The 72089-nt window shown below is 41.9% G+C and overlaps 2 protein-coding genes across 2 annotated transcripts in view; both read left to right on the top strand.

Moving 5' to 3' along the window:
* Positions 1 to 6336, top strand: part of stx12 (syntaxin 12) — an 18702-nt gene extending 12366 nt beyond the window's left edge. The window contains exons 9-10 of the mRNA XM_079259326.1: positions 5302 to 5384; positions 5458 to 6336. Of these exons, the coding sequence (XP_079115452.1) occupies positions 5302 to 5384; positions 5458 to 5550 (176 nt within the window). The 3' untranslated portion in view covers positions 5551 to 6336. The remainder of the gene's footprint in view (positions 1 to 5301; positions 5385 to 5457) is intronic.
* Positions 6337 to 31360: 25024 nt separating this feature from the next.
* Positions 31361 to 66947, top strand: epb41a (erythrocyte membrane protein band 4.1a; the record flags this gene model as incomplete). Its single annotated transcript, XM_079258561.1, has 19 exons — positions 31361 to 31678; positions 35407 to 35661; positions 35776 to 35880; positions 36023 to 36065; positions 36173 to 36248; positions 36796 to 37014; positions 37283 to 37370; positions 43353 to 43505; positions 43596 to 43693; positions 45131 to 45306; positions 48292 to 48536; positions 48813 to 48875; positions 50138 to 50182; positions 51225 to 51287; positions 53477 to 53647; positions 58743 to 58871; positions 63329 to 63430; positions 63583 to 63663; positions 66849 to 66947. The coding sequence occupies 19 exons, from the start codon at positions 31361 to 31363 to the stop codon at positions 66945 to 66947; spliced, it is 2529 nt and encodes an 842-aa protein (XP_079114687.1).
* Positions 66948 to 72089: the final 5142 nt, after the last annotated feature.

The following is a 72089-nucleotide window of genomic DNA, read 5'->3' as shown; positions in this document are numbered from 1 at the left end:
CCTGGACCGGGAGTTTCTTAACTCGCGCTGCAACGGAGACTAAACTCGTAGTAAAGTTTCCTCATGTTGGACATCAGAATCTGTTTGTTTTGATGCAGAATGACCTTCACGTGTGACACAAACCTTCACTCCACCTCCTGACAAATGGAGTTTTACTGAAAATAACCCAAAATCTCAGAGTTTGGGCGACCAATGAGGAGGAGGAGTAAATGATGTTTAGATGCTTCACCTGCTTTATAAAACACACTTGTTCTCCTCCCTGTTGCTTTTTGAGAAGCTTGATGTTAAAGTTTGAAGCAACTTTCATGTCGCAGAATGTCACAGTGTGTGTGCAAGAAGAGAAGAGATTAGTTTCCCCCAGACTTCCAGAGGTTTTACTCTGCATCGAATCTTTAACATTGATCACGTCGCCCAGTAAGAGATGCCTTCTGGACGGCCTTTTCCTCGTCACGCCGGCTGTAAAGCGACCTTCCCCTCAGGGAGCATCCTCATCTGTCCTGCAGGTTCAGGAAATGTTTTCATTCAGAAAATCTGATGTTTGAGATGTTTACAGATTAGAGCTTTTGTGACGACTCATCAGGTTAAATGATCTGATCCTGGTCCAGACCAGGACCTGGTCCTGGTCCTGGTCCTGGTTCTGGTCCTGGTTCTGGTCCTGGTCCTGGTCCTGGTCCTGGTCCTGTCAGGAGGTGGTGTCTCCATGTAGTGTCAGTTTATAAGAGGAGTTGTTACGTATTCAGTCTCAAAAAGCACAATTGTGATAAAAATCCATTTTTATTGGTTTTTTTCTGAGCTTTTCTTGTCCTGTAATCTCTGATGTGATATTTTACAGATGTGACTCAGTTCCTCGTTAACCTGCTTAATTCCTGCTTCGTTTACGGTTTTGTTTGCTTAACTTTTGGGACGGAACATCTTTTCAACAAGAAACTGAATCTCATGTGAACATGATTAGAAGCGTGTATTCCTAGCCTCCAGCAGATGTTTTATTGGATCAGAAAGTGACGGAGGTTCGACATGAGGAACTGATGCTGCTGTTTGTGGGATTCTGTCAGAATTCAGACCAAAGAAAAGAGTAAGAGTTCAGCAGGGTTTCTAAACAAGGTGATGCTGGTTTCTACATCCTCTGATCAACAGCTGGAGGATACAGATGCAGGAGGCGCTGATACATGCAGGAGGCGCTGATACATGCAGGAGGCGCTGATACATGCAGGAGGCGCTGATACATGCAGGAGGCGCTGATACATGCAGGAGGCGCTGATACATGCAGGAGGCGCTGATACATGCAGGAGGCGCTAAAACATGCAGGAGGCGCTAAAACATGCAGGAGGCGCTGATACATGCAGGAGGCGCTGATACATGCAGGAGGCGCTAAAACATGCAGGAGGCGCTGATACATGCAGGAGGCGCTAAAACATGCAGGAGGCGCTGATACATGCAGGAGGCGCTGATACATGCAGGAGGCGCTGATACATGCAGGAGGCACTAAAACATGCAGGAGGCGCTGATACATGCAGGAGGCGCTGATACATGCAGGAGGCACTAAAACATGCAGGAGGCGCTGATACATGCAGGAGGCACTAAAACATGCAGGAGGCGCTGATACATGCAGGAGGCGCTGATACATGCAGGAGGCACTAAAACATCCAGGAGGCGCTAAAACATGCAGGAGGCGCTGATACATGCAGGAGGCGCTGATACATGCAGGAGGCACTAAAACATGCAGGAGGCGTTGATACATGCAGGAGGCGTTGATACATGCAGGAGGCGCTGATACATGCAGGAGCCGCTGATACATGCAGGAGACGCTGCTGCAGCTGCAGGAGGTGCTGATACATGCAGGAGGTGCTGATACATGCAGGAGCCGCTGATACATGCAGGAGCCGCTGATACATGCAGGAGCCGCTGCTGCAGCTGCAGGAGGTGCTGATACATACAGGAGGTGCTGATACATGCAGGAGGCGCTGCTGCAGCTGCAGGAGGTGCTGATACATGCAGGAAGCGCTGCTGCAGCTGCAGGAGGTGCTGATACATACAGGAGGTGCTGATACATGCAGGAGGTGCTGATGCAGCTGCAGGAGGTGCTGATACATGCAGGAGGTGCTGATACATGCAGGAGGCACTAAAACATGCAGGAGGCGCTGATACATGCAGGAGGCACTAAAACATGCAGGAGGCGCTGATACATGCAGGAGGCGCTGATACATGCAGGAGGCACTAAAACATCCAGGAGGCGCTAAAACATGCAGGAGGCGCTGATACATGCAGGAGGCGCTGATACATGCAGGAGGCACTAAAACATGCAGGAGGCGTTGATACATGCAGGAGGCGTTGATACATGCAGGAGGCGCTGATACATGCAGGAGCCGCTGATACATGCAGGAGACGCTGCTGCAGCTGCAGGAGGTGCTGATACATGCAGGAGGTGCTGATACATGCAGGAGCCGCTGATACATGCAGGAGCCGCTGATACATGCAGGAGCCGCTGCTGCAGCTGCAGGAGGTGCTGATACATACAGGAGGTGCTGATACATGCAGGAGGCGCTGCTGCAGCTGCAGGAGGTGCTGATACATGCAGGAAGCGCTGCTGCAGCTGCAGGAGGTGCTGATACATACAGGAGGTGCTGATACATGCAGGAGGTGCTGATGCAGCTGCAGGAGGTGCTGATACATGCAGGAGGTGCTGATACATGCAGGAGGTGCTAATACATGCAGGAGGTGCTGATGCAGCTGCAGGAGGCGCTGCTGCAGCTGCAGGAGGCGCTGATACATGCAGGAGGTGCTGCTGCCGCTGCAGGAGGTGCTGATACATGCAGGAGGCGCTGCTGCCGCTGCAGGAGGTGCTGATACATGCAGGAGGTGCTGATACATGCAGGAGGTGCTAATACATGCAGGAGGTGCTGATACATGCAGGAGGTGCTGATGCAGCTGCAGGAGGCGCTGCTGCAGCTGCAGGAGGTGCTGATACATGCAGGAGGTGCTGATGCAGCTGCAGGAGGTGCTGATACATGCAGGAGGTGCTGATACATGCAGGAGGTGCTGATACATGCAGGAGGCGCTGCTGCCGCTGCAGGAGGTGCTGATACATGCAGGAGGCGCTGCTGCCGCTGCAGGAGGTGCTGATACATGCAGGAGGTGCTGATACATGCAGGAGGTGCTGATACATGCAGGAGGTGCTGATGCAGCTGCAGGAGGTGCTGATACATGCAGGAGGTGCTGATACATGCAGGAGGCGCTGCTGCCGCTGCAGGAGGTGCTGATACATGCAGGAGGTGCTGATACATGCAGGAGGTGCTGATGCAGCTGCAGGAGGTGCTGATACATGCAGGAGGTGCTGATACATGCAGGAGGTGCTGATACATGCAGGAGGTGCTGATGCAGCTGCAGGAGGTGCTGATACATACAGGAGGTGCTGATACATGCAGGAGGTGCTGATACATGCAGGAGGTGCTGATACATGCAGGAGGTGCTGATACATACAGGAGGTGCTGATACATGCAGGAGGTGCTGATGCAGCTGCAGGAGGTGCTGATACATGCAGGAGGTGCTGATACATGCAGGAGGCGCTGCTGCCGCTGCAGGAGGTGCTGATACATGCAGGAGGTGCTGATACATGCAGGAGGTGCTGATGCAGCTGCAGGAGGTGCTGATACATGCAGGAGGTGCTGATACATGCAGGAGGTGCTGATGCAGCTGCAGGAGGTGCTGATACATACAGGAGGTGCTGATACATACAGGAGGTGCTGATACATGCAGGAGGTGCTGATACATGCAGGAGGTGCTGATACATGCAGGAGGTGCTGATGCATGCAGGAGGTGCTGATACATGCAGGAGGTGCTGATACATGCAGGAGGTGCTGATGCAGCTGTGTTTTTTTTCTTCTCGTGAAAACCTGGTTTTACCTTGTAGTCGTCGTTTAGTCCTTTAAAGCTCTCAAAGCTGCAGAAATTTAAAGAAACAAAAGGAAATTCTAACAAGTATCGACGGTTTCCATCTTTAACTCTGCTTTTTGTCAGAGGAGTTGGAGCAGTCGGCGCAGTTCTTTGCAACTAATCAGTATTTAATTAGCCAAGACAAAATTATGGGATTTATTCTTTCTGTGTTTTACCAAAGAGACAAAAAAATGACTGCCTGCAGCTACTACCTGGCAACGCCTGCATCCACCTGGACTTGCAGCAGTCTGACCAGCACCTATCACAGGGTGTGTCTCAATTCAGGGTCTGCACACTTCTAAATGTGCAGACTTGTAGACAAAGTGTTCTACGAGGTCTGCACACACCCAAGCACACTTACTGCCAGTAAAATGAGACGGCCTCTCTAGTGGACGAGAATTACCCATAGTGCTCCAGTTCTCCGTTGCCTGGCAACTACATATGCCAAGTTTATCTAATTACTGATCCCATTCTGCCACAAAAATACACAAAAATATTTTTAAAATGACAGAAAATGGTGCCAGTAATTAAACTTTGATTTCTTTTCCTTTTCCTTTGTGTGTAAACGAGCAACATGAGGCGGTTTAGACGAGCTCTCCTCTGACTGACAGCTCATCCTGTCAAGCTGACGTTAGCTGGCTGGTGTGGTACCTACACCGGCACTCTGCTGCACATTCTTTTCTGTCAGGAGCACAATGGATTCTGGGATAGGAGAGGGCGTTTGGGATATATCTCTTGTATCCTTCGTTTTAAGCTGATCTGGAGCCAAACGAAGTGCGGTGTGAATGGTGGACTGGAAGGAGCCTTTGAATTGGGACAGCACTTGGCGCGCCACAATGACGCATGCAGCCGACGAATCCGCACTTCGAAGTGTGCAGACCCTGGATTGAGAAACACCCAGTGATGTCCTCTCCTGCAGTGTCTCTTAATCCTGGTCCCCGGGGAACACCGCCCTGCATGTTTTAGTTCCTACCAACTCCAGAACACTCGATGCAGATTAACTTTACTGCTGGTCAAGTTCTATGAAAAGCTGATAATGATCGGTTTGAGTCAGGCGTGTTTAAGTATGATCACACATAACCTGATTTCTTGCTTGTGTTGCTCTCACTCTCATATGTAAGTGCTTTGGATAAAAGTTTCTGCCAAATGACTGTAGAATAGAATATAATTAGTTTAGTTAGTTTATTTTTTGTTTTGTTTGTATCAGTCACAATCAGTTTGTCCATTTCCAAAAAAAAAACCAAGTCAAACAAAAACAAAAAAGGCAGAAGCAAAGCTTGCATGCCTATAATTCAGTAATACTATTTTATTTACAGCTCAAAAAGGACATTTAGGCAGCGCTACCCTTCTGATGTGACGTTTTCCCTGCAGATAGCATCGAGGCGAATGTGGAGAATGCTGAGGTTCATGTCGAGCGAGGAGCAGAGCAGCTCCAGAGGGCGGCGTACTACCAGGTGGGTGTCGAACAGCGACTCCTCTCACCGCATTCCCTTCCTGTCTCTAACCAGATTTCTTCCTCTGTCACAGCAAAAGTCCAGGAAGAAGATGTGCATCCTTGCTGTGGCGTGCTCCGTCGCAATCACCATCCTTGCCCTCATCATCTGGTGGTCGACAAAATGAGCTGATCGTCCCGCCCCGCCCCGCCCCCACCCTCCTGCTACTTCCTGCTTGGAATCACAAACTGTAAGAAGATCAGCAGCGTGAAACCAGCCCGACAGCTGGACAGCATCAAATCTGTGTTATCTGAAATGATCGAGTCTTTCTGATTTGTAAAATAGTCGTAAAAGCTGCTGTTGAAGAGGAAACTGTGGACTGATGCGAACGGAGACACCCGAGATCTGAAATCCTTCTTTTTCCTCTAATATTTATCTCCTGTCTTATATTCTGCACTAATACTAGCCGTCACCGTATTTCACATGTAAAATAAGTGTTTAAATTACTTAAAAACATGCAACTTGTAAACATCTTCTTTAATTTCATGTTTTTTTCTATAACTTGAGGTTGTGAAGTTGATGATAGCTGCTGTGGTTCATCGTGACACAGTCGTCCATCCACATCTAAAATCTGCGTCATGAAGGATGATGAAATGGAGAAGTGGTCCTCAGAAAACATGTTTTAGGTTCATTTTGATGAGTCTGGACTGAATATGTAATAAATGTTTTAAAGCACTCCTTGCAGAGCCGACTGAGTTTAATCACAATTAAACTGGTTAGTTTCAGCCTGTTTAATTTAGTTTTTATCTGTCAACTTTAAACTGAGAAAACAACAAATACAGCATCAACTAAAAAACAAAAGACAGATTTATATGGTTTTTCTCTTAATTTCCAGATGAATATTTAAGTAGCAGCGTGTAACAAAATCAAAGCTTGATGACAGAAAAATGTGATCCATCAATAAAACTTTCTGTTGGTAAACAGATGTTTACTGTTATGGATGTTTACATGTCAGGTCCAACCATCAACTTCTGGTAAATCATGCTGCCAGTTTCTGACTCTTCAGGGATCTTGTCTCATCTGGAACTGATTTTCAGTGAGTTGTTGAACAGGATAACCAATCAGATGTCCCAATCTGTTCATGAGCTGCAGTGCCGCTGGGTTAATTAGTAACTTCTGCTGTATGACAGTAATATGAAATCATATTTCAAAAGCAGCAACAATTCAAATGAAATTTATTTCAATAAAAGAGAAGTTAAAACAAAAGACGGGAGCAGTCCCAAACTAGTCAGTAAATTCTATGCTCTCCACCAGATCACCATGGTGATAATCCAGCCATGGTCAGAGACTAATCAATATCGTTAAATCATTCAGTAACTGTTTCAAGTGACCTTAATCACAACGACAGACAACTCCAAAGAGAAGAAACGCATGAAAACCTGGTTTCTTTAGGAGTGCAGCCTCTCAGTTCTCCAGCAGATGGCAGCTCATGTCCACCATGCTGTGAAACCATCAGCTACCAGTATGTTACTGGGTTATCCTGGAAACTCCAATACAGGAAGAAGGAATTCCACGGATCCAAAGAGATGAGAGTCATCCTCCAGGTGTGTATCTGCTAACCTCTGACACAGCCGTCCTGTTCAGGGTAATAAAGCCTGAATCTTCTGGAGAAAGTTCTGGCTCCATCAAACCAGTGGAAGTTCCATTAAAATCAGTCCCCAGATGTAGACTGGTAGCTCTTGTCCAGCAGAGTCCAGTCCTGCTTGGATGATCCAGCGAAGTACAGATCCAGTTGGAACCAGCCAAGATCAGACAGTCCAGCAGAGACCAGCGTAGCTTCAATGTCTCATAGAGTCCATGTTCAGGAGAGACCAAACGAACAACAAAGCTTTGGAATTATGGTCAGGGACTCGACTGGTCAGAAGAGTCCAGCAAGAACCAACCCCACCAAAACGGTCCAACAAAGACTGGATCAGGTCTCTGACCTCGGATTACCATCATCATCCTGTTGATGGTGGAGAGAAAAGAGTTTCCTGCTTGGTTTGGGACCGCTTCCCTTGTTTATGTTATCCGGGCTCCAGCTGCAGAAAACGTTCTGCACACAAAACATGAAAATAATGTGGATCCAGAACCCAAAAAAGTTCTTCATACAAAACCTGAAAACATTCTGGACTGAAACCCTGAGAAAGTTCTGCACATGGAACCTGAAAACATTCTGGATTTACACCTAGAATAGTCAGGAGACATTCATGAAACAGAACCTAAATATGAAGTCAATCCAGAACCTGAGAAGATTTTGGACTAACAACTGTGAAATGTTCTGGATCCAGAACCTCAAAACATTCAGTACCGAGAAACAGCAAACGCTCTGCTTACAGAGCCTGAAAACATTTTGGACTGAAAAATGTTCTGAATGGAGAACGTGGAATCAATCTGGACCCGAAAATGTTCTGGATCCAGAACCCAAACATCGTGGACTGAAAACCATTCTGGATCCAGAACCCAAACATCGTGGACTGAAAACCATTCTGGATCCAGAACCCAAACATCGTGGACTGATAAATGTTCTGAATGGAGAACGTGAAATCAATCTGGACCCGAAAATGTTCTGGATCCAGAACCCAAACATCGTGGACTGAAAACCATTCTGGATCCAGAACCCAAACATCGTGGACTGATAAATGTTCTGAATGGAGAACGTGAAATCAATCTGGACCCGAAAATGTTCTGGATCCAGAACCCAAACATCGTGGACTGAAAACCATTCTGGATCCAGAACCCAAACATCGTGGACTGAAAAATGTTCTGAATGGAGAACGTGAAATCAATCTGGACCCGAAAATGTTCTGGATCCAGAACCCAAACATCGTGGACTGAAAACCGTTCTGGATCCAAAACCCAAACATCGTGGACTGAAAAATGTCCTGGATCCAGAACCCAAACATCGTGGACTGAAAAACGTTCTGGAACCAGAACCCAAACATCGTGGACTGAAAAATGTCCTGGATCCAGAACCCAAACATGGTGGACTGAAAAACGTTCTGGATCCAGAACCCAAACATCGTGGACTGATAAATGTTCTGAATGGAGAACGTGAAATCAATCTGGACCGGAAAACGTTCTGGATCCAGAACCCAAACATCGTGGACTGAAAAACGTCCTGGATCCAGAACCCAAACATCGTGGACTGAAAAACGTTCTGGATCCAGAACCCAAACATCGTGGACTGAAAAACATTCTGGATCCAGAACCCAAACATCGTGGACTGAAAAATGTCCTGGATCCAGAACCCAAACATGGTGGACTGAAAAACGTTCTGGATCCAGAACCCAAACATCGTGGACTGAAAAATGTTCATGATCCAGAACCCAAACATCGTGGACTGAAAAACGTCCTGGATCCAGAACCCAAACATCGTGGACTGAAGAACGTTCTGGATCCAGAACCCAAACATGGTGGACTGAAAAACGTTCTGGTTCCAGAACCCAAACATCGTGGACTGAAAAATGTTCTGGATCCAGAACCCAAACATTGTGGACTGAAAAACGTTCTGGTTCCAGAACCCAAACATCGTGGACTGAAAAACATTCTGGATCCAGAACCCAAACATCGTGGACTGAAAAACATTCTGGATCCAGAACCCAAACATTGTGGACTGAAAAATGTTCTGGATCCAGAACCCAAACATCGTGGACTGAAAAACGTCCTGGATCCAGAACCCAAACATCGTGGACTGAAAAATGTTCTGAATGGAGAACGTGAAATCAATCTGGACCGGAAAACGTTCTGGATCCAGAACCCAAACATCGTGGACTGAAAAACGTTCTGGATCCAGAACCCAAACATCGTGGACTGAAAAATGTCCTGGATCCAGAACCCAAACATGGTGGACTGAAAAACGTTCTGGATCGAGAACCCAAACATCGTGGACTGAAAAACGTTCTGGTTCCAGAACCCAAACATCGTGGACTGAAAAACGTCCTGGATCCAGAACCCAAACATCGTGGACTGAAAAACGTTCTGGATCCAGAACCCAAACATCGTGGACTGAAAAACGTTCTGGATCCAAAACCCAAACATCGTGGACTGAAAAATGTCCTGGATCCAGAACCCAAACATCGTGGACTGAAAAATGTTCTGGAACCAGAACCCAAACATCGTGGACTGAAAAATGTTCATGATCCAGAACCCAAACATCGTGGACTGAAAAACGTTCTGGTTCCAGAACCCAAACATCGTGGACTGAAAGATGTCCTGGATCCAGAACCCAAACATCGTGGACTGAAAAACGTTCTGGATCCAGAACCCAAACATCGTGGACTGAAAACCGTTCTGGATCCAAAACCCAAACATCGTGGACTGAAAAATGTCCTGGATCCAGAACCCAAACATCGTGGACTGAAAAACGTTCTGGATCCAGAACCCAAACATCGTGGACTGAAAAATGTTCATGATCCAGAACCCAAACATCGTGGACTGAAAAACGTTCTGGATCCAGAACCCAAACATCGTGGACTGATAAACGTTCTGGATCCAGAACCCAAACATGGTGGACAGAAAAACGTTCTGGATCCAGAACCCAAACATCGTGGACTAAAAAGCGTTCTGGATCCAGAACCCAAACATCGTGGACTGAAAAACGTCCTGGATCCAGAACCCAAACATCGTGGACTGATAAATGTTCATGATCCAGAACCCAAACATCGTGGATTGAAAAACGTTCTGGATCCAGAACCCAAACATCGTGGACTGATAAACGTTCTGGATCCAGAACCCAAACATGGTGGACTGAAAAACGTTCTGGATCCAGAACCCAAACATCGTGGACTGAAAAATGTTCTGGATCTAGAACCCAAACATCGTGGACTGATAAATGTTCTGAATGGAGAACGTGAAATCAATCTGGACCGGAAAACATTCTGGATCCAGAACCCAAACATCGTGGACTGAAAAACGTTCTGGATCCAAAACCCAAACATGGTGGACTGAAAAACGTTCTGGATCCAGAACCCAAACATCGTGGACTGAAAAATGTTCTGGATGGTATAAAGGTCTAAAGAGACTAAAGAGCTGCTTGGGGCCATCGTGAAATGTCAAGAGATATTGATTTCAGAAAGCAAAATTAAATATTATAGATAAAAATGGTTTTGTGCACAAAAACTTGAATTTATATTATTTATAATATAAATTGTCCCGGAAACTTAGAATTTTTAAGATCCTAAATTTTTCAGTTCATAATTCCAAAGTTTTGATGTTTTATTTAATTTCACGTACATGTTTATTTTCTATGTGTGATGTTTTGTTGTGTGTCGAAGTTTGGCTTCTCCACCTGCTCCTGAAATGGGAGAAGAGCGGGTGGAGGATTCTGGATGGGGGGGATTGGGGACGGGGGTTGGGACTGAAGGAGATGCTTTTGTAGTGATGGGGGACGGCGTGTCAGAATGAATGAGTCAAGAGATCTGATGATACAAACGTGGAGTATTGTGATGAACAGCCCCCTTCGCAGATCCATTCATTGTGGCTTAGACATGCTAATTATAACAACGCTACTCCCATCTGCAGACACCTGTTAGAAGCACATTCACATTCTTTGTCTGGGTCTGATCCAGTCCATGTTCATTGTTTATTTATGGTCTGTAGATCACTGAAGTTTTTTCTAGTTGTTTTCACAGTTTGAATGGAATAAATCATTGTGGCAAATTATTAAATCGGTTTGTCAACAATAATTCACAATGAAATCTAACTAATTGGTTTTACTTAAAAACATTTTGTTTATTACTTAAAAATCAGTAACTTAAGGGACTGGGTTTAAATAAGTGGAATGAAGTGAACTCACTTCATTCACAAGTTAGTTCAACCTGAAAAATCTGAATTTGCATTAAGTACTCGAGGCTGTGACAGAAAGACAACAAAGAGGACAAGTCATAAAGAAGTAAAAGTTTAAAGTTCATTTTAAAACCAAATTCTCAGCTAATGCTCAGTTCTCTGTTTAGACGGCAGATTTTCAGCTGAGTAAATGTTAGATGAAGACAGAGTGTCCAGATAAAACTAATAACGTTCCATTTCACTATTTACTTTGCTTTTAATTGGTTGGAAAACAAAATATTCTCCTCCTATGAAACCTAATGAAACTCCATTTAGCTTTGGCCAGTTTATCCTGATAAAGGTGTTGACATGGAAAATAACTTTGGGACTTTTCCATTATGTTGACTAAAATCTTCTGTTTGATGAGCCATTAAAAAAAAAAAAAAAAAACTCTTTACCAGCCGTGTTGACTTTAGGTAACACACTAGTTTTGAGTCACATTTCCTGAAAGCATTTCCCATTTGAACGATGAAATTCTTTAAAATGGAACAAAAAACAATGTTTTTATTTTACACTTGGCTCTTGTCATGTTTTTGTCTCATGATTCACTTCTTGAAGTAGCAGGTTGTGCTCAGACTACAGGAGGAATACACTCCTCAGCTTCACAAGGTTCACTCAGGGGTCCTGGAAAGGAGGGTCCATTAGATGATGGTGGAGGAGCGGTTTGGTTGTCGTTCCTGTTGTGGTACAGTGGACAAGCTCTACATATTCTTCAGGGTCTTGAAAGGAGCTTGAAAAGGAGCCAGAGTCCTGACCAGAACCAGCATGAGAGATCATATTTCTCCAGTTTTAGCCTCTCTTCATTGGCTGCCTGTTGAATCTAGAATAGAATTTAAAATCCTTCTCCTTACATATAAAGCCCTCCACAACCAGGCACCACTATATATCAAAGACCTCATAGTTCCTTATATAGCAAGCAGAGTACTTCGTTCGCAGACTGCAGGCTTACTTGTGGTTCCTAGAGTCTCAAAGAGCCGAGCAGGAGGCAGAGCCTTTGGTTATCAGGCCCCTCTCTTATGGAATAAGCTCCCAGTTAGTGTTAGGGAAGCAGACACCCTCCCCACCTTTAAGACTAGGCTGAAGACTTATCTTTTTGACAAGTCCTATAGCTAGGGATGGTTAGCATCCCTTAGTTATGCTGCTATAGGTTTAGACTGCTGAGGGACATTTCCTGATACACTGAGCTTCTTTCTTTTTCTCTTTATCTCTTTCTTTTACCCCCCCCCCCCCCCCCCCCCCCCCCCCCCATAACAGTGTTGCATCATTAACATGTATGTCTCCTGTCTCAGCAGGTCTCCCTGGCTGGGAGTAGCAGTTCCTGTTGTCTGTTGTCTTTCTGTCCTCTTCCCCCCACACAGCAGAGGCAGATGGCTGCCTGTCCTGAGCCGGGTTCTGCCGGAGGTTTCCTTCCTGTTAAAAGGGAGTTTTTTCCTTCCCACTGTCGCCAGTGTGCTTGCTCAGGATGGGAGATTGAGTTGGACTCAACTCAATCTGTTGGTTTCCTTATATAGGCTGTTATGAATTGGCCTTCATTATGTTTTCCCCTCTGTCTGTAAAGCGTCTTGAGATGGCATTGCCGTGATTTGACGCTATATAAATAAAGTTGAATTGAATTGAATTGAATTGAAAAATTGCCCAACCAGTCTGCATGTGCTTTGTGGACTTGGTGAGGTCTCCTAGAGGACTCCTGTAAGATTGTTACGGGAGTATGGAGTTACCAGACCCCCATATGAGCCGTCCAATCCTTGTATGAGTGATGCCGCAGCTTGGTGGGCACTGCCAGTAGCAAGTTGGATTAGTTTCCATTGAGGGTTGGACTCTGCTCATGCTGCCCTTTGTCAGTAGCTGTATTTTACTACATCTACCCATCCATTTTCTTAACCACTTGTTCCAGTTAAGGGCTGCAGCAGTAATTGTTGGGAAAGAGGCGGGGTATACCCTAGGTTGGTGTTTCTTTACCGTTGTTTGCATGATAAAAGAAATATTTCTATTTCTATTTATATTCTAAATATTTTGCAGGTGTCTCTGTCAACGGGGGAGTTGGGAAATGGTAGATTGTGGGGTTTTATGTTCTAGTTTGTGTGTGAGCCAGAGATTTTGGAGTAAGCCATGGTACTGTGGACTCATTGACTGATTAGTGACTGCAGATGTGAGCAACTAGGTACTCAGGTGATGAGCAGGTATATAAGGAGGACTCACCAGAGTTCAGAAGAAGAAGTCGGCAGAGGATTGGAAACCTGCCTTGGCCTCTGGGAGAACTGTTTGGAGCCCTGGGGGAACGGCAGAGCCATCGCAGAGCTGTAGTAAGGCCGACCCGACCTGAGAGTCTGGTGGTGGAGGCATCGGAGACACTTGAGAGGAGATAACCCGTGGCTGGGCCAAGAACTGGTGGGGGTGTGACGGGCAAACCAAAAGATCTGAGATCAACGCCTGCTAAGTATTCCCTAAAGTTCTGTGTGTTTGCCTGACAGCTGAATAAAAATTGCTGCGTCACGGAAGGATTGTTTGTTCCCCACAGTGATGCGAGACAATGAGAGCCAGCAGAAGTCGTGAAGCAGCTTATACCAGAGGGCCATGTGGGGTGAGACCCCGTGTTGTGGGCAACAACATAACGCTGGGAATTCCCCTCTAGCATTGACATCATCTCTGGTTCCAACGACCCAAAGAGAGTCGCTCCTGTGCTGGATAAAGACTGTTTTGTTTTTTATCTTTGTACTGGTCAGGGGAGGCAGCCCGACCAGCACCAGTTCTTCTTCTATGGGCTCTGGCTGCAGCCAAAGGACAAACCACTGCAACCAGTAGTTACATCTTGCCTTGCAGTAATGTGGGATATTTTAACAGGTTTTTCTGTCGCATGTTGTGTTTTTTTCTTTGGAATGAAATGTAGTGGGTCACTTTTGTCCTTTTTTTTTTTTGTTCTTTTTCTTACTAACTGTAAAAAAAATATTTTTTAGTGTGTGTGTGTGTGTGTGTGTGTGTGTGTGTGTGTGTCCCCAGGTTGTCCTCTAAGGCTGGACGCGCGTGCCCCAGCTGGCTGTGTAAGAGCCACTGTGAAGTGTGACATTGCACACATTGCAGGAAGCCCAACAGATGTTTAAGGACTGAGCTTGAAGTCAGGGACACATAAATAGGCCGTGTGTGTTTGCTTGTGTGGATTATTGTGCTGCTGTATAGCTGACCCTGCAAGTCTGCAGCAGGCCCAACTGAACCCGACTGTTTTCGAACCTTTGGTTGTTCAACACTGGATTAACCCCAACATTAAAACTTAAAGAATTAGTTCCGATTCTTTGAGGAGAAACTTCACAGCAGCAAAATGTAACTATTAAAAATATAACGCAGAAAATGTGCATGTTATTTTTGCCAATGCTAATAGCCAATGTTCATGCTAATAGGTAATGCCAACGTCGTTTAGTACTAATTACTCCCATTCTGAGTGATTCATGCTGCTGTTTTATTATTTATTTAGTTTTTAGTACCAGCTTTCCAAGACTTTAAGAGACAAGGCCAGTTAAGAGGAACAGAGAGATAATCTGCTGCCCGAGAAAGAAAAAAAGTGAATTACTATGATTATTAACTTGGCCATTCAGACTTAACTTCCATTTCAGGATATAAATGTAGGACGACACTTTAGCTCAGATTATCTTTCCCAGGTCAAAAAGCAGCAGATTGATTTATCTTATACAAACATTTGTATTTATTTTTCAAATGTTTTGCATAAAGTACTTGTCACTGTGGTATGAGTGGTATATATATATATATGTATATATAAATACACTGTATATAAAACGGTGTGCTTTTGTAGTTCTTGCTGTAAGTGCGTATATAAACAGACTGTTTTTTATAGACTTGTGTATTTGATTTGTGCACACTATTTTATTTACTGGATTTGCTGAATGGTTAATCACCTATGCTTTTGATATTTATGCTTTTATTGATTGATGACTTGACAAATCATCTTGTGATTTTATTAAGTTGTGTTTTTTGCTATTTTTTTAAGATAATGACTGGTGATCTTTGCCATGATTGTTGTTTGTTGTTGTGAGAACATTACAAATAAATTTTGGTTAATAAAGTTGTGATAACTGAAGCATTTCAACATTTTTTTGCGTCTCAAAGGATGGAGCTGCAGTGAATCACCAGGCAGCCTGTAAGACAGCACACAGGGCTTTAAAACCCAATCCCCCCCCTCCCTTTTACTCCTCCTCATCCACCTCTGACTGTTTTTTAGAGGTGGGTTGGGTCTGTATGAAATGAGACAGAGTGTTTGTGCCTCCAGCCAATCAGCAGGGAGCAGGGAGCCGACTACCCAATCACAGCTCGGACTAGTCCTGATCCTGGCGGAGCTCCACCATCAGTAGCTAAGGGTCCCTGAGCCACCAGAAAAATAAAACATGATGCACTCATCTTCATTTAGAATCAGTCTATTGTACTGGTTATTATTATTTTTTGTTATCAGTTTTTAAATTTGGTCTATATTTGACATCAGGAAGGAGCATCGCAACGACTAAAAGCAGTTGAAAAATGTTATAATGATATTAACATAATAACATTTATATAAATTTAAACTCTTAACGGGATCATTATTTATTCATTTATTTCCTTTCTACCAGTTTGTCTATATATCCTTGAAATCAATCTGTCTTTTGCTTTTTCTCTGTTGCTGACTGTCCTGAGGTCTGTATAACGATGCTGGATGTTCTCATGTTAAAGCATCTTCAGGGTTCATGTGGGGTTTTCTGTGATAAGACAACGGCTCACTGCCTTTCGCCCAAACACTGCTGGATCGGCTCCAGCTTCCACGCGACCCTTCATCGGATTATCTGTTAGGATAAAGAATGAAGACACAGGCTGACTTCTTAGAGGGGTAAAACACCATGGTATCTCACTCTGACCTGCAGGGTTACACATCTCAGAGATAAACCGTTCAATATGCATCTAAATACCAGATTAAACAACAATATTCTTTTACTACAGACCGATTTCATACAAATTGACATTAAACGATGTAAAATCTATGTGATTTGACTTATCAGTTATTATTTGTTGCTATTTTTTAAAAATAAAAAGGATAATTCTATGAAAGTGACAGTACAATATTTTAGTTTTAGATGTGTAAAAGACCGCACATCCCCAAGCATTGTGGCTTCATAGCACTGACAACAACAACAACAACAACAACAACAACGTCTCATATCAGTGTATCTATTTGTAGACATGGAGTCTGGGTCGATTGTTAGACGGGAACTGCAGAGGTAAAAGTGACACAGAACAGTAACAACAACGTGCAACATCTCAGTCTGAGCAAAGTCTTTTAAACACTAAAGTTAAGTAACAAAGGTGCAACATTTCAGTGTAAACAAGTTACACACCTGTAAACAAACCATGTCACAATAAGCTTATAATGGTCATCTGGAAACGTGGCCTCAGGCCAGAGAGGAAGGATAAAGCAGAAACATCACTCTTATCCCAACAACACAGAACACACAGTGACAAAAACTTGATGTAAAAAATGTGAGAAAATAAATAAAAATGATCAAACTGCTGCTTTTTTAGCTGGGAAACATAATCTGATCCCAAGTGCTGCCCTACATTTATCTTCTCATGTGGCAGGATGTCTGGCAAGTTAACAATGATTCTAGGTTTTACCTCACACACAGTAAAGTAGTTCCCTTACAGTAGGCCTCTGCTTTGTTCATCATCACTGTTCAGCTGGTTTCTTCATTTCAGCTTCTTCTTGAGAAAAATCTATAGATCCACATGTTTGATCCTCAGGTTAAAGTCTTTCCCAACAGCTGCTCCAACATTTTCTTCTTTTTGACGGTCCTCATCTGAAACAGAATCACTGGTTATTACTTTGTTCACACTGGAGCTTTTTACTGGAGCAGACTTTACCATTTCATGCATCTTTATCTGATATTCAGAATAAATTACACTCTTAAACACTTCTGTAAGAGTTCTACTATCATCATTATTGAACTGGACTTCTATGCACGCAGATTTTCTCATTATTTATGTGTTGTTGTTGAAGTATGGAACATTTAGTGGCTGCAGCATCAGTCGAAGCCAACAACTCTTTCTGGATCACAAGTTATAAAACACACAAACCTTCTGGCTCATCTCTGGTTTGGGGTGCATCAACGCCGATGTCCAGATGTTCCAAACGCAGGTTCAGTCTGACATGGATTTGTCTGCAATGGTCTGGATTCCCCAGTGCCAAACCTACGAATAAAATAGTGTTAGTCTGTCATGTATAAAATCAACCAGACTAACAACAGTCTAAATAAATGCACTGCAAACATCCAGCCTTAAAAAACAAGAAAAAAATATACAAAAATTAGGTAAATGTTGCTTAAAATAAGATAAATAATCTGCCAACAGAACAAGACTTCCAAAAACAAGAACAAGTAAAAATACTCTTAAAACAAGAGGAATTCTCTAGCATTAAAACTAAGAATTATCTTTTCTTTAAAAAAATAAGCATATGTGTACTCAATTTAAGATTTTTAATCTTACTTAGATGTCAGTTTTTACAGTGTAATGACAGTAGACTTATAGAGAGGACTATAATATGAATTTGGTGTGGAGTAGATGACGTTGTGTTGGGGATTTGTTGTGCGGGGATGTCGTCATGCTTGTCAACGTCCGCTCAGCATCGTGGTCCATCAGGAAGGACAGAGACTGGAAGTGGGCTTCCAGAAGAGATCATCCAGGCCGGCTTCTCCAAGTCATTTCTGAACGCTTGTTTCAATCCTCTGATTCCCACTGAGTCTTCATCTGATCCTACAGAGTGGTTTCTACAGGGGGGGTTCATTAGGAGTCTTTACAGGTCCAGGTAGACACACGTTTCTGCAGAGACATCAGCTTGACAATGTCTTCAGCATCGCAGACGTCTTTGTCCTGAAGAGTTTAACGCCTTCTCCTCTTCTGAGATCCCTGGACATGAGTACAGCAGAAATGTCAGGCTGTTGATCCAGTCCAAGCATGTTCTGGGTTCTGGTCCAGCAGGTGGACTCGTCCTGGATGAGTTTGTGGACAGACAGACACTGCAGATGCTCAACAGGACACACAGAGGACCGCCGTTATTTTTGGGTTTTTAGCAGATTAAACAGAGTCTGAGAGCAGAAGAGCAAGATGATGTGAAAGACATCATCGTCATTTTCCCTCTGGAGGAAGATGTTGTCAAATCTGAGGTTTAATCCACGAAAACTGTAACCGTGGAAACGAAAGGGCAGAATGCATCAAAACATTTCAGTTTTGCTGCTTTAGTGTTTTAATGTAAACATCAGATCTCCCTGTGTGATGAACCACACACACACACACACACACACGCGCCCACTCAACTTTAAAGGGGCCAGGCTGCTTTTTGTTTGTTTGTTTGTTTGTTGTTGTTGTTTTTACAGAGCACCGTGTCTCTGCATTGATCAACTCTTCGCGTTTTTTAATCACTGTGATGTTGCAGGGTAGGTATTATTGGTGACAAACCGCCCATTGCCAACCTCTGATATCCCACCCCCCTCCCCCACCTCCCTCTCCTCCCCCTCCTCCCCCTCCTCCCTGCCCCGTCCTGCTGCTGTTGTCTGCGCCTTAAGACAAAGCTGAGGGATTAATCTGTTCGCATAGCTGCTGGTCCCCAAACACATTGTTAAAGCTGCTGTTTCTGTTAGAGTGGACTACCAGGACAGAATATTTCTCTTTGCTGGAATATTGATCTGTGAGCATCAGTCTGTACTCTGCTGGATGTTTTTATCCGACCAGGTGAGTTCATCTCTGCAAGCAGAGGAGCTGTTATCATTTTCCCATTCAGCGCCATTTCCAGGCAGGTAGCTGCACCTTCTGTCTCTTCGACAAGCTCCTCGATTCACACGAAGAAATGGGAGATTTGTGCGCGGATCTGGTGATTATGACATCATCACCTCCAGGATGATGGACCGGATCAGGTTGGCTGGTCCATCTCTGGAAACAGCCGCGCTGTTTACTGTTTCCAGGCTGGAGGGAGTTTTTCTTCATCAGAAACATCTTCAGGCCCGACTTGCATCCTCTCATGACTGGTGCTGATGCAGCTCGGAACCACCTGGGTTACAGAGACTGGGACCAGCTGAAAACAGAGGAACTCTGCCCTAAAGAAAGATGGAGAGACCAGACTCCATCCTTCTTTGGCCATGAAGGCATGTCCTCTCTGATGATGAGAGACATGATGTCTCATCTTCCTGGGAAGAACCTGGTCTGAGGGTAGAAAGGAGGCGTTCACACAAACATGTGTATTCATGGAAATCAGCCTTAGTCTGGGTTATAACAGACTCAGACTTTAGGATTACTACAAATAAATACATAAACATCTTTGAACTGTTAAAATTAAACTCGATGTTTGATTAGAATTAGTTTAATTTTCCATCTTATCCAGAATTATAACAGGTTTTTCTGATAAATCAGCAAATCTGATTAAAAAGAACCATAAAACTTCCTAATTTAGATAAAACATTCTCGTTCTAAATCTTCCTTTATGTGATGATGTGCTCAACCCATGTGTGTCCTGGCGTTTGTATTTTATTCTCAGACTGATATTTTATATTCTTACAGCCAGTAAATATCCATTTTGTCTATAACCTGAATAAGATGTGGCTGATTTTGATGATGTAATGTGTTGTTGCAACCTGTGCTCGCTGTATTAGTTGGAGAAATGTTGCATCAGGTCTAATCAGGTTGATTCTTTTGACCATTTACTGTTAAACTTTCGGATTTCCAGTGAAGGTTTTTTGTAGCTTGCTTGTAAGATGTGATGCTTGATTTACTTAAACACTTTTTCTCTCCTTTGATTTACGTCTTGTGCTGCTCGATGGCATAGTGGTTAGCACTGTGGCCTCACAGCAAGAAGGTTGCTGGTTCAATCATTGGCTGGGGTGAAGCTCAGACAGCGGTCTTCCTGTGTGGAATTTGCAGGAATTTGCATGTTCTCTCTGGATACTCCGACTTCCTGCCAATGTCCAAAAACATGCATGTTAGGTTAACTGGTTACTCTAAATCACACCATAGTGTGAGTGGTTGTGTGGCCCTGCGATGGACTGGTGAGCTGTCCAGGGTGTACCCTGCCTTCTGCCCAAAGACTGCTGGGATAGGCTCCAGCTTCCACACAACCCTTCATCAGACTAAGCGGTTAGGATAATGAAAAAATAAATTACATCTGTTATATTTTAGGGCAGAGTATCATCAAAGGTTTTTAATATCTATTAAATACATTAACAGCTGATTTTGATTACACCTATTTTTCTAAAAAGAAGAAAAAAAAAAACACAAAAGAAAAAACTCCTACTTAACCCACCCATCTCCCTGGGTAGGACGGGTGGCTGTTCATCTCAAATTCAGGTTCTCTACCAGAGTCCTGGGAACTTGAGGGTCCTACGCAGAATCTTTGCTCTTCCTAGCCTTGCGCTTTTTTGGACGGAGATGTTTGATGTTTCACCAGGTATCTGTTGGAGCCACTTCTCCAGTGTGGGAGCCATGGCCCCCAGTGCTCCCATCACTATGGGTACTACTGTCCCTTTCACCCTCCAGGCCTTCTCCAGTTCTTCCTTGGGGCCTTGGTACTAGGACTGGGCGATTAATCGGATTTAATCTCAGTACAATCTGGGTTTCCAACAATGATAAAAATAAAAGGGTGTGATTATTTTTTCTCTCTGCAGTTTCCTCTCCTGCTGTCTTCAGCTGCTAATCGAGCGTCTCTGGCGTTGCAGCGCTGTGCTGTAAACTCCTCCCACAGCCGCTTTGCTTTCATTCAGACACTGTTGCCAACTTGGAGACTTTCTCGCTAAATCTGGAGACTTTTTTTGTTAAAAGTGACAAATCTAGCAGCTTTTACTGGAGTTATTAGAGACTTTTCTGGTGTTTTGGCGACTGACTTGAAGGCACATATTGTTCTGCAGTTACTGTAAGGAAGGAGCAGCGGGAGCCTCTCCCGTCCTAAAGCACTCCCAGGCGGCCAGTCTCAGTCGGCTCCGGCTGCAGGTCCATGTAGAATAACTGCAGTAGGTTGTGGAAGTTCACCTAAACATAGTTTATACCATTGTCACTGACAACTGGCTGCATTATTTTCCTATACATAGTTCGGCGAGTTAAACACTGTAATATCCCTCCGTTACGGGGCGTTACCATAGCAACGCGTTAACCAGCTGGTTCAGATCAGCCGTCTTTTAACAGGTGAATGAGAGAAACGCGCTGCAGCCTGACAGCGGTTGTTTGGTATAAAATGTACATCCAGGCCAACGTAAAATAGTTCCTATACTTCAGAATATTCATCAAGTGTTGTAAAAAAGAAATACAGATTTGTTATGAAATGTTTCCTGTGTGGGACCATGGTATAAGCAGATTAAACAACTCGGAACCGTGCATTAGTCGGTTATAATGCACGACGAAGAGTCAGGAACACCACGACGCGCAGCGTTGTTTAATCCTTACTTTTATTTATCTATTCAGTTTACATCAGTATCTACACTTTGTCAAGACAAAGCTTCATGTTATTTGTTTGTTTTTGTTTTTTTTAGTGGAATCCTAAAGACATTGTTTAAAAGCCTTTTTAATGTTAACTATATTAATGTTGTTAAAAATAACGGATAATCGTGTTAAATAATCGAGATCTCAATTTCAGTCAAAATAATTATGATTATGATTTTTGCCATAATCGAGCAGCCCTACTTGGTACTTCTCCAGTTTCTCCTTTTTCCTGATATTTCCATCATTGGGGATGGATACATCGATCACTACAGCTTTCCTCTGCTGCTTCTCCATGATCACTATGTCTGCTTGGTTGGCCACCACCATTTTATCTGTCTGGATCTGGAAGCCCCAGAGGATCTTAGCCCTCTCATTCTCCACCACCTTGGGGGGAGTTTCCCACTGGGACTTGGGGGTCTCCAGTCCATATTCTGCACAGATGTTCCTGTACACTATGCAGCTACTTGCTTATGGTGCTCCATGTATTCTTTGCCTGCCAGTATCTTGCACCCTGCTGTGAGGTGCTGGATTGTTTCAGGGGTTTCTTTGTATGGTCTGCACCTGGAGTCCAGCCTGGTATGGTAGATCTGGGCCTGAATGGCCCTGGTACTCAAGGCTTTCTCTTGGACTGCCATGATTAGTGCCTCTGTGCTGTCTTTCAGTCCAGCTCACTCCAGCCATTGGTAGGACTTGTTTAGATCGGCCACTTCAACCATCTGTGGGTGGTACATCCCATGCTGGTCCATCCATGATGGTTCCTCCAATTTGTTCTTCTCCAGGTTCCAGTGGCTGAAACATTCACTAAGTGCTTCATCCCTCTGTGCCCTCTTCCTGATGTATTCATGGAGCTTGGATGTTTCATCTTGGGTAGTGGCCTTGATGCTCACTAGTCCCCGACCCCCTTTCTTTGTGCTTAGTGTATAGTCGCTGGACACTGGACTTGGGATGGAACCCTCCATGCATGGTGAGCAGCTTCCGTGTTTAGACGTCCGTGGTCTGAGCTTCCTCCTTTGGCCAGCTTATTATCCCAGCAGGGTATCGGATCACTGGCAGGGCGTAGCTGTTAATTACCTGGATCTTGTTCTTGCCATTGAGCCGACTTCTCAGTACTTGCCTCAGTCGTTGCAGGTATGTAGCTGTGGCAGCTTTCCTTGTGGCTTCTTCATGGTTGCCATTCGCCTGTGCTACGCCCAGGTACTTGTAGCTTTCCTCCACATCTGTTATCCTGCCCTCTGGGAGTGCAATACCCTCCGTATGGATTAACTTCCCTGTCTTTATCATTCGCCCACATTTCTCCAGTCCGAATGACATTCTGATGTGAGTCGATGTCTCGGTCATTCAGAGCGTACATCTTTATGTCATCCATGTCCAGGAGGGGACAGGTGGTGACCCCATTCCTGAGACGGTATCCATAGCCAGTCTTGTAAATTAATTGACTGAGGGGGTTCAGGCCTGTGCAGAACTGCAGCGGGGACAGGGCATCTCCTTAGTTTATTCCACATTTGATTGATACTTGTGCAACGGGCTTGAAGTTGGCCTCCAGGGTGGTCTGCCACAGCCTCATTGCACCAAAGGCTCTTAGAAGGCTGTTGATGTTGTAAAAATTTAGACATTTCAGGTATGCAGAATGGAGTCATAGACTTTCTAGTAATCAAACCAGACAGTGCACAGGTTATGCAGATGTGAAAGTGCAGTTTTGCAGTTTGAATCGACAGTTTTGTCGACCAGCAGCTGGAGTTTAGCTCTTCTTGTTCATTTACCAATGCCTTTCTTTGTCTCCGATATGTATTGATCTGGCCCTTATCTTTGCTCAAATGATCTCTGATGGTAGTTTCCATGTTGTGGAGAGGCAGGTTACTGGCTGATAGTTGGATGGGACTGTTCACATCTTGGGATCTATCAGTATCAGAACTGTTTGTCCTTTGGTCAGCCATTCAGTGTGTGTCCCTTCCCTCAACAGTTGGTTAATTTGTGCCACTAAGCACTCATTAGGCTTGTGAATGATAAAACGATGCAACAACACATTTGGTTCAACAAGTGAGAGAGATGGCTGCATCGGTAGCGACCTCCTCAATTGATATGAAGTTATGAATTCCCAGATGAATCTGTTGTAGAGTCAATGATTGGGTATCGCGAGACTTGTAATCGGTTGGTGACATCACACATCCTCCAACGTCTCTAAAGCAACACGAGAGGTTGCTACCCACAAAACTCTGTAGCTGCCTAGCTGGTATTAGCATGAGTAATAAACAAGTGACAACATGGAAAATGAAGGAGGTGAAGAACAGCGTCAGCATGAGTGATGGATGTTATGATAACCTTAGAAAGATTTTCAATACATCGGGTAAACAAAAATCCAAAATATGGACCATTTTCGGCTGTTAAAAAAAAAGAAGGGAAGCCCGATAGAAACCACACTGATGGTATAATGTGTTGAGCTTTGTTAATGTATAACTGAGAAAATGTCAGTGTTGGAGCAGCTGTTGGGAAAGACTTTAACCTGAGGATCAAACATGTGGATCTATAGATTTTTCTCAAGAAGAAGCTGAAATGAAGAAACCAGCTGAACAGTGATGATGAACAAAGCAGAGGCCTACTGTAAGGGAACTACTTTACTGTGTGTGAGGTAAAACCTAGAATCATTGTTAACTTGCCAGACATCCTGCCACATGAGAAGATAAATGTAGGGCAGCACTTGGGATCAGATTATGTTTCCCAGCTAAAAAAGCAGCAGTTTGATCATTTTTATTTATTTTCTCACATTTTTTACATCAAGTTTTTGTCACTGTGTGTTCTGTGTTGTTGGGATAAGAGTGATGTTTCTGCTTTATCCTTCCTCTCTGGCCTGAGGCCACGTTTCCAGATGACCATTATAAGCTTATTGTGACATGGTTTGTTTACGGGTGTGTAACTTGTTTACACTGAAATGTTGCACCTTTGTTACTTAACTTTAGTGTTTAAAAGACTTTGCTCAGACTGAGATGTTGCACGTTGTTGTTACTGTTCTGTGTCACTTTTACCTCTGCAGTTCCCGTCTAACAATCGACCCAGACTCCATGTCTACAAATAGATACACTGATATGAGATGTTGTTGTTGTTGTTGTTGTTGTTGTTGTTGTCAGTGCAATGAAGCCACAATGCTTGGGGATGTGCGGTCTTTTACATATGTAAGAATAAAATACTGTACTGTCACTTTCATAGAATTATCCTTTTTTTAAAATAAAATAAATATTAACTGTGGAGTCAAATCATATAGTTTTTACATCGTTTAATATCGATTTGTATGAAATCGGTCTGTGATAAAATAATATTGTTTTTTAATCTTGGTATAAAGATGCATATTGAATCGTTTATCACAACAACATGTGCAACCCTGCTGGTCAGTTCAAGTTTCCAAGGTGTCATGGCGGTCTAAGAAGTGAGCCAGTGCCGTACGGCTCTAGGTTAACCCTGATTTTACCTCGTGATGAGAAAATCCAGTGTCGTAGTACAGATCTCAGGTGAGGAAGCACCGTAGTTACTTTAAAGGATGTTCACATAGTGGTGGTGTCCAGCTCCGGTCCTCGAGGGCCACAATCCTGCAGGTTTTCCATGTATCTCTGCTCCAACACACCTGACTCAAACTAATCAGTCATTGTGCAGAACTTCATTGGCTGTTGGATCCATTTAATAGAAGCCAGGTGTGTTGGAGCAGGGATACACTGAAAACCTGCTGGACAGCATCCCTCGAGGACTGACTTTGGGCATCCTTGGCTTAAAGTGTTTCATCAGAAAGAGATGTGCAACCCGAGCACGGATGGAGTGAAGTCAGCTTCTTCATCCAGTAGGCAGGTGCTGACCAGTTCAGACCTGAGATCCTTTACTGGACGTCTGCCACCATGATGGTAACTCAGCCTTGTTCAGGGAGGGAGCTGTCGTCCTCTCTTAGTTTTATAACCACGCTTCACTGTGATCCTTCTCCCACATGTCATTTCAGTACTGTGTTTCTCTAGCCTTGGTGGGCTAGCCAGGAGGTATTACCCTGCCACTGGAAATAGCCTTTAGCTTGTTTAGTGGAAGGTTATTTGCCTTGCCTCTACTTTTGCTTCTGCACCGCCTCAGTTGCACAGCCAATGCCTGGAGTCTTTGTTTGGCAGAGCCTCGTGTATGGACATCTGGCTGTACCTTCTGGGTAGCCCTTACGTGGTCGTACCCCTCTGATAGATCATTACTGAGTTGCCTTGATTTTGGGATGTAATCTCCTCTTCCACATTGCCTCCTTCTTGTCCTTCATATTGATGTTATGTCAGCCAAGCATCTCCAGGATCACTGGCTGAACTGTATACCAGCCTTCTCAGTAGGGTAACTAGCATAGAACCAACAGTTTGCATCCTATGTCCAGTTTGTGTTCCAGGAGCCCATTTGTTTAACATCATTATAAACATGCATCTATATACAGATATAACTTTGTGCTTTTGTAGTTCTTGTTGTTGTTAAGATTTTAAACACAAACTCTAGTTTGCAGTTTCCTTCTGGGATTAAAAAAAGTCTTGTTTTTTATTTCTCTTTCATTCATTTTAGACCGATTTTTAAAAAAAAACTTAATACACACACACACACACACACACACACACACACATATATATATATATATATATATATATATATATATATATATATATATATATATATATATATATACATATACATACATATATATATACAAAGTTGTGTTCATATTATTCATATTTATTCCTACCCTTTTATTAAAGAAGGAAAAAAACAGCTGCCTGTAAAATCAGCTGAAATTGACTAAAGTAATAATAAATAAAAATTTTATGAAAATCATGACATTATTTTCTAATTCCGGTTGAATAGATATATATTTTTAAAAAGCAAACAAACAAGATAATTTATTACATATTCCATCAGTCATAAAGTAATATTTAGTTGAAGAATCCTTTAATGTTTCCGCTCCAGTCAGGTGTTTTCTGTTCCTCTCAGTCAGACTTCTGCACCTGTTGACAGGTATTTTGTCCCACTGTTCAACAGAAAAGTCTCTCATTTGTCCAGGACACATTTGTTTTTTTTTCTTTCTTCAACTAAATTAAATGGAAAAAAAGTGTCTTATTTTACTAAATTATATTTCTGCAAATTTTTACAGCCTTTTCTTTCATGAAAGGGGATGAATACATATGAGCACAACTGTGTATATATATACATATGTGTATATATATATATATATATATATATATATATATATATATATATATATATATATATATATATATATATATATATATATATATATATATATATATATATATGTATGTATATATATAAGTGTCCTTGGGAGTCGGATCCTCTCAGCACTGAACTGTACACAGACTGGATGATAACTTCGGTCTCTCTTCATGAAGTCTTCTCTGCTTCGGTTTCATCTAGGTCAGGCCGATTACTAGTTTTAGTTTGTTTCTGGTGTTTGTGCCAACATGGTGGCCCTCTGGAGGATGGGGTGAGCAGAGTGGATGAAAAAGCCAGCAGCCAACTTCCTCTGGCCTCCACATCTGCACACAGCAGTCTTTAATCCCACACTGTGGCAGATTAACTGTAAAGCTGCTTTCAGTGCTCTGACATGGCTGCCCTGCAGCCACACAGAGAGGCAGAGGTATTTGTGTTGGTCAGGTTTAAAGGCAGTTCATGCTTTCTGCTCATGTAGGACATCAGTTGTGTCATCCTCACCTGGACATGCTTCACGCTGTCCATCTGTAGGTGAACAGGAACGCACAGCACATATTTATGAAGCAGGAATTCTCTATTTACACCAGACTGATTCATATTCATTCAGAAATGGGAACTAAGCTAAACCTGCAGATATTACTACTGAAGGACAACAGATGCTTGTCCAGATGCACCGAGAAAGACTGAGAAGGGCAAGAAAAGCTACACATCTAGCTTTAGCTGCAGCAGAGCCGTGGTGTTTCAGGTTTATGGTGATACAATCAGCTAAAAACCTAGAATCCAACCATCACTCACATGACGTGTTTCTGCTGAAGGCCTGAGCCACATCTCTGAGTTTAGACCACTATCTAGAGGATCTCCTCTCCGTTAGCATCACCTCCCTCTTCCCCCCATCCTAAAGAGCACAGGTAGCTCGGTCCGGCTCCACGCTGCAGTCCGAGCAGGAGGTGATCACCTCTCCTGCATGATCTGAAGATGTCGCTGCTTGATTCATCCTGGTTTACTGTGAAGAGCGTGGATAGAAACATTAATACAGCTAAAATGACAGGAACATGTTGTAGACTCTTAATAACTGGAGCTGCAGCTTTGGGTCTGTTCGGTTCTGGCCAGGGATGTTTTCCTTCTTTTTACTGTTTCAAAGTTAAATTAATTTATCCAGACGTTAATAGTTCATTTCTGAATCTCTTACTATTTGATTTAATCATCCCTTAAAATTCATTTAAATGAAAAAAATGTTGCTTTTTTTGGGGAAATTTTACTGTGATTAAAATGTGATGAATCAAGATTTATTATAAAGTCTGTAATTATTTAGCTGATTTTAATTAAGTCCCATGAAACATGAAACGTCAGCTGCTGCTATGTTTCCATCCTCTCACACACCTGGAGCTCAGAAATCACACAGTTTTCTTTCTGCTTCGTCAGCACTCATGCAGCTATGTTGGCGTCTACTCAACATGAATGCTGTTGGTAGTTTCTCTAAGTTAACGCAGTAACAAGCCAGTTTTATTATTCCACTTATAGTCAGCATCCTTGTAAAACAGGCTCAAGAATAAATCTACAGCTTCAGAACCGTTGTGCTAAAATACTAAATAACTGAAATCAGACTTTATAGATTTCAGATTCAGTATTTTTTGGCCCTTAGTTCTAAAACTATTTTCCCTTCTTTGTATATATTTTTTTAAAACCTGAATGCTGATTTTACACAGAAAATTTTAAAAATGATGCTTGAAAAGTCACAGAGTTAAAACCAGGGATGTTAAAGTCATCTCTCAACTCAACTTCATTTATAAAAACCCTTTAAAACAACAAAAGTTGGGACAAAGTGCTGGACATCAGCCGAAAATCACCAGATAACACAATAAAATAGATCATACAAGGAATAATAAAAAAAAAAAACCCAATAAAACCAATAAAGCCAAAATTAAAACCAAAACATACAGTTGCGCTCATATTTATTCATATTTTTTTTCATATTCTTTCATTAAAGAAGGAAAAAAACAGCTGCCTGTAAAATAAGCTGAAATTGACTAAAGTAATAATAAATAAAAATTTTATGAAAATCATGACATTATTTTCTAATTCTGCTTCAATACAAATATTTTTTAAAAGCAAACAAATAAGATAATTTATTACATATTCCATCAGTCATAAAGTAATATTTAGTTGAAGAATCCTTTAATGTTTCCGCTCCAGTCAGGTGTTTTCTGTTCCTCTCAGTCAGACTTCTGCACCTGTTGACAGGTATTTTGTCCCACTGTTCAACAGAAAAATGCTGTAATTTGTCCAGGACACATTTGTTTGTTTTGGGGTTTTTTTTTGTCTTCATCTCAATTAAATGAAAAAACAGTGTCTTATATTACTAGATTATATTTTTGCAAATTTTTAGTTCTTGTTCCTTTTTTAAGTCTCCAGTTATTTAAGTGACTGTTGTAAATTCAGCTTTTCTTTAATGAAAGGGGATGAAGACATATGAGGACAACTGTAGCACACTGTCCAGAAGCAGACTGGGTTAAAAGCCAAGGAATAAAAATGGGTCTTTAAAAAGTTTTAAAACTGGACAGCCTGTCTAATGTGTTATTGTTGCCATAATAAGAGTACTGTAGTTTTTCAGTTGACAGAGGTAATACGTTGATTTTAATGAATAAAAAATGTTAAATTGATGAATACCTTAGATTGAACTGTGTATGGAGTGATAAATGTTATGAGTTTTAAATATGATATTTCCATTCTTCTCTTCTGAAGTGTTTATTATTGACTTATTTAAGAAAAGCTTTGAAGGTTAAATTAGACAAGTACAAAGTTTAAACTGATTTTTATCAAGTTTTTATGAGCAGCGTTACATCACTGTAAAACTTCACTAATCACATGAATACAATAAAAACTGATAGTGAGGAATTAAGAAGCCATGTGAACCGATCACAACTGCGTAGACATTCCCGACACTCCATCTCTGATCATCGCCTGCTCTACCCGTACAGCTCTACCACCTGGTTTGACGGTCCATCTGAACGCTGTCGCAGCAGGGTGACTGCCACATGGCGGGACCCAACATGCAGACAGATTGGAGGAATGCACCACAGTTTATCGCTTGAGTTTGGATGGAATATAAATTAGTATTTCTGTCCAGGAAACGTCTCACTAGGAGGAGAAGAAGATTGGAGAAGTCCAATATGAAGTTACTGACTGAGGAACTGTTGGGAAATATGGCTGACTGCGTCCAGAGGTGGTTGACAGGCTGGAGAGGGTAGTTCAAGGCTCCAAGAGCGGCGAGAAAAAGTAAGACAGCAGGCCAAGCAGGCAGGTGGGTCGGCTGGTGGTGGTTCTTTAACTGGTTGGGTGGATCCAGGTGAGGCCAGGTAGCGGTTAACTCAATCACTTGGAGCACACAGACTTCTGGAAGGAGCCGGATTTACCACAGATACTGTGAGACAACCTGGCAGAGACTGGAGCTCCTGCCGCTCCTTAAACAGCCAGATGAGCTGCAGGTGTGCTGCATCAGCGCTCCAGAGTCCGCCCTGAACCTCCAGGAAGCCTGCTCAGCTAAAACCCCACCGCCAGGAGCAAATCATGACATATTCCGCTGTTAGCCGATGTGGCCGCCCACACCCACATGGAGGAATGAAACATATCAGACCATGACAGATGAGAAGAGGGTTCACTAAACACAACTAAACACAAGCATCGTCCTACCGAGTGCATCAGCGCTTCTTTAACACAGTAGCCCTTAAAAAAAATATCTTTCCAGCCAAGTACCCCCTAACCACAGCAAACTATCCTTGGTTAAGAAAAAACATGAAATACAGAACTTTGTCATGTGTGTTTGGTTTATTAAACTTTAACCGTCTCTACTACGCTTCAACCAGGACTCCATTGTTTGTGTTGTCAAGGCAACAGTGACTGACGGATATGCTTTGGCTCATGTTGGGAAGTGGGATTTTGGAAGGAATAAAATTATATAAATCTAAATGTAAATTCAGTTTATAAGAATGTTATAAACAAAATCATAAAAAGATAAATGTTTATGATAAGTTTCACATACTCCCTGGAATGCCTTGAAGTATCTCCATTCAGTCAGTAACTGAACATCAGTAGCATATATACTATTTATATTCTGAATTTATATTTGCACGTTTCAGTAGTCTTTGTGGGTTTTTTTTGTTACTTTCTAAGTAAATAAAAATATACCAAGTTGGTTTCTATTTAAGCTCACTGTCTGGATAATCCCTTAACCCCACGATTTATTTATTAATACAGAGTAAATAGAAAAAAATAGATAAATTAGGAAGTAAACAAATAAAAATTAAAAAATAAATATAGATTAAATTAAATAAAATGAGAATATAATAAAATAGACTAGAAACAATTTAAAACAAATGTGCGATTCTGGTGGTTAATTTTCTCTTTCCTCCGTCTCAGCAGCTGTTGCCATGACCACAGATGAGGTGGAAAGTCACCAGAAGAAGCCGAAGCAGGAGGAAGCTGGCCAGGACGCTCGGCCGCCGTCTCCTGAGGATGAGCAGCTACGGCTTCGGAACCGGAACTCTGCTGGCCGCGGTCTCTCACGTCTGTTTTCATCCTTCCTTAAAAGGCGTTCACAGTGCGAGAGTGAAGGCGGGGAGCGGGGGAACGCAGAAGAAGAAGAAGCTAAAGCTCCAATCGCTGACCCTGAGCCTGAACTAAGGATAGAGGGAGAGGTTGCACTGGACCAGCACTCTGTCAGCAGCACTGAGGCTCAGGTCAGTCAGAGGTGGAACAGGGTGGACAGGTTTCACACACTGTAATAGTATTTTACAGATATCCTTCCACATCCTATTTGAATCTTTTAAATGTGGATACCTTGTGTCTGATACTTGGGGAATCCATATGTTATCATGATTATTAATTAAATTACCTCAAACAATGCAATCTCTAATCTGCAGGTACTTCCATAAAATTATTTTCTTTAATATATAAAACATGCGTTCTAGATAAGCACCCCATCTGTACATAGATCACCCTCATTTCCCATCCATTGCTTCCAGTAAACAGAGGGGTTGAACCATAATGTAGAGAAATGTGGTCTGTCATAAATGAGCCATGGGAGAGGATGTCTTACTACTTCCTCCATCTTCATCGAGCTCGGGTTTGTTTCTCTTTCTTCGCAGTATTTGGCCGATTTGTACGTAGCGGCTTGTCACAACGAGCTGTTGGGACTGTACGGTGGGTTTATAGAATAATGATGGCAAACTTTTGGGTGATTGGTTTAATGTGTTTAATCTTGTAAGAGAAGTGGTAAAATGAGAACAGGGTTTATTGTTTTGATTTATTGGTTCACGATTTTTGTTGCGTGTATGTAGAAAACCTGGAGTCTTCCATATTATGCTCACCTGTAAAGATAAGGAGTAAGGAATGGAGAAAAGACACAACAGGTGTTCAGACGCCTTTTAATGGTTCAGTTAAGTGGATGGTTGACCTTTAAGGTCCATGTTGCCTCGGTTGCCCGTACCTGCCGATATGCTCTCTACAACATCAAGAGAATCAGACGTACCTGACAGAACACACGACTCAGCGGTTGGTTCAGGTTCTGGTCATCTTACACATCGATTACTGCAATTCCCTACTGGCAGGTCTGCCTGCATGCTCTGTTAAACCTCTGCAGATGATCTTTAAGACACTGGGCTCACTGGGCTGATCTTCGCTAGCTTGCTTCTCACCACTGCACCCTTAAAATGTTAGCTTCACTGTTATTCAAAATTTCTCTGAAAGACTAACATCTGGCCACTTAATATTAAGTTTTAATGCATCAAAAGTACTTATATCCTGACAAGTGGAGGAGTATATTTCAAATTCATGTGAAAGAGGCGCTGTTGGCTCCAGGACTTCTCATCTTTCTCGGACAGCGGTGGGCAACTCCGGTCCTCGGGGTCCGCAGTCCTACATGTGTTGGGAGTTTCCCTGCTGCAACTCAGCTGCTGCAAATCAGTGGGTAAATAGCAAACTAGTGCAGTTTGATATCAAGCTCTGCAGCAGTCTGCTAATTAGGTCTGATGTGAGTCAGCTGTGTTGCAGCAGGGAAACTACCAATATTTGTAGGACTGCGGCCATCGAGGACCGGAGTTGCCCACCCCTGTTCTAGGATGTTCCTTGTGAATCCTTGTATCAATGGTCTTATTCTGTCACTACCAAGCAGCAACCTCCTGCGGTTAAAAGTGAAGCCTATGTGGAAGTGCAGAAAACTGCAGTTCCCCCTTCATCCACTAGGGGCTGCAAAACAGAGTAAATCCCCATAGACTCCCATGTTAAAATGACCAACTTCACAGCAGAAATAAACATGTTTACAGTAGGAATAAACATGTTTACAGCAGGAATAAACATGTTTACAGCAGGAATAAACATGTTTACAGCAGGAATAAACACGTTTACAGCAGATATAAACATGTTTACAGCAGAAATAAACATGTTTACAGCAGGAATAAACATGTTTACAGCAGGAATAAACATGTTTACAGCAGGAATAAACACGTTTACAGCAGATATAAACATGTTTACAGCAGAAATAAACATGTTTACAGCAGATATAAACATGTTTACAGCAGGAATAAACATGTTTACAGCAGATATAAACATGTTTACAGCAGATATAAACATGTTTACAGCCTGGTTCAAAAATCCATTTTAGGTTTAATAGGTCAGGTTTACCTTCATGACAACTGTGGGGGGAGTGAATTTTTTTCTAACTCGCCCGTTTAAAAGTAATTTAATCTTGAATTTTGGCATATTTAAGGGCGTGTCCTTTTGATTGACAGGTACCCGATCTCCCGCTTTAAGTAAGAAGAACGTAGAACAACCGCGGTTTTTTGCTGGTTAACAACGTGACTTGGCTTTGGCCCGCTTATCTCCGTTAGCTGGTTAGCTTCAGGTTAGCTCAGTAACCTTTTAGCTACATGCAACTTGGAGTCTGCTCGATGTCAATCATCCACCATCCGCCCATCTTTTTATATACAGTCTATGGACACTACACAGATGTCATGACCATATGTGGAGGTTGGAATAAAAATGGAAGCTTTGTTTTTCAGTTAAGCTTCTCTTGAAAAACATCCTTTCAGTACAATATCCATACTACAACTGATATCACAGCAATCCTGTCCTTCTCCCATCTATTTGCATCATCATGAAACCAGCTGAGCTCCTGTCAAGACACAGACTCGTCATTTGTAATGCTTCAGAGTTGGAGACAGGACTTCAGATAAATGGAGAAAACATATATATATATATATATATATATATATATATATATATATATATATATATATATATATATATATATATATATATATATGTATAATGTATATGTATATATAAATCCATCCTCCACCCTTACGATACCAAATTAAACATTCAGACAGAATAAAATATCCCAACAACATTGTCTAAATGTAAACATAACACATCACAGGAAGTAAAACATATAGCTTGGAATTGGAGGGTATCTATCACAAAGGTGAATATAGTCCTGAATGTGAATTTCCCATGAGCCTTTGCGGTCTTTGGATTGTTGGTCTGATATCTGTTAATCTGGAGAAAAGAGTAAGTCATTAGAACACTAAAGCCATGCCATATTGTTGAACCATGTGAGTAGAAAAGTATGAAACTAAACTGAGATTACCCTAGAACACAAGAAGTCAGACCCCCCTCCCCCAAACACACCTTTACACGCACACATACACACCTTTACACGCACACACACACACCTTTACACGCACACACACACTTTTACACACACACACACACACACCTTTACACACACACACACACCTTTACACGCACACACACACCTTTACACGCACACATACACACCTTTACACACACATACACATACACACCTTTACACACACATACACACCTTTACACACACACACACACACACCTTTACACGCACACACACACCTTTACACGCACACATACACACCTTTACACACACATACACACCTTTACACACACATACACATACACACCTTTACACACACATACACATACACACCTTTACACACGCACACTCCTTTACACACACACACACACCTTTACACATACATACACATACACACCTTTACACACACATACACATACACATCTTTACACACACATACACATACACACCTTTACACACACACACACACACACACACACCTCCGGGATTACAGTCACACAAGAACAGAAAACAGCCTCTCCCTTGACGAACACATTATTATTTGTCTCAGCTGGAAAATGCGTCCTGCTGGTGTCGAACTGACTTCAGAACTAAATTAAAAAATACTGAAACAGATTTATTACCACTCCCAATTAAAACGATAATTAGAAATGATACAACTCATAAAGAGCTTAAGAAGACTATTATATTTTCCATGTTCCTTTTCTCCAGATGGATTCCAGCAGCTGCAGTACAAGTTCTGACAGGAAATAAGTCATTAAAGTGGTGCTGTTGGTGTTTCTTCAGGTAGAGAAGAAAGAAGCCGAGGAGGACAAGGGGGGAAAGGACAAGGAGAACAATGATGGAAAAGAAGAGGAAGTTGTCTTGGAGAAAGAGGAGGAAAAGGAGAAGGAGTCTGGCGCTGAAGGAGAGGAAAAGGGAGAGAAGAAGGAGAAGACAACGGAGGTGGAAGCCAAGCTGCCCAGAGTGCCACGCCGACCGAAGACCATGCAGATCAAAGTCACCCTCCTGGACGACACTCTGTATGAGTGTGAGCTGGATGTAAGAATGCTTCTCATCTACTGTAATTCTACTGTTTTTATTTGTACTGTTAGCAGCCAGGATTTAACATATTTCTAAATGGATATGTAAACTTTATATTCGGATGTGTTTTAGAAACATGCCAGAGGCCAGGAGCTGTTCATGAAGGTTTGCGATCACCTCAATTTGCTGGAGAAAGACTACTATGGCCTGGCCATCTGGGAGACCCCCACCATGAAGGTCAGCTTCATCCGTTCATCATCCTCCAACAATTCCTTCTTTAGTATTTAATTTACACACGAGTAATGTTCCTCATATGTAGATATTCTTAGATTAATCATTAGAAAAGATGCTCATGTGTTTATTTTTATTTTGCAATCAGACTTGGATGGACCTGACCAAAGAGATCCGCAGGCAGGTACAAGGTGAGTGTGACGGCAGATACACACCTCGACGTCAGACGCCTTCTTTACATGTTTTTATTCAGTATTTACTGACTCCTGTCAAATCCATGTCTCTTTTCTTTCTTAAGGTGCCAACTATAATTTTACTTTCAATGTGAAATTCTATCCACCGGACCCGGCGCAGCTGTCAGAGGACATAACCAGGTACTTTTATGCTTTTATTAATTAAGTAACAGAAATTCATTTGTTTATTTGGGCATTTTTTAAAAGAAAAAATCATCAAGATTGATTAAATTCAGTTCATAACATGGCTTACATGGGAAAGATAAAAGAAAGCCAAGATGAAGGATCAAACCAAACTGCTGGGACTCCACATCCGCTCTCTGGCTCACGGTGACGTGTTCGGGCTCACAAGAGTCTGAAAATAACCCACAGACATAAAATGACCACATTTATCCTGTCTTTTTGTACCTGTTGTTACAATACCTGGATCTACCTGTTGTTCTGCGAGGGCCTGACATCTGCAGTGAAAAGTGAAAATCAGAACACTCGTTCATCCCTTTGCTGTTGTCATAGCGACGACGATAACCTTTTGTCTCCCTGTACCCGCTCTAACCTTCATCTCACACAGAAACCCCCTCAGCAGCAGAAAGTCCACAGATTTGTCTTCATTCCAAGTTAATTATCGTCTCTGTGAACTCTGATCCACACGGTCTACGTTAAATAAAACGAGAGATTTTCTCCACCTCAGGTACTACCTCTGTCTCCAGCTGCGGAAGGACATCCTTCAGGGCCGACTTCCCTGCTCCTTCGTGACCCTGGCGCTCCTTGGCTCGTACGCCTTGCAGTCTGAGCTTGGCGAGTATGACCCGGAGGTGCATGGCAACGAGTATGCTAAGGAGATGAAGATGGCCCAGGGTCAGACGAAGGAGCTGGAGGACAAAATGATGGAGCTGCACCACACATACAGGTCTGAATCAGCCGGTGGTCCTCCACTTCTTCACTTCACTGGTTCAACAGAGGTGTTAAACATTTTACTAACGGTACAGAACATGTGAAGCATGCGGTACAGATGCTATTGCTGCGTCGCAGGTCCTCAGCATCAGCAGAGTGGCGGACATAGCTGGATTACAAGTTCAAATGAAAACAGGAACAAAAGAGAAATAAGTGTATTTTGCACAACTACACTAAAAGATTTATTTTGTCTTGGTTTGTTTCTTCCTCTGTCGTTGTGGCAGGTCCATGACTCCAGCCCAGGCAGATCTGATGTTCCTGGAAAATGCCAAGAAACTGTCCATGTATGGAGTGGACCTCCACCAGGCAAAGGTGAGCCCTGACGGCCGCCACCTGAAAAATCCACCATTAAAACCTAAACCAGCGGCTTGTCTCTGCAGACACGGCGATGAACGGACGTTCATCATCTCTCTGTTGTGTCTTTAAGTCTTGGTAGTCCAGACCAAGTTTCTAGACGTTCCTTCCAGAGACGGATGTGAGCTGCGTCTAGAACAGTTTACGTAACTAAAACGTCATGAGACACCTCCTGTGTGATCAACGTTACAGTTTTCATGCAGAATAAAAAGAGGGACGTCCACATTTGGACAGAGTGGACAGACGCGTTGAGGGAAGACATTTGTGTTAAACTGGACTCTGAAGACAGAAGGTGGTCTCAGGTTTCCTACAAAGCAGACTTAATATTCTTCAAGAGGTTTCATACATGGGTCTTCATGTCATTTCTAAAACACTGGATAGGATCTAGACTAAAGCTCTACGCCCAAACGCTGGAACTGTCTGGTGAAACGAGTCCAGATTTATAAAACCGTGCCACAACGTTTACGGTTCCACCTCTTGTTCCGTCCTCTACAGCAGGGATCCCCAATCCAGGTCCTGGAGGACCGGTGTCCTGCAGGTGTTCCAGCTGTCCCTGCTGCAACACACCTGATTCAGATCAATGTGTATTCAGCAGACATGTGCAGAGCTGGTCTGAGTCTGGTGTGTTCGGACACCGGGGGTTTGGGGATCCCTGCTCTGTAAATGTCCGATGCAAAGCTCCTCGTGTTAGAGATGTTCAAACAACCAGCTGATCTGTTATTTCATGGTTTATAATCAGTGTTATTTCATGGTTTATAATCAGTGTTATTTCATGGTTTATAATCAGTGTTATTTCATGGTTTATAATCAGTGTTATTTCATGGTTTATAATCAGTGTTATTTCATGGTTTATAATCAGTGTTATTTCATGGTTTATAATCAGTGTTATTTCATGGTTTATAATCAGTGTTATTTCATGGTTTATAATCAGTGTTATTTCATGGTTTATAATCAGTGTTATTTCATGGTTTACAATCAGTGTTATTTCATGGTTTACAATCAGTGTTATTTCATGGTTTATAATCAGTGTTATTTCATGGTTTATAATCAGTGTTATTTCATGGTTTATAATCAGTGTTATTTCATGGTTTATAATCAGTGTTATTTCATGGTTTATAATCAGTGTTATTTCATGGTTTATAATCAGTGTTATTTCATGGTTTACAATCAGTGTTATTTCATGGTTTATAATCAGTGTTATTTCATGGTTTATAATCAGTGTTATTTCATGGTTTATAATCAGTGTTATTTCATGGTTTATAATCAGTGTTATTTCATGGTTTATAATCAGTGTTATTTCATGGTTTATAATCAGTGTTATTTCATGGTTTATAATCAGTGTTATTTTATGGTTTATAATCAGTGTTATTTCATGGTTTATAATCAGTGTTATTTCATGGTTTACAATCAGTGTTATTTCATGGTTTATAATCAGTGTTATTTCATGGTTTATAATCAGTGTTATTTCATGGTTTATAATCAGTGTTATTCCATGGTTTATAATCAGTGTTATTTCATGGTTTATAATCAGTGTTATTTCATGGTTTATAATCAGTGTTATTTCATGGTTTATAATCAGTGTTATTTTATGGTTTATAATCAGTGTTATTTCATGGTTTATAATCAGTGTTATTTCATGGTTTATAATCAGTGTTATTTCATGGTTTATAATCAGTGTTATTTCATGGTTTATAATCAGTGTTATTTCATGGTTTATAATCAGTGTTATTTCATGGTTTATAATCAGTGTTATTTCATGGTTTATAATCAGTGTTATTTCATGGTTTATAATCAGTGTTATTTCATGGTTTATAATCAGTGTTATTTCATGGTTTATAATCAGTGTTATTTCATGGTTTATAATCAGTGTTATTTCATGGTTTACAATCAGTGTTATTTCATGGTTTATAATCAGTGTTATTTCATGGTTTATAATCAGTGTTATTTCATGGTTTATAATCAGTGTTATTTCATGGTTTACAATCAGTGTTATTTCATGGTTTATAATCAGTGTTATTTCATGGTTTATAATCAGTGTTATTTCATGGTTTATAATCAGTGTTATTTTATGGTTTATAATCAGTGTTATTTCATGGTTTATAATCAGTGTTATTTCATGGTTTATAATCAGTGTTATTTCATGGTTTATAATCAGTGTTATTTCATGGTTTATAATCAGTGTTATTTCATGGTTTATAATCAGTGTTATTTCATGGTTTATAATCAGTGTTATTTCATGGTTTATAATCAGTGTTATTTCATGGTTTATAATCAGTGTTATTTTATGGTTTATAATCAGTGTTATTTCATGGTTTATAATCAGTGTTATTTCATGGTTTATAATCAGTGTTATTTCATGGTTTATAATCAGTGTTATTTCATGGTTTATAATCAGTGTTATTTCATGGTTTATAATCAGTGTTATTTCATGGTTTATAATCAGTGTTATTTCATGGTTTATAATCAGTGTTATTTTATGGTTTATAATCAGTGTTATTTCATGGTTTATAATCAGTGTTATTTCATGGTTTATAATCAGTGTTATTTTATGGTTTATAATCAGTGTTATTTCATGGTTTATAATCAGTGTTATTTCATGGTTTATAATCAGTGTTATTTTATGGTTTATAATCAGTGTTATTTCATGGTTTATAATCAGTGTTATTTTATGGTTTATAATCAGTGTTATTTCATGGTTTATAATCAGTGTTATTTCATGGTTTATAATCAGTGTTATTTCATGGTTTGTAATCAGTGTTATTTTATGGTTTATAATCAGTGTTATTTCATGGTTTATAATCAGTGTTATTTCATGGTTTATAATCAGTGTTATTTCATGGTTTACAATCAGTGTTATTTCATGGTTTATAATCAGTGTTATTTCATGGTTTACAATCAGTGTTATTTCATGGTTTACAATGACAAACACGGAGAAAATAGCAAAGCTTAATAACTGTTGTTTCGTGAGGTGGAGAGCTGAAATGTTTTGCTGGATTTCCACAGTAGTGGTGTGAGAAATTAAAGGCTGGTCTGCTTCTGGAGGATGATGGGTGATAAATACTGTCCTGCAGAGAAATAATGTATGAATTGGAAGAAATGAGACATTTCTGACCATTCATTAATTCATCATCCGAACGGCTTCGTGCGATGAAGGGTCGCGGGGAAGCTGGAGCCTATCCCAGCAGTCTTTGGGTGAAAGGACATTTCTGAGAATACGTCAGAAATTTCAAACATGTTAAAAGAACAATTGAACCAAATTACTGTAAACATGATATTTTATTCTCCGTTACGTAAAAACGTCACACGTCTCATCGTTTGTGTTACCATACCTGTTTGTTCGGAGTTCACTTCCGCATTTCGACACTGGTCAGGTGTTAATAAACCGTTGTAAAGTTGTTTACAAACATCTAAAAACACCAGAAGAAGTAGAAGAATAAAACCAGAAAGTTTTAACTTCTGTGTTTTCGTTGGGAGCTTTTTATTAAAGGATTTCTACGTCATCTTCTTCCTCTTCTTCTCTGGTTTGTTCCTTTCTGGTTGCATGCCAGCGATACGACAAGGCAACCTCCGTTTTAGTCAACCTTTATCCTCAAACGAAAGATATTTTACAAATAAACATGACATCATACAATACAAACAGCACCAACAGGGAGTTCACAATAAATATCACATATAAAGAACTTGACAAACATAACTAAAAAATATTCGCTGAAAAAATGAGAAATTTTATTTAGTAATAAGAACCATAATATTTTTAATATGAGCGGCTGTGTCATGAAAAATGTTTCTACATTTTTTACAGACAGTCATAAAAAGAATGAAACTGCTCATAAAACAAAGTTATGATTTGGTTCAGTCTGGATAAATCTTTATGGAATTTATCCAACAAACCCTGAAGTTTTATTACTTTATCAACTTTCTCATTATTACCTTTAACATTTCAGCATAAAACTTTATGAGAATCCCAAATCAACAGACATTTGAAGGAAACATCCGTAAAACAAGTTAAAGACTTTTCTGCTGTTTTGCAGAAAGAACAACCATGAACATCAGGTCTGGATTTACTGATGAATTATTTACAGGGATAATATCTATGCAGGAGCTTAATGTGTGTTTCTTTAACTTTATTGAGGACAAAACATGTATTTAGTTCAGTCCCAACGTTGATACTGAAGTCAGAAAAGATCACACTTTAATAATTAAATGAGTTTGGATACAGAGGACTGATCTAATGTGAGGAAGAGTGCTCCTCATCCTCAGGAAGCAGGAGTCATTCCTGGGAAGGTGTGGAAAGAACAGGCGTTCTACTAGACTAGTAGGAATACGGTTCAGATGCACAGAGTGAGATACAGTCCTGCGGAAAAGTATTTGCCCCCACTTTCTTAATATTTTGCAAATTTGTCACTTAAATGTGTCAGATCATCGCACACATTTTAATATTAGACCAAAAAATACTTTTTTTTATTTGAAAATCTTGGGAAAAAATAAATATAATCATCATGAAAAAGAAGACAAATTTGTTTTAATGCATTTGTTGTTTTCAGGTTCTTGGTTGGCTGAGTGTGATGAGCAGATTAGACACTGATGAGGTTCCAGTTCATCACAAGCAGAGATAAATAATGAAAATATGACATAAACCGGCAGTGTTAGGCTTATGTAATGACATGCAGAGAGGAACAATGTTCAGATTAATGTGGCTCTTAATGTGATTCAGCTTCACCTGCTGCAGGAAAACAAACAGCACAGGTGTCAAGAATAGCTTCTGACTTTAGAGTATCATAAATCACATGAAACTCATCAGATTTTCCATCAGAAATCAGGTCAGTCTGTTTGAGCCGGACGTGAAGGACGACCATGTTTCAGAGCTGCCCTCCTGTGGAGGGATGGGAGGAGTGCAAAGCAGCCAAACCGCCACATAAATGCACAAATCTCACTGAATTTAATCCAGAACCTAGTTTCTTACTTTTTCAGCCTCAAACATTGTTTATTTCTCTCTCTGAAGTCGTCTCTCACAGACAAACACGTCCTGCTTTCATGTAAATATGTTGTGGTTCGATCAAAATTCTGCTCCATCTTCTTCCACTCAGACGACTTCTCTCCGTTCATGTCTGTTCCTCCCTGCCAAGCAAAGTTATTGTCATGCTTTTATACCCTTTTTCCATTCAAAGATTAATTCATCAGTTTATCTTCTAAGATAAAAGCACATGACACCAGAGACTGGTAGGCTCCAGCAAATGTTTTATTTCAACGATGCTGTCTGCAGGTGACTTAACTCATATTCTGCAGTAGAATAAAATGAAATAAAAACTGACAGCATCCCTTCTGAAGCATTTTCTCTCTTCAGAAACATGAACCTGCACACAGCAGAAGGAAAGATTCATGGTTTGGGTTCTCTTAAAGTGGTAATGTTTAAACTGGAGCTGCGTTTCTATTGGCTGGAGGAGGTTTGACAGCATGTTTTCACTACAAACCAGCATTATGAAGAAAAAAATCCCACTCTCAAAGAGCAGAGAAGGAGTCTAAGTCGAAGAGAAGAACTCCAAGTTATGGGAGGAACAACGTGTGAACAGAGGGACAACATATTTTACATAAAAGTTTCTGAGTGTGAGAAAAGCCTTTATAGTCAGAGCAGAAAAATGTCTGAAGCTGCAGGTAAATCAAGTAAGAAATCAAATAAAAAACTCAGTTCTTGATTAAAAAATAGGACTATATCTTCGTACACATAGAAAGATACATTTGGATTACATGTTTACTTCTGTTTATGGTCCCCTCTAAGTATTTATTATTCGAGTCTGTGAGGGAATTTCTCTGAGCTGAAGACCCAAAAACTGAGAATGAACAGACTGAACAGGAGTCAGAAGGGTCAATGTCCTCTTGGTCTATGTGCCATGTGGATCCATGTTCCTGTGAGTCGGAGACTAACTCTGTCTTCTCTATCAGGATCTGGACGGTGTGGACATCATGCTGGGAGTGTGCTCTGGTGGTCTGATGGTTTACAAAGACAAGCTGAGGATCAACCGCTTCCCCTGGCCCAAAGTCCTCAAGGTCTCCTACAAGCGCAGCAGCTTCTTCATCAAAATACGACCATCAGAGGTAGACCACCTGCCAAGAGCTTCATTTCTGACCCTGTAGAAGCATCTCGGATTTGTTCTGTCCGTTAAAAGTTAGCCTTTATCTCAACAGGTGGAACAGTACGAGAGTGCAATCGGCTTTAAGCTGCCAAATTATAAAGCTGCCAAGAAGTTATGGAAAGTGTGCGTTGAACATCACACCTTCTTCAGGTAAGATTTCTTCTTCTTCTTCCAGCTAGCCTCCTCCCAACGTAACAACACGCTACAGTTTCTGATAAATTTAACACCATTAGATAACAAACATCATGAGGCACCAAACAAGGCAAAAATGAACAAATTGTTTAAATAAAGATGATTTCTCTTGGTTTATAGAATATTGTGTCCTTTTTGCTTTGTGCCACTCGCACTGTGGGTCTGGAATTGGACCTCATTTGGAAATGAAATGAGGCTCCCATCTCTGAGGCCTGCACACAGTGAGCCGGATCGACAAACATGTACATGTACAAACTCACTGCACATGCAAAAAATGTACAAACTGATTTACTAACAGCATGCACTGAGGGTTGCATCTTTCCATTCATCCAGCATGTCTGCCGCAATAAATATGTGATATAAGGGGGGTTCACACGCTATTCTGTGTGTTGGAAAGAGAAAATGTAAATATATTAATTTAGCACCTGCAATAACCACCTGTTTTATTAAATGCCAGTAGGATATTTCTATTGTTTGCATATTGTCTTTATACTGTCTTTCTACTTCACTCACTGTTCACATTGTTTTACTGTTCGCCTTTAATGTAGGTAGGTAACCGCTGGTGGCCCCCAACCCAACTCATGAAACTCAAGTAATATAAACTTTTTCATAAATTTGCTCCCACACAGCATTTATTGTGTGGCAGTTAGATTTCTCTGCTGTAGGTCATGTTTTCTCTCCAAACTCGCCATGCTGGAAACCACTAAATGCGCACATTTCATATCCATTTACGCAATCCCTCTTATCAAATATCCTGCAAACCGGGGTTCAGTCCCATGTGCAAAATTCTAGATTGCTCATGCAAATTACTACTTGCAAACAGGGCCGGATTAAAAGGGCACAGGCCCCTGGGCCCAGAGTGTTCCAGGGGCCCCCTTCCCCACCGCAACATTGTGAAAATTGTGAATGATACACTATGAAACAACATTTTTAACATCTCTCAGCCAATACACAATACAATAGAAATACAATAGACACTGTTGTATTACTATGTAGATTTTATGTTAATTTTTTTTCATGTCCAAACTGCTGGTGTTTGCCCTGCATGGGCCCCTGGATAATGCCCATTGGATAATCCGACCTTGTTCGCAAATCAGAATCTCAGTAGACTGGGCCCAATGTGTTCTCAGCCAGCAGTGTTGCTGGCCAGAGGTGAATAGAGTAGAAGTAGAAGTAAAATTAAAGTAGAAGTCCTGCCATGTTTTTGGATCTACCGATGCGTCTAGAACAGGTGTTTTCACTAAAAGGCTCGCCTACCTGCAGTGGAGCTGAGCTGATTAAATTCACCTGGTTTAGTGACCGGTTGGAAAGGGCTGCCGGACAGTACTTGTCCTTTCTACACCTCTGTTGCTGGCTGACCTGGAGTCAGATAAAGCTTAAGTTTTCTGTCTACAGGCTGACTTCCACTGAAATGGCCACTACTCCCAGGAAGTTCCTGGCACTGGGCTCCAAGTTTCGTTACAGCGGACGGACTCAAGCTCAGACCAGACAGGCCAGCTCACTAATTGACCGACCAGCTCCGCTGTTTCAGCGCACCTCCAGCAAGAGGAACTCCCGCAGTCTGGATGGAGGTACACTCATTTTCCTTATAGTCGAGGTCGAAATTGCATTTCCCTTAACCCACAGTGTACATTAGATGAATATAAAAAATACTATAAATATATAAAAATATAAAACACAACGTACATTTTTACAATAATATGCAATAATATACAAACAACAACAGGTCATATACCATTATAAATACAGTATATGTATTATAAACACTGCAAAATGCTAATAGCAGCAGTAATTGTTTAAATAAGCAGAGAAATTGTGTGCTGTGTGTTTGGGTTTAAGACAACCAAACCAGAAAACACCATGAGCCACCTGTTTATCCCAGTTCAGCAGTGGGGAACAACACCGCCAAACCGGGAACCACATGAACCCAGAAGAACCCAACATGACATAAGAACCCAACGTTACATATATGATACATACAGAGACATTTGGTATCACTTTATAGTGCAAACTATCTTTGAAATATCACATTGTAATAAACTATTAATATCCTTAAAAAATTGGGTACTTTTTTATTTTACATTTTGTTAAAGGGACCTCACATTAAAATATGAACTTATCTTACTATTTTTTCATTTTTTATCATGGTGGAGTAATTTGCGTGTCCTAAAGATCCTAGCAGCTATGTTGTCGGGGGCTTTATGCCCCTGGTAGGGTCACCCATGGCAAACAGGTGTGTAGGGGAGGGACCAGACCGAGTGCAGCTCAAAGACCCCTATGATGACAACGACCAAGGGTGGAAATTTTCCCTAGTCAGGACACGGGTCACCGGGGCCCCCTCTAGAACCAAGCCTGGGGGTGGGGCAAGAGAGTAAGCGTCTGGTGGCCGGGCCTTTGCCCGTGGGGCCCAGTCGAGCTCAGCCTGAAAAGGTTACATGGGCCTCTCCTCCTGTGGGCTCACCACTGTGGGAGGAGCCGTAGGGGTCGGGTGCAATGTGAGCTGGGCCGCAGCAGGAGGCGGCGACCCTGGTGGTCCGATCCCCAGCAACCTGAGCTTGTGCACGAGGCTGAGCGGTTCTGGATAGATATAGTTGGACTCAACTTAACGCATGGCATGGGCTCTATAAGCAGTACCCACGAGAATGGGTTGGACCTTCTTCCACACTGGAGTTGCTCATGGTGAGAGGCGCCAAGCAGGTCTGGCAGGCCCAAACGTGCTGCTGACCTCAACTCAGGACGTTGTGGGTCAGTGGAAGGAATACTTCGAAAACATCCTCAATCCTACCAACACGTCTTCCGATGAGGGAGCAGAGCTGGTGGACTCAGGGGTGGACTCTCCTATCTCTGGGGCTGAAGTCGCTGAGGTGGTCAAAAAGCTCCTTGGCGGCAAGGCCCCGGGGGTGGATGAGATCCGCCCGGAGTTCCTTAAGGCTCTGGATGCTATGGGGCTGTCCTGGCTGACACGCCTCTGCAGCATCACGTGGACATCAGGAACAGTGCCTCTGGACTGGCAGACTGGGGTGGTCCCCCTTTTTAAGAAGGGGGACCGGAGGGTGTGTTCCAATTACAGGGGAATCACACTCCTCAGCCTCCCTGGTAAGGTCTATTCAGGGGTCCTGGAGAGGAGGGTCCGCCGGATAGTCAAATTTCGGATTGAGGAGGAGCAGTGTGGTTTTCGTCCTGGTCTCGGAACCGTGGACCAGCTCTATACCCTCTTTGGGGTCCTGGAGGGGGCATGGGAGTTTGCCCAACCAGTCTACATGTGTTTTGTGGACCTGGAGAAGGCGTTCGACCGTGTCCCCCGGTCAAATGTGGGGAGTACTGCGGGAGTATGGGGTACCGGACCCCCTTGTACGAGCTGTCCGGTCCCTGTACGACAGGTGTCAGAGCTTGGTCCGCATTGCCGGTAGTAAGTCGGATTCGTGTCCAGTGAGGGTTGGACTCCGCCAAGGCTGCCCTTTATCACCGATTCTGTTCATAACTTATATGGACAGAATTTCTAGGTGCAGCCGAGGTGTTGAGGGGATCCGACTTACTGGCCTCAGGATTGGGTCCCTGCTTTTTGCAGATGACGTGGTCCTGTTGGCTTCATCTGGTCGTGATCTCCAGCTCTCGCTTGAGCGATTCGCGGCCGAGTGTGAAGCGGCTGGGATGAGAATCAGCACCTCCAAATCTGAGACCATGGTCCTCAGCCGGAATAGGGTGGATTGTCCTCTCCGGGTCGGGAGTCAGGTCCTGCCTCAAGTGGAGGAGTTTAAATATCTCGGGGTCTTGTTCACGAGTGAGGGAAGGATGGAGCGCGAGATCGACAGACGGATCGGTGCGGCGTCTGCAGTAATGCGGACTCTGCGCCGGTCTGTCGTGGTGAAGAAGGAGCTGAGCCAGAAGGTGAAGCTCTCGATTTATCAGTCGATCTACGTTCCTACCCTCACCTATGGTCATGAGCTGTGGGTCGTGACCGAAAGAACGAGATCTCGTATACAGGCGGCTGAAATGAGTTTCCTCCGCAGGGTGGCCGGGCTCTCCCGGTGAGGAGCTCGGTCATCCGGGAGGAGATCAGAGTAGAGCCGCTGCTCCTCCGCATAGAGAGGAACCAGTTGAGGTGGCTCGGGCATCTGGTCAGGATGCCTCCTGGACCTCCCTGGTGAGGTGTTCCAGGCACGTCCCTCTGGGAGGAGACCCCGGGGAAGACCCAGGACACGCTGGAGGGATTATATCTCTTGGCTGGCCTGGGAACGCCTCGGGATCCCCCCCGCAGAGTTGGCAAATGTGGCTGGGGAGAGGGAAGTCTGGGCTTCCCTGCTTAGGCTGCTGCCCCCGCGACCTGACCCCGGATAAGCGGCAGAAGATGGATGGATGGATGGATGGATGGATGGATGGATAAATAAAGAGAGAGAAGAAAAAGAAAACACAACAACATAGAATATAGATTAGAATATAAACTTTTCAGTCACATTTGGACCAGGTTACATCCAGATCAAGGCTTTGCAGGGTTAGATAAACTTATATATGTCACACTGATGCCTTAATTATGGTTTTCTCTCTGTCCACCTCAGCAATGGTGTCTACTCCTGACAACAAATCCAGTCGTCCAGTCAGTGCCCCTGTTATGTCACCGGTGTCTCCAGGAGAGGCAATGCCATCCCCGCTGCTGCCCACACTGCCTCGCCATGACCATCACGATGGCTCTACACCCAGAAGCCAACACTACGCAGTCAGTAAGCTGGAGGTAAAGGCCGATTGTAAGCCAGAACACGCCAAGAGCCACAGCCCAAAGCCAGGGTCTACTCCGGAAATCAAGGTAACGTATTCTTAAAATTCTGGTTAATTTGGAACGTTGAGTTTTCACTCTGTTAACAGATCAATCTGAAACAACTTCACACTGATTACTTTCTACTAGAATACTTACAGAATACAAACTTCATGTTTGGAGATAAATAATGAGTTGAGATGTCCTGCATGTATAAATCAAATCAGGAATAGTAACATCAGTGGAAACTGACACACCAGGCAGGCTGTAGTCCTGTGTTTTTGTAGAAATGAATACTTAGTATGTGAGTTCTGTGTATACAACCAGACCATTGCCCGGAGAGAGAGGAGACACTCTCCATCAGTGACCGGGGGGGAGAGGAAGAACCAGGTTGGTTTTACCTGAAGGACCATCAGACAACATCTTAACACCTCTCTCCATATTTTTCTTCTTTTCATAAAATTTGATGATCATCTTTCCTCTGTCACGACATATAAAATGAATTTAGTTAAATAAATAAAGTTGTATTTTTAGCATTTTTAAAAAAAAAAAAAAAAATCCAGTTTGTTTCTCTTGTAACATTTTTATACTGACTTGACACACTTGTTGACCTTCATGGCCAAAAATGTCCACAAACAAAACCCTACTATCAAATCATCAATCATTTTTCTGCTTTCTGTTTCATTCATCACCTAAACAAGTTCAGAACTGCTTAAATGTACAAAACTTTCCGTTTTTTGGGGGATTTAAAACCATTAAATGCCAGTTTTGTTATTTGAATAGTCTCGGTTAGTATTGGTAAAAAAAAAAAAACAACTGAATTACTATCAAGCCTACTGACATGACTCACATGGTTAAACTGGAATTCAGAGGGTTGAATTCTTTAAGATGATTAATGGTTTGGTCATTTTGAGCTGGCCTGTAGTTATTTATTTCAGTTTTTTGTCCATGGATATTTTTGACAATGGAGGTCACCAGAGGGGATCAATGTGAGAACAGAAGGGTTAAACCTGCATGAAAGAGAAGAAATACAGCTAGGACAGATTGATAGGGGCTTAATGGTGTGAAATTTTCATTTGGGTATAGTGTTTTAGTGTTTTGCTGCTAATTGGGACCAGTCTCTTTAGCTTTACTCTGCTGTGGAGAAAACAGAAGATCTGCTTTGTTCAGTAAAATAAGAATAATTATTTCCGGGTGTAACGGCCTGAATGTCAGTAGGAAAAATCAGCTAGTTTAATATTTGAAGATGTACGTACTGAACTAAAGACATTTCATCTTTATAATGATCTTTTTAGAACATTTTTGTGCTTTGTTACCTATAGACAACAAAGTATACATTAAAGAAAAAACATCTTTTTATTTGTTTTTTTGTTGTTTTAGAAATTTATAAAACTTTAAACAGCTTCAAAAAGTTACAATACAGACTGATTTAGATATGAAAGTATTATTAAAGGAAAGTTTTAAATGTAAGTTTTGTCTTTTTAGACTGAAATATAATTTCTGAACTTATCAAATCTGATTCTTAAGTTTGTTTTTTCATGTTTCAGTCAGAAGTTTTAACTTTCCGTAAAATCCTCGATGCATTTTAGTTTCAATCTACTACAGATGTTGTACAAATATTTTAATGCGTCTTTCTTCTAAAGGGAAAACAGCACTCTCTGCAGGACAAAAAGATGGAAATGGTTCGAGTGAGGAAGGTTAGCGGGCTTCTTGCTGACCTCTCATTCCTGCATGGTTAATAAATCATGACTTTTTATTTCTTTTCCTGAACAATTCGTCATCATGGTGACACTCAATACTTAAGTTTGTTCAGTATATTTATGAAAGTGCAAACATGTCATCTCATCAACCTTCTGCCTTCTGTTAAAAGACAGCTTTCTTTTATATGCTCGTTTTTAATTACAATTAATACAACAACTACTAACAATAATTATAATTCTACTGTAAGTAACAGCTGGATTTAACCTACAGCTGCAGTGACCATAAAAACTGGACACTACAGTATATTATTTAATTAACTACGACAGTCCAGATTACACTTATTTGTATTTGGTGAATAGTTTTTTGGAGAGTGTAATTGTTTAAATATACCATAGTTAATATAGTATGTGTTAAAATAAAGCTAGTTTGAAGAGTTTGGTCTTTTTTTCAGGTCTTTATTCCATTTTTTTCTGTTCACACATTATTTTGAATAATTAGTTTTCTCTCAAAGTCATAATTATATTTTCAGTTTCTTTTGTTTCTATGACAACTACAAGTTTCTAAATGAAATAATGGCCTGTTTCCTGATTATTTTTATTACTGGGGTGGGATTACATATCAGCTTATGCTTCTACCCACTCCTTTTGAACGTTTTGTCATCTTTCATTTCTATGTTTTTTTGGCTTTTCTTTTCTTGTTTTGTTGTTAGATTTTATTATGTTCAAATAAACTTTTTCAATCAATCATAATAATTATGATCAAGAATAATATCAAGAATAATAATTATGACACTATGCTGTGTTGTGTGATTTTCTGTTGACCCAGTCGAGCAGTGATGATCTTCCCAGCATGCTTTGCATTTCCTGCCGTGTTCTTGGCTTTCCATGCACATCAGTATTCCTGCAACCAGCGGCTGTTTTTCCTGTTTCTTATCATACCACTGTCACGTTGCTGATGCTGTGAAGGCATTGTCACGAGGATCTGAATACAGTCTGTGTCTCTTACAACCAGCTTTTCCCTTTTCCTCATTTTCCACAGAAGAGAGCTAAGAGACTTGAGGGTGAAACTATTTATATCAGACATAGCAATTTAATGTTGGAGGTTTGTATTTCCAGTCTTAGAATATTTGCTCTGATTTTGTTTTTTCTGTCTGCATGAATATAGTGCATTTTTACTTTACATGATCAGTTTCTCTGCATGTTTCTTTCTTTCTTTTTCTTCCTTTCTTTCTTTTTCTGTCTTTCTTTCTTTCTTTTTCTTTCTGTCTGTCTTTGAAGCTTAATCCTAAAGGGTTGGCATGCACCATATTCCTGTCTGATTCTCATGCAAGTAGCTTTACATCACTTCAGTTTTTCATCTGGTGAAATGTGTGATTGGGAAACATCTCACTATAAAAACTACAGTTTCATTTGGTGCCAAAACAAGCTCATGCAAGAATATCTAAAATAAATAACATTGTTCAATGTCATTGTCAGGACACACATTACTGAAGACAGAGTTGAGATATAGATTATTATTATTATTATTATTATTATTATTATTAATAATAATGTGAGCTCTGGTCAGCTTTTCTTGGTCTAAACCCCAGTCCCCCAGAGCCACTGTCCCCAGGGTCAAAGGTGTTTCCTGCTCCAACACACAGGATTCACATGAAGAGGTCATTGTCCAGAACTTGTCCAGAAGCTGTTGTATCCAATTAATGACATCAAAAATCATTTTAATTTCAGATGTTTTCATTTATCCAAGCAGGAACCATGCGGGTTTAAAATGTTCTTTACAATCATTTTATTCAGGAAGCATAGCCAGTATCTGAGAGGTTTCATTTGTCATTAATTCAGTTTGAGATTGAAAAAAACTTTATTTTTTTCTTTCCCAACCATACATGTCTCAGTATTATCTCATCATGCTGATGTTTCTGTCCCTCACTTGTATAGTTTGATGTTCATCTCCTTAAAGGACCAGCTCAATGTGTTCATGTAGTTTCTGTTCGTTCAGTTGACTTTAGTAAAAAAGATGATGTGCTTTAGCTGTCACACGGTCATACTGTTGATATCTGCATGATAATCTGTGTAAAAGTGTTCTTACTGTAATAATACTGTAATACTGACATCATCCCTCTCCTCATGTGTCAAGTGAAAATGTGAAGATGTTTGTCCTGGCATTGAAGTTTCCCTGGGACGTTGATTTCATGTCCCTTCCATTTGTGTCTCATCCAAATGTTGAAAACCTTATTTTGATGGTATTACATGACTGTGTTTGGTTGTTGGGTTTGTTGGACTGGAGCGGCCTGTTTCTGTCAAAACCAAAGTGCTCTCTGAGGAGTGTTAAAAGAAAAATACAACGATCCATTGATGCGGTTTTTCTCAACACGAGAAACAAGTTTATAACAGTTTTATCTGTTTTTTTCCATTTCATTTATCCATGCATTGATCCATCTATCTGCATCAGCCCAATTGGAAAACCCAGATTTCCCTCTTTTCAGCCATTTCTTCCAGCCCATCCGGGGGAATCCCAAGGCATTCCCAGGCCAGCCGTTGGACTCCAGTGCATCCCAAATCTCCTCCAGGGCATCCTCCCAGGAGGCCTCTTATCCAGATATCTGATCCCTCTAATCTTGCTCCTCTGGATGTGGAGGACAAGCAGTTCTACTCTGAAGGGAGACTCCAGACATCCTGCACCTCAACACCATGGCTTCACCTTTAAATTCTGCCCATTAAAGTTATTAACAGAACTGGTGACAAAGGGCGTCCAACCCTAACTGGATAAATCTGTTATTCACCAGCTGGACTTTGGTTCTGCTAAAGCTGCCCTTCAAACATCAAAGAAGATTTTCATACTGTCACACTTCCTCTTTAACTTCCCATGTTCACATCTCTCAGTGATTATTCATCGTTTCTGAGCCACTAAACTATTGTTTTATTAGTTATCTCTAACCAAAGGAGGTAACTGACCAGAGGTAGCTAACCAACCAGCCGTAATCCTCTATGTCCCAGCTGCTTTCCAGCTCTTATCATTCCACACATGAAGAGATTTTTACATAAACTAAGTGCTAAGTGAATATACTGGTTCTTCTGGAACAGCAACAGACCATTAAGACCAGGCTGTTCCACTCCAAATAACTCATCACATGTCCGGTCTTCCTGACTTCAGTCATTGTGAAACACTGTGTTTGTCTGTTCTCATGTTGTTTCTCCTTCTGTTTACACTCAACTTGTCGTGTTATCAGTTTCCCTGTGTCGTCTTGTTCCTTTCCTCCTTTTGACATGACGTTTTCTGCAACCTTCTTTCAGGACCTGGATAAAACCCAGACGGAGATCATGCGTCATCACACGAGTATCAGTGAGCTGAAGCGGAGTTTTATGGAGTCAGTACCAGAACCTCGGCCCAGTGAGTGGGACAAACGTCTTTCCACTAACTCACCACTCCGCTCAGTCAGCATCAACGGCCAGATGCAACCAGCGGTGAGTCAAACCAGGCTGGACGAGCCCTGCAGAGCTTGTGGAAGGATGAGCTAAAACAACAGCTACATCCAGAGATGATTCAGAGCCCATTTATAAAGAACACCAAAGATCAGGGGCCTCATTTATAAAGCTGTCGCACGCACAAAACCCGGCTTACGCCAGTTATATTCAACTTTTGGGATTTTTTAAAAACACAACTTGGCGGTAAAATGCCTCTACTTCCACGCCAACTCTGACCCTGCCGTACGCACAAGATCTGGAGAAACGGGAAACTGGTGTTGGTGATGTCCATCCCGTCCACCAGATAAAATGTTTTTACATTTTACAACGTTGTGTATCAGAATTTCTACCTCACAGTTCAGAAAATTCCTCTTTGTTTGGTTTTTTTTCCCTGATGAATCGTCATGTGGGCCAACATGTGGGTTGACAAGATGCTCCCTCACATGCTCCAAATTTAGTGTTGATCCTAATTTATAAAGAGAAACAGGTTTTTTTGCACCCCATTGCGTACGCCACCTATAGTCGTCGTTGCTATGCTTTTATAAATGAGGCCCCTGATCATTAGCTGATTTTTGGAACTTTTGCATTATTGTAATTTTGATACCTAGAATACTCTAGATACCATAATGTCCATCTACATGCAGGCTGTATACCTTTTTTTATTTTATATCTGAACATGTTAAAAAAAAAAAAAACTGCATTACTTCTGGATTTTTTAAAAATTATTTATATAAAAAGACAGAAGTTGTTATTGTTTATCGGTTAATGGTAGTCTAACCTGGCGATTTCCACCACATTCTGCCACAGCTCACCACTGTCAGGTTATAACCTCTATCACTAGGCTATGATTGGTGTCAACCATGGCTGATGAGAAATTATAAAGGTATTTTAGAAATCGTACTTCTGCAGAGATAGAAAATGACATCCAAGAGGTCATCCATGGGGTCTCCTACCAGAGGGCCATACGCAGAACACCTCACCATGTGGCATCCTGACTAGATTCCCAAGCCACCCCATCTGCCTACTCTCAATGCGGGGGATCTCTCTGATTTGGGTTTTATGATTTTCATCCCAACCGCTTTACATTCAGCTGCTAATCACTACAACAATAGCTGGAGATCACGATCCAACAAAGCAAAGAGAACCACATCCATTTTCAAAAAGCAGAGATCCAATCCTAACTCCTCCGAATTGGATCCCATCAACACCTCGGCTGCGCCTAGACATGCTGTCAATCAAAGTTCTGAACAGAATCTGTGATAAATGGCAGCCTTGGCAGAGTCCAACTTCCGCTGGAAATAAATCCAAATTACTGCCAGCAATGTGTACCAAGCACTGACACTGGTCATTCAAGGACCAGACCACCCGTACTCCAAAGTCTCAGAACATCCCCCACAGGAGTCCCGGTCGCATGCCTACTCCAAGTCCACAAAGCACATTTAGACTGCTTGGCTAATTCCACTGTCCCCTCTAGGAACCTAAAGGGGGTGTAAAGGTCTTCCACTGTTCCATGTCTAGGAAAAAAAAACCACACTGCTCCTCCTCAATCTGAGATCCAACTGTCCAACAGACCCTCCTCTCCGGGACCCCTGAATAGACACTTTACCAGGAAGGCTGAGGAGTGTGATCCCCCTGTATTTGGAGGACACCCTCTGGTCCTTTTTCTTAAAGAGGGGGACCACCACCCCAGTCTTCCAGTCCAGAGGCACTGTCCCTGATGTCTAAACAATGCTGTCGGCATGTCAGCCAGGACAGTCCCACAGCATCCAGTGCTTTGAAGAACTCTGGGCAGCTCTTATCCACCCCTGGGGCCTTGCCACTGAGGATCTTTTTAACCACCTCAGTGACTTCAGCCCCAGGGACAGGACAGCCCATTACTGAGTACCCCAGCTCTTTACTGGAAGATCTGTTGGTTGGATTGAGGAGGTCTTGATTGAGTGTTGATTGAGCACTGCTTCCCCTTCCTGAGTCACCGGACGACAGTCCAGAATCTCCTTCAAGCCGTCTGGGAGTAGATCTCCATGGCCTCTCCAAACTCCTCCTATGCCTGATTTTTTGCTTCAGCGAATGCTAAACTTGCATTTTGCTTAACCTACCAATACACATCAGCTGCCTCCAGAGTCCTGTGAGCCAAAAGGTCCGGGAGGACTCCTTCTTCAGCTTGACAGCATCCTTCACTCACCCACCAATGAGTTCTGGGATTACTGCCATGACAAGCACACAGCTCTAACTGGTCGCCATAGCAATAGAGGTGCAGAACATAGTTCACGCTCAGACTCAACATCTCTAGCCTTCCTTGGGATCAGACCCAAGGGTCCCCGCCATCTGCTGCCACCCAGCTGACATTGCACCTGACTCTATGGCCTATCCCATTGGTGGTAAATCCAGAGAAGGGGGGTGCCAAGTAGCCCGACTGGGAAATACGTGGTCACCAGGCACTCACCTTCGGGAGCTCAACTCTGTGCACACCCTTAAGGGCCCTGTCCCTGTGCCTTGCTACATATGGGGGCACCAGTGACCTACATTCAGGGAAGAATACCTTTCTCCAATGTTTGTACACATCACACACAGGGTTTTTGAGCCACGCATGGTTTGCTCTATCCCCTAGAGACCTGTTTGCCATGGGTAACCCTACGAGCGCCATAAAGCCCCTGACAAAATAGCTTTACTGACCTAGACTGGGTGGGATGTGATCAGAGTCAGCAAGTTAAAATGAGGGAAATACATAAAATTGTATACTAAAACTGTTGTTAACATGGAGGAAAACCCCAGAGGGATCACTGCAAACACTTGTAAAGGTGTGTCTGCTTCTTTGTAGTGTTTTATTGTTGAAACCTTTAGTACAATACCTTCAGAATTACATGATCATTCAATAACATGCTAACATCCTTACTAGCATCCACGCCAACATCCACACTAAATCACATCCACATTAACATTTTCACTAACATCAACACCAACATCCGCGCTAACATCTATGTCAACATCTATTCTAACATCCACATTAACATCCTTACTAACATCCATGCTGAATCATTACTAACACCCTTACTACTATCCACGCTAACATCCATGCCAACATCCATGCTAACATCTACGCTGAATCCTTACTAACATCCTTACTAATATCCACGCTAACATCCACGCTAACATCCTTACCATAGACTGTATATAAAGAGATGGACGTAGCCTCTGTGACATCACCCATAGGCTTCTGAAGAGCTGAATTGAAGCTCGGTGGGCGGTGCCTACCATTGCCATCTTGGCAGCGTCATGCGCGTCGTCTCGCCCGGAAAATACAAATATGAGCAAAGAGGTGGAGCTGAGAGGGGGGCTGTGAGCGTTATGGTGAATGACTGACATCGAGCGAACTCCGAGCTTTCTGTAGCTAAGAGCTAACCGAGCTAACCCCGAGATAACAGGAGTTTACCAGCTAACGGAGGTAAGCGGGCTAAAGCTAAGTCACGTTAATCGGCTAAAAACCACGGTTGTTCTATGTTCTTCTTACTTGAAGCCGGAGATCGGGTACCTGTCAATCAAAAGGACACGCCCCGAATATGCCGAACTTCGAGATTAAATTACTTTTAAACGGGCGAGTTAGATAAAAATTCACTCCCCCCACAGTTGTCATGAAGGTAAACCTGACCTATTAAACCGAAAATGTTTTTTGTACCAGGCTGTAAACATGTTTATTTCCACTGTAAACATGTTTATTTCTGCTGTGAAGTTGGCCTTTTTAACATGGGAGTCTATGGGGATTTGCTCTGTTTTGCAGCCCCTAGTGGATGAAGGGGGAACTGCAGTTTTATGCACTTCTGCATAGGCTTCACTTTTAACTTTGATACTTACTAATATCCACGTTAACATCCACACCAACATTAACATCCACACTAGCATCCACTTTAACATCCTTACTAACATCCACACTAAATCACATCCACATTAACATTTTCACTAACATCAACACCAACATAATGGCTAACCTCCACATTAACATCCTTACTAACATCAACGCTAAAATCCTTTCTAACATCCATGCTAACATCCACACCAAAATCCACATTAACATCCTTACTAGCATCCACAATAACATTCACCCTAAATCCTTACTAACATCTTAACATCCACACTAAATCCTTGCTAATATCCCCACCAACATTCTTGTTAACATCTTCACGGCATCCATACTAACATCCATGCTAACTAAATCCTTACTAACATTCACACTAACATCCACATTAACATCCCCCCTAGTAGCCACACCAATATCCTCACCGCTGGAAGCTGGAAGTCAGACATGCTTGTCCAGACAATCTGTCCAGACGTTGACAACATGACTAAAGACCTGTAGGTCAGGTACAAAGATTTACAGAAGTCCAGATTGATCATAACAGATATAAAACAAACTCAGAATATCAATAATAAATGTATGTAAAACTGAAAAGAGCATGGCATCACAAAGAGAAACTCCCAAAGAAAACCAGAACAGTCTTACTTAGACCAGACAAGAAGAGTGTTAAATCAAATGCCAAAGGTTACTGGAGATGGACAAGACTGACTGTTCAAAACTGGGTTTTACAGAGGAAAAACGTTTCTCCTTGTGTTCACCAAAGGAAATCTGGACGAAGGTCCACTGCTCAAATGAGACTAAAACTGAACTTTTTTGTTTTACCATCAGCGTAACTTCACAAGCCTCTTCACCTCTACATGGGGTGTTCAGAGATCTAAACGCGATTTTGCTGTGGTCCTGTAATGGACTGGGGACCTGACCTGGATGAACCCTGAATCTGGACTCATAGCACCTGGGTTAGACTAGAAAATAGATGGATATGCTTACAGAGATTTATAGTCAACTTTCGACTTTACTAATGACTTCTTATCAAAATTATATTCCACAGAGACAAATACGGAACAAAGATTGTTCATCATAAATATTTTAACAGGGATCTGTGTTCCCTGAATCACCATAGAAACTCCATGATTAGCATAAACTGTCTTCAGTGTTAGAACATCAGGCTGCCATGTGTCAACTTTATGTCAACTTTTCTAGATAAAACCCTCAGTGAGTTTATTGCTATTGATCTGATTCCTGCAGTCTCCTGTGCTAAAGACCCAGACAGTCACCATCTCAGATGTCACCAACTCCCTACGAGGAACTGTGACCTACAAGGACATCCCATTAGTTCACACTGAAACCAAGACCATCACATACGAGTCTGCACAGGTGAGGGGAAGGCAAGGAGCTACACACAGAAAAAGCAATACTTGGCAAAGTATTATCCAGACCAGAGTGACACACTACCCACAGAAAGTTCAGGATAATCATTCTTTTGTACAATGTCAGAATGAACCTAAAGTCCCTTATACGCTTTACAGGTGAATGTTATTTGACTTCTGGATGAACATGCAGAACTGTTCTGTATCTTAATATTTATTCTAAAACATACTTTTCTCTAACAACCATGAATGGAGCACTAAATATTCTGATATTTTATGGGATGAATTTTTTTTAATCATTTTTATTGTTTTTATTGATGTTTTTACTTGCCTTCTTGGGCGTTATAGCAGCAGAATGATGGTCTGGCTACTGTGTTGCTTTTTCCTAATTGAAGTCAAGAAAAATGACGAGCAAAAAAAAGTTTTGTACATTTTTTTTTAGTCTACAAAAATCAGCAATATCAAAGAATTGTGAGAATCGCAATTTAAATAGAATCGGCACCCAAAAAATCGTAATTGAATGCAAACAAATCGGGGCTAAAGCATATCGTCACAGCCCAATTGGCCACCACCATCTTGTCAGTTTAAAACTGGAAACTCTGTCCGATCAGCAGAGTCCTTGTCTACTTTTAAAAGCAAGCTGAAGACTCTTCAAGGAGCACTTCCACACTTAGTTGGAAGAGTTGGAGAATTTAGCCCAGTTCTTTGCAACAAATATTATGCTAATATGCTACCAACTGCACTCCAGTTCACCAGTACCTTCCTATGATGTCCTCTACTGTTTGATTTCCTGCTTGTGTTGTTCTCACTCTCATATGTAAGTCGCTTTGGATAAAAGTGTCTGCTAAATGACTGTGGAATAGAATAGAATACAATAGAATAGAATAGAATAGAATAAAGTCCCACAGCATCTTAGCCCCCTCTTTCTCCCCCACCGTGGGAGTTGTTTCCCCCTGAGACTTGGGAGTCTCCACTCCATGGTGCAGAATGACACTGAAGCACAATTTCATTGTAACTTGTGTGCAGTGACAATAAAGTCTATTCTATTCTATTCTATTCTATTCTATTCTATGCTGGGGATGGTATAGCTCGGGTTCTCTACCAGAGACCTGGGAGCTTTGAGGGTCCTACAGTATCCTAGCTGTTCCTAGGACTGAGCTCTTCTACACGGAAATGATGTTTCTCCAGGTATCTGTTGGAGCCACATCTCCAGCGTGGGGGACATGGCCCCCTCGTCTATGGGAGGGGGTGTCACAGCTGTTATTTCATAAAAAACAAGATAATTCATCCACGGCAGGGTGGCATGAGCATGCGACTGTGTGTGTGTGTGTGTGTGTGTGTTTAAATTCCTTGTCTTGGAAACATTTTCGTACTTCCTCACCACCTTGATCAGCTATTTTATTGAAACGATCCGTTAAACCCCCCAGCAGCTACCTCCACATTTTACTGACCTGTGGTTGAATGGGTTGAATAACCCTAACCCCGCCCCGCTGCAGACAAGGCTTCTAGTGGAGTGTGAATGGACCAGATCACATAGAACAGTTTTCTTCATTTCGCCGACTATAAAACAAGAAGAAACTTCTTGCTTCTCATGAAGGATGTTACAAGCATTAAGTTTGAACCTTGTTATGTATTACATGTTGAAGCAACTTCTCGTTTCTCCTGGAGGGTGTAACAGGCTTAATACTTTACCAGAGAAATGATTGGTTGAAAGATCCAAGTGAAAACAACTTAAAAAAAAGGCTTCATAAACAAAAAAGTAAACGCTGCATATTCACTCAAGCAACGGTGTTCTGATGTCGAAGTTTCTACTATGAATATGTCTATAATTTAAATCAGCTGACCTTTTTACAATATTGTGCAAGATTAAGGTCAAATGTAATAAATAAATGAACAATATATTCCTTGATGTAATTTGTCTTCCTGCCATCACATCACTCAAACTTCCCACCTCTGTTATCTTTACTCCTGTCCGTCTCTGAAAACATCTGCCCAGAGGACAGGTGTTGCAGCAAAAAAGCTCCCCTGCTGTGAAAAGCACACCATCTCAAGGAGCTCAGTAACAGCATCTCGCCTGTAGTTTGTTTCCATTACTTACAAAACGCCTAAACTATCCTGCTGATAAATAAATAAGTATATTAAAGAGAGAGAAAACAAAAACAAACAGTAATGTTTAAATGTTCTGTATATGGTCACAAAGCTGCAATGTACTGGTGACCTGTCCAGGGTGTGGTATGGCAGACCATACTACCAGAATATGCATATACCTATAACTGACTCTGGCAGCTCTGTCTCTTTCTGGCACATACATTTTCTTTCTTATCAGCAGGGTAGTACAAGCTATTGATAAGTTCTGAATTATAATAATGAAAACACATCATCTAAAGATGAGAGGCTGTTACTGTGCTCATTAAGAGGAGGTGCAGAACACTCATTATGCAGGGGATATTTCTTGATGTTGTTGTTTCCTATATGCAGCGTGTTTTTATATATGAAGCACGTAAACCTGTCAGCCGTAATAAGTTTAAGAGTTTTAAACCAAAGCAACAAGCGAATGCTGCCAAAAATCATGTGATTGCAACCTGTGTTGCACCCAAAGCTCACAGGGATTCAAACTTGTTTTTCAGACTTTTAAAATACTTTTCAAGGTTTCAAAACTTTGTCAGGGTTTCAAGTTTAATATATACTTTCAGGGTTTCATTTTTTTTAAAGGTTTTTTTAGGTCTCATACCAGTGCTCCCATCACTATGGGTACTACTGTTATTTTCACCCTCCAGGCCTTCTCTTGTTCTTCCTTGAGGCCTTGGTACTCCTCCAGCTTCTCATGCTCCTTTTTCCTGATATTTCCATCATTGGGGATGGAAACATTGATCACTACGGCTTTCCTCTGCTGCTTATCCATGATCACTATGTCCGGTTGGTTGGCCACCACCTAGAAGTCCCAGAGGATCGTAGCTCTTTCATTCTCCACCAACTTGGGGGCAGTGTCCCACTGGGACTTGGGGGTCTCCAGTCCATATTCTGCACAGATGTTCCTGTACACTATGCCAGCTACTTGGTGATGGCGCTCCATGAGTTCTTTGCCTGCCAGTATCTTGCACCCTGCTGTGAGGTGCTGGATTGTTTCAGGGGTTTCTTTGCAGTCTGCACCTGGAGTCCAGCCTGGTATGGTAGGTCTGAGCCTGGATGACCCTGGTACACAAGGCTTGCTCTTGTACTACCATGATTAGTGCCTCTGTGCTGTCCTTCAGTCCAGCCGCCTTTAGCCATTGGTAGGATTTGTTCATTTTGGCCACTTCAACAATCTGTCGGTGGTACAGTGGTTCCTCCCATGATGGTTCCTCCATCTTGTTCTCTGGCTTTGCTATTATGTGGTGTACTTATTGCTGCATTCACAGCAACAATGTGCTTCCTCCTTGCCCTTCCTATTGGTGGTATGTATCTCCAGGATTACTGCTGTTGTACAGTATATCAGCTCATTGGTTTCAGTGATGGTTGCAGTAGAGGCTGCCCTTATTGCTGCATTCACATCAGCTAGCATCACTTATTCTCACTAGTGGGTGTCAGGGTTGACAGGTTCACGTTTTAGTCATGATCCTATCTTTCGGGTCAGTTACTCTCTCATTTTTCTCTATTGTCTCTGGGGCTTGGTATCCAATTTCTGTTAATTGACCTGACTCCCTCTTGCCATACTATTGATATGATCTTTTTCCTTGGTCTCCAACTGTGATAGCAGCTGCCATTTGCAGATATTGGAACACTGAGCTATTAATGTTAATCTACACTGTGGTATCATATGTCCAGCAACCTCTTCATCTATCCCACTCAGTAGGGTTACTAGCATAGTAGCCTTGTTCACATCTCATGTCCAGTGCCGTTTAATGTGTTCCAGTGGCCCATTTGTTCTCACAGTACTCATGTCCCTCAGACCTTGTATGACCAGGCAGCGTTTGAGCTGGAATGTATCTCTGTTCAGTTATACATGAGGTGGTTAGGCAGTAACATTAAGGAACTTGACTCAGGCCCAACTCGAAGATGTTGTTTATACATTATATATTTATATATAAATATGCTGCTAGTGAAGATTTGCTGCTGCACTGAACTTGGTTAGGTCGAGCCTACAGATGCGCAGTGATGATGCTTCACTTTAAGTATTGCTAGGTGACCATTCACCATGCAGGAGGCAAATATTCCCTTCCAGAAAGCATTTCAATATATTGCGTGTTTTCTCTGTAATCCACTTTGTATCATCGGCTCCATATGGTGACTTTGAAATGTAATTTCCACATACATAAGTGAATTTTTTTCTAAGTGGGCCGGTTTGGTTTCCTGAACGGTTTGGTTGGGCTGTCCTTCCCTATACAGTGAAATGCTTAAAATGAAGACACATAAATTCTCTCTGAGGTTGTAAAATATTAAATTAATATGTTTCTGTTCAACTCTGAAAACATCTGTCTTCTACAGCCCGTGGACACCGTGGCCGAGAGAGACTCGGGAGTCCTTCTGAGTGCCCAGACCATCACCTCTGAGACCATCAGCACCACCACCACCACCCAGATCACAAAGGTCTGAACACCTCAGTCCTAAAGGCAGAAACTATCCTAGGTTCACACACCCAGCCACGAATCTTCGCTGAAAACACTAGAAATGCATAAAAGAAAAACTGGAAGGATGTTTCCCTTCCAAGCAGGTGTTTAAGTTTGTTGTCCATTCTGCAGACGGTGAAAGGAGGGATCTCTGAGACTCGCATCGAGAAGAGAATCGTCATCACTGGAGACACTGAAATCGATCATGACAAGGTAAGGACGTGAAAAGATGATAAGATGTTCTAAAATTTCTGCAGTCAGCATCTTGTCTGACAGCTAGCACACATCTTATCCCATTAGCTTGATCCAAGACAACTGCTCACAACCCTAAAAGAAAAAGAGACATCATTTTGAAAAAATTATATTTATGGAAAAAATGTTAGTTTACACATAGAAATATGCTTGTTGATTGACTGGTACCCGATGTCCGGCTGCAAAGAAGGCAGAGTGTGGTACAACTGCCGTTTGAGGTGTTTCTTAGCTTTAGCCTGTTAGCTGGTTAGCTCCGATTAGCTCGGGGTTAGCCCAATTAGCTCTTAGCAACAGGCAGGTCAGAGTTTGATAGATGTCAATCATTCTGATACCAGAACATGCACCACTTCTTCATGTGTTGGCCTAATTTCTCCAGTAGAAAAACCTGCCAATGTAAGACATTCAGGAAAATGTTGATTTGGAGGCTAATTTGTTCCACATCTTAGGAGAACCAACAGCAGCAAATCTCCCCACTGATCAAACTGAAACCTGCTGCTTGTGAGCTACATTGATTTGGAGACCTCAGATCAGATTCTTACTTATGATTAACTCTTTAACTTTAACACAAACAAAAAAGGCCAGAGAAAGGTGTTTTTTGTATGTTTTTCTGTTTGTTTTGGACAAAAATAAACAGAATAAATGTCTTTAGCAAGTGGTTGAGATTTAAAAAAGAAGTGAATAATCACGTAACAACAGTGAAACAGTAGTGTTATAACACATACTTAACACATACTTTTACATGCCCAAGCCAACTGGTAGAGATGCCCAAACCAACTGGTAAAGATGCCTAAACCCACTGGTAGAGACGCCCAAACCAACTGGTAGAGATGCCCAAACCAACTGGTAAAGATGCCCTTACCAACTGGTAGAGATGCCTAAGCCAACTGGTAGAGATCCCTAAACCAACTGGTAGAGATGCCCAAACCAACTGGTAAAGATGCCCAAACTAACTGGTAGAGATGCCCACAACTACTGGCAGAGATGCCTAAGCCTACTGGTAGAGATCCCTAAACCAACTGGTAGAGATGCCCAAACCAACTGGTAGAGATGCCCTAACCAACTGGTAGAGATGCCTAAGCCAACTGGTAGAGATGCCCAAGCCAACTGGTAGAGATGTCCCAACTAACTGGTAGAGATGCCCAAACCAACTGGTAAAGATACCCAAGCCAACTGGTAGACATGCCAAAACCAACTGGTAGAGATGCCCAAACTAACTGGTAGAGATGACCACAACTACTGGCAGAGATGCCTAAGCCTACTGGTAGAGATCCCTAAACCAACTGGTAGAGATGCCCAAACCAACTGGTAGACATGCCCTAACCAACTGGTAGAGATGCCTAAGCCAACTGGTAGAGATGCCCAAGCCAACTGGTAGAGATGCCCACACCTACTGGTAGAGATGCCTGAGCCAACTGGTAGAGATGCCCTTACCAACTGGTAGAGATGCCGAAACCAACTGGTAAAGATGCCCAAACCCACTGGTAGAGATGCCCAAACTTACTGGTAGAGATGTCCAAACCAACTGGTAAAGATACCCAAGCCAACTGGTACAGATGCCCAAACCAACAGGTAGAGATGCCCAAGCACACTGGTAGAGATGCCCACACCGACTGGTAGAGATGCCCACACCTACTGGTAGAGATGCCTGAGCCAACTGGTAGAGATGCCCTTACCAACTGGTAGAGATGCCGAAACCAACTGGTAAAGATGCCCAAACCCACTGGTAGAGATGCCCAAACTTACTGGTAGAGATGTCCAAACCAACTGGTAAAGATACCCAAGCCAACTGGTAGACATGCCAAAACCAACTGGTAGAGATGCCCAAACCAACAGGTAGAGATGCCCACACCTACTGGTAGAGATGCCTAAGCCAACTGGTAGAGATGCCCAAGCCAACTGGTAGAGATGGCCAAACTAACTGGTAGAGATGCCCAAAACAACTGGTAGAGATGCCTAAGCTAACTGGTAGAGATGCCCAAACCAACTGGTAGAGATGCCTGAGCCAACTGGTAGAGATGCCTAAGCCAACTGGTAGAGATGCCTAAGCCAACTGGTAAAGATGCCCAAGCCAACTGGTAGAGATGGCCAAACTAACTGGTAGAGATGCCCAAACCAACTGGTAGAGATGCCTAAGCTAACTGGTAGAGATGCCCAAAACAACTGGTAGAGATGCCTAAGCTAACTGGTAGAGATGCCCAAACCAACTGGTAGAGATGCCTAAACTAACTGGTAGAGATGCCCACACCTACTGGTAGAGATGCCCACACCTACTGGTAGAGATGCCTAAGCCAACTGGTAGAGATGCCTGAGCCAACTGGTAGAGATGCCTAAGCCAACTGGTAGAGATGCCCACACCTACTGGTAGAGATGCCTAAGCCAACTGGTAGAGATGCCTAAGCCAACTGGTAAAGATGCCCAAGCCAACTGGTAGAGATGGCCAAACTAACTGGTAGAGATGCCCAAACCAACTGGTAGAGATGCCTAAGCTAACTGGTAGAGATGCCCAAAACAACTGGTAGAGATGCCTAAGCTAACTGGTAGAGATGCCCAAACCAACTGGTAGAGATGCCTAAACTAACTGGTAGAGATGCCCACACCTACTGGTAGAGATGCCCAAACCAACTGGTAGAGATGCCGAAACCAACTGGTAGAGATGCCCACACCTACTGGACCTTAAAGGGTAAAAGTAAGTTGTGAGAGATGGGATGGACTGTTTATTGCTATAAAAACAAGAATTCATTTTTTAAACTGGATTGTAAAATGAACCGAGAGCCAGGGAAGAGATAAAAGCGCTGGGGTGATATGATCTGCATGTGCACATTAAAAGAGAGGCTGCAGCGCTTTGGACTAACTAAAGACAAGAAAGTGAAGGTCTGAGACACATTTAAAATGAAGCGCATTACAATAATCAAAGTCTTAAAGTGATATATATTTTAAAAAAATGTTTTTGTGAGGAAAGGTTGAAGCAGAAATATCTGCAGAATGATCAAACTTTCATGGCAAAGAAACTGCAGATTTTTCACTTCTATAAAACTTGAGGCCAGAGAAGCAGCTTGAGCAGGTTTGGGGTGGACTTGAGAATAAAAAGGATTATATTTACTTTGAGAGGGAAATCTGATGACCATGACTTTGACTTTGTCCTTCAGGCTTTGGCTCAGGCCATTAAAGAGGCTAAAGAGCAGCATCCAGACATGTCTGTCACCAAAGTGGTTGTTCACCAGGAAACAGAGATCACACCAGAGTAACAAGGTGAGTAACCTCTTCAGCATCTGTTATCAACCAACTTCTGATCTGATGATTATAAGATTTTTTAGGACTGATGGACATCATTGGACTTTAACTGTTGCAGTGGATTAATCCTTAGAGTTTAAAGCTTAAAGCTCCGGACACTAATGCTCATACAAACGTTTCCCAATCCAGGTCCTCAGGACCCCCTGCCAGCACCTTCTAGGCATGTTCCTCCTCCAAAACACCTGAGTTAGATCAATGAACTCCAAGCTCTTTATTACATTCAGGTGTGTTAAAGTTAGGGTTACCTGGAAAACATGCAGGACAGGTCCTGAGCATAGACGTATATCAATTAATTTATCAATATAGAGACACAGTTGTACAAAGTCTGAAAATATTGTATCAGAATTTTACATTTAAAAATTAACAATGGAACGTGAAGAAAAACAGAAAGAAAAAAAGAGACGTTATATGAATATAACCACATAAAACAAAATAACTCAACCATGGGTGATGGTAGGAACATAGATCTACTAGTAAATCTATCTAGACATTAACTCTAATAATAATTATTTTAGCAAAGTATACTTGTACAAAATGACTTGGCATAAAACTTTACCCTCATTTTACATAACAGACCTTTATGGTGTGTTGGAACAATATGGAGAATTTAAAAGAGAAAAACAATAAATTAACAAAAAACAATTAAATTATGGAAACAGTTTAAACTTAATGTATAGCAGAGCTCTTAAGTGTTTTTCTTTTGTTTGTTTTGTCTTTGAGTTATGTTGTTTTATGTGGTTATATTCATTTACTGTCTCTTTTTTTTCTTTTTGTTTTTGTTCATGTTTCATTCTTAACGTTTAAATTTTACAATTTTGATATAAAACTTAATTTTCAGACTTTGTACAGCTGTAACTCTATATTGGTTAATTAATTAATTAATTAAAGAAAGAGTCAACCGTAGTCTCGAGAAAGCAGCAACCATTCCCGTATTTTGTTCAGCATACGGTTGCAAAAACCAGTGAAATATTGAAAGCAGATCGTGTTGAATTACATTTCACAAAGTTGAATATAAATTTATTTGACCAGATAAAAATAGATAGAAAAATCCAAATGCATCAATAAACAATCATCAATGTTGGTCTCAAATTAATTTATATATTTATTTATATTGCAGCTACCTTATGTCTTTGGTAAATAGCATCATAAAAAATATTTTAGCATAAAAGCATGTGGTTTTTTTAAATGTTTTACAGTGATCTGTATCATAACAACATCACTTCCCTTTGTAACAAACTAACAAACCAACAAACCAAATCAGGTAAAAACTGGTGAAGTTATTGTTGTGGTTATACCTACACGGTACAAATAAATGCATCGGAGGCGCATGGAGACCCATCCAAGATGGCGGCGCGATGAGACGTCAGCTTGTCTAGGTGGCGTGATACAAAGCGGTGTCCATGTATACGTGATGTTGACGGTCCTGAGGACCTGGACTGGGAAATGGCTGATACCATTAAACTGTGATGAACAACTCACCATTTACATCACTTGTGTGTTATTTCTATGTTCTAAACTTTTAGTAATCAACTTTGTTTTGTTGTTTCACTTGGATTTCATGGCGATATATTTGTTGATTCATTTTAAAGTATTCTAGCCTCATAATTTGACAACTAAAACTGTCCTGAAAAAATAATGGCAGGATGTTGACTTGGATTAAAAGGGTTAAACTTCTTTTTTTTTAATTATTTATAAACTCCAGCTGATGAAATTCAGTAAATATTTGTTTTTTTTGTCTTTCCTTTCCTTGTCCATATTTCTCTTTTCCTTTGGTTTAGCCACACTTTGCCCCTCCTACATTCCTCCTTTCTTGTGTCTCCATCCCACCCTTTTACCTCAGCACTGACCGTTTATCCACCCCCTGCCTTGGACGTGAAACACCAGACCTGACCAGAGGGAAGGAGCTCAACACCAAACCAAGTTTTACCTCCACAACTGGAGTTCAGCTTCACAAGGAAATTCCCAAGAACTTTTCCAGTACTCCCAACAATCCCCCTGTTGTTCCATTTACTTCTATCAGAGCAGCTGCTGGAGTTTTGAATAAGAACAAATCTTTTTAGTCGTAACCAGGGTGCAGCATTCCTGGATTTACTCCTCTCCGGTTTGCATGGAGATTTTAAGGAAAAACAATCAATGGGCATTTGGTCTTTTAATATTAATATAACCGGTACTTTATTTTTCTACGGCTTTTCTTACCATCAGAATTGGTTATCAATAACTTGGAAGTTAAAACTTTTATAACTATATGGCGAAAACCGAAATCAAGATTGTTGCTGAAGTTTCTAGGGATTGTTGGAGCTGGAGCATCCCTCTTTAATTTAAAGTTTCTTCTCATATCTGTACAGTAAGTATTTTATTTTCCCTCCGAGTGTTAAAAATATTTTTTCAATTTATGTATAGATAGATTAATTTTATGGAAGCGGGTGGTGGGGGATCTCCTATCACCTTATTTAAAGCTCAGACATGTGCGGAATGATTTTTACATCTTTTGGTTGTTTTAGCTATCGTTGTTGTGGTACTGATGTACTTTACTTTCTTGATTTCCAGCTCCGTCTTCTTTTGTGTGTTATTTTGTTTAGGTTTAGAGCCTGCACAGCATCCCACTTTGACTGTTTTAGTCATTTTACTGAGCATGGCATCATTGTTGAGTGTTCTGAATTTATTTAACATTTCTAACTTCCTACCAAATGGACAGTGTCTACTCTTCCATGGAGACAGAAATCCAGTGTTTGTTTACCTGCTTGGTTGATATTAAATTGTTGACTAGTTAAAAATAAGGTCTAAATCCTTTTCTCATTAAACTGCACAAATCTTTCCACCAACACGTGTACTTTGTGTTAATGACCTGGTTAACTGGCAAGTTTAACACTTTAATGTCTCAATTTATTTACAATGATGTAAAACAAAATGAATCCAGTAAACAAAGAAATGAAAAGAAAAGCAACAAAAGGAAAGACAGAAATAAACAACTATTCATTATGAAATAAATTGTTAATACATGAATTCATCCATTTTCTGTCGCAATTCAGGGTGGCAGAGGGCAGGAGCCTGTAGGTTTACTGCAAGTCAACACAGCGAGACAAACAACCATTCACACTCGCGACATTTTAGACATTTTAGAGGGACCACTTAACCCAACATGCATGTCTTTGGACGGTGGAAGTCCCTGGAAAGAACCCACACATACATGGGAATAAAAGATTCAACGCCCCCCGAACATGGAGCGTTTTCATCTTACACTTGTTTTTATGCAGCCCTTCTCTATTTATGCAGCAATTTTCTTTGCTTGCATTACTTTTCTGCATTTGCAGTGCTTTTTCTGTTCTAGCCTTTCTGTCTGTATATGCAGTGTGTTTTTGTGAATGAAGCACATTTGCATCATACAAGAGACCAAAACAACGCGATAAGACAGATCTAGCAAAAACCTTGAGTTAAAACCATCTCAGCCCCATCCCCCTTCTGTAGACAGCCATGAGATACATCAAACCTGAGAGCTGCTGGCGAGAACCCCCTTCATATCATCATACTCCATTCAGATCACGCTCCCATACAGCCCTCTCCCCATCCTCCCAACGCCTCCCTGACTACACTCACTTCTGTGGAGCAAACACTGGAAATGCTCAGAGGAGCCAAATACTTCTCAAAGCTCGATGCAGATACCCCTGTCTACCATCTTCATTACTATTTGGCAGATACCACTTCAACTGGTTGCCTTTTGGTATTTCCAGTTCACCAGAGCATTTCCAGATCATGATGGTGACGGAGGTTACAGCTGGTCTCAAGGGAGTCGTCTGTCACATGGATGATATCCTGGTGTGGGGATCCACCAAAGAGCAGCATGACAGCAGGCTGCATGTCATCCTTGAGCGATTGGAGAAAGCAGGCGTCACAATAAACATGTCAAAGTGTGAGTTTGACCAGTTTATCCCCATCCGCCCAACCCCTCCCTGACTTCACTGCTCAAATGAAGGTAGAAATCTGGGGGTTCTTATGGACTTAGACCTGAATTTCAGTCACATTTGTTGTAAAGTCATTCCGTAATCACTTAAGGGGTGCTATGATGGTATTTGGAGTTTTCTGAGCTTTCTACAGGGTTACAGTGTTGAATCCTCATCAGACATGTGAACGACACTGTTTTTTATCACCTAAACGCATGTTTGAGTTTGAGTTTGAGTTTCAGCACTCTCTCTGTTCGGTTTCCGTGGCGACGAAAAACGCGTGGTTTTAGAGAGTTTTTTCTACTTGGAAATCCTTGTGACATCCCGGGGGATAAGGTTCGGTGATTGGTTACCTTCTACTGGTTTGGACGGTGGGAGGAAGCCGGAGTACCCGAACAGAACACACAGGTACATGGCGAGAACATGCAAACACAGAAAGGCCACTGGTTTGAGGTTAAAAAAAGCAACCTTCTTGCTGTGAGGCACAGCAGGCTGGGGTGGTAAGAGGAAACTGCAGAAGCTCAGCTCTTCAACTTTGCCTTGTCTTTATTAGTCTTCATCTTCTTCATCTTCATCTTCAGCCGCTTATCCGGGGTCGGGTCGTGGGGGCAGCAGCCTAAGCAGGGAAGCCCAGACTTCCCTCTCCCCAGCCACATCTGCCAATTCTGCGGGGGGATCCCGAGGCGTTCCCAGGCCAGCCGAGAGATATAATCCCTCCAGCGTGTCCTGGGTCTTCCCCGGGGTCTCCTCCCAGAGGGACGTGCCTGGAACACCTCACCAGGGAGGTCCAGGAGGCATCCTGACCAGATGCCCGAGCCACCTCAACTGGTTCCTCTCGTTGCGGAGGAGCAGCGGCTCTACTCTGATCTCCTCCCGGATGACCGAGCTCCTCACCCTATCTCTAAGGAAGGAAGGAAACTCATTTCAGCCGCCTGTATACGAGATCTCGTTCTTTCGGTCACGACCCACAGCTCATGACCATAGGTGAGGGTAGGAACGTAGATCGACTGATAAATCGAGAGCTTCGCCTTCTGGCTCAGCTCCTTCTTCACCACGACAGACCGGCGCAGAGTCCGCATTACTGCAGACGCCGCACCGATCCGTCTGTCGATCTCGCGCTCCATCCTTCCCTCACTCGTGAACAAGACCCCGAGATAT

This window comes from Telmatherina bonti, assembly GCF_933228915.1.
Source record: "Telmatherina bonti genome assembly, chromosome: 19".
Classification (NCBI taxonomy): Eukaryota; Metazoa; Chordata; class Actinopteri; order Atheriniformes; family Telmatherinidae; genus Telmatherina; species Telmatherina bonti.
Note: the sequence above shows the minus strand (reverse complement) of the source record. Positions and strands in the feature narration are given on the sequence as shown.